We start from the raw sequence: 71,090 nt of genomic DNA, 5'->3' as shown, positions 1-71,090 counted from the left end.
AAGGCCTCAGAACGAAACGGTCCCTTCGGGTCTGTCTTGGCTTCGCTAATGCTACTGAGCCCCCTCACCACGACAAGGTGCAGACCCACGAGGGGGCTCGGGGGGAACCTAACCTAACCTAACCTTTTTTTTTTTTTTTTTTAACTCGGTTAATGCATGAAATTGCATCCCCAGCGCCCGGGGGAGCGCTGGGGTATGTGGGGCTCTCCGAACCAGAAGGGCTAGGCCTACCCACTAAACCACCGAGGTGTTGCTTCCTCCTCCGCATAATGTCGAGGCTGCGGGATCGCTTAAAGCACGCAACCGCAGCCCCGACGCGGCTGTCCATCAACGGACCCGTCCACAGTGTGGGACGACACCGCAACACACTGGTGCCGTCCCTCCACATGCCCCCTCGTGCAATGGCCAGAAAACTCCCCCGAGTTCGCCGGCCGAAGAGGGCCTTCGGAGGCCGGGACAGACTGCGCGCAGATGCGCAGTATGTCCCGACCTCCGGTATCATCCGCACCGGCCACCGAGCCCGGAGTTGGCAGACTGCCCTCTCCCGGACCAGGCGGCCCAACAACTACTCCTACTAACTACTGACTACGGCGGGGGGAGGAGGTGTGCATACCTCCTTCTTCGTACACCCCGCCTCCGTTGGCGGCGCGGGTCGGAGGAAGACGCCTCACGATCCCGCTCCGCGGCCTCCTTCTGCGAAATGACTGACTCGCAGAAGGTGGCCACCGCCCTCCAGGACCCCTCGCTATTCAGCATCGAGCTGATCACGTTAGTTAGCGAGAGGTCCCCCTCCACAAACGCCAACATGGCGTGCCTTTGCGGCGCCCAGGCCGCGCACTCGACCAGTGTGTGGTGCGCCGTGTCTGTTGGCGCGTCACATTCGTGGCAGGCCGGCGTTGGTTCCCGGCCCGCAATCTGGTGCAGGTACTTACCGAAACAACCGTGTCCGGTAAGCACCTGCACCAGCCGGAAGGACAGAACCCCCCACTTTCTTCCCAGCCATCTCGATAGGTGTGGCTGTATCGCCTCTACCGTGTCGCGGCCAGCGACTGGGGACCGCAGCTGTTCGTCCCATCTATCAATCAGGTTTGATTGCGCTTCTGCCCTGACTCTCCGCACCTCATCAAAATCTGGGCGTTCGCCCCGAGTTCGCGCCTCTGCTCTGCAGGAATACACCCGCGCCAGGACGCCTGCCTGAAGTTCCCAGGGAGGGTCGCCCGCCAAAAGGGTGGCCGCCGTCCACGATATGGTACGGTACCCCCTGATCGCTCTCACCGCTATCACCCTCTGGGGTCTCCTCAACAATACTAAGTTTTTAGCAGTGAGAGCGTCCGCCCACACGGGGGCACCGTACAGCGCCATACTCCGGACAATTCCTGTGTAAAGGCGCCGGCAGGCCGAGCCCGGACCCCCCAGGTTTGGTAGCAGCCGGCCTAGAGCGGCCGCTGCGGCAATCAGCTTCGGGGCTAATTGTGTGAAGTGGGCCCCGAAGTTCCACCTTCCGTCCAAGGTGAGGCCCAGATATTTCAGTTGGGCCTTCACCGGCACTTCCACTCCCTGGACAACTATGCGCGCGTTCTGTGGGGGTCCTCTCCGCGGTCCATGAAATAGGAGGGCCTCCGTCTTCGTCAAGGAGACCCTCAGACCTAAGAGCGCGAGCCGGTCCACCACCAGCGACACGGCGATTGTGGCCAGTCGCGCCGCCTCCTCATAAGTCCCACCCCGGGCTGCTATGAAGGTATCGTCTGCATATCCGATAATTTTTGCACCGGGGGGGACCGGCCCCCGAAGGAGCCAATCATATCCGATGTTCCACAGGGTCGGACCCAGAACCGACCCCTGTGGAACACCGCACGTCATTTTCCGCGCATAAAGTCGGCCATCTCGGCCCTCCCAGACAATTTCTCTGTCCTGGAGGTACGCCCCCAACAGCTTCCGGAGATAGGGGGGCACCCCATGGTACCGGAGTGCCTCCATGATAGTCTCAAACGGAATGCTGTTGAAGGCATTCGCCACGTCTAGCGATACCCCCAGGACGACGTCTCCAGCCGTAACCGCTCCTTTGCTAATCTCTTTCAGGGTGGTCAGAGCGTCTATAGTGGACCGCCCTGCCCTGAATCCGTACTGGGCCTCCGAGAGTTGGGGCCCAACCACATCCAAGTGCTGGACGAGACGAGATGCAATAATCTTCTCCAACAACTTGCCCGTCTCGTCCAGCAAAACAATTGGCCTATATGCCGAGGGGGAGTCAGGGGGCCGATCTCCGCCCTTCGGGAGTAAACACAATCGCCCGACCTTCCACTGCTTCGGGAACTCTCCCCTGCTTATGCATGCATTGAAGAGTCCCCGAAGCTGTTCTTTCAAATGTTTGAGCGCGACTGCCAGCACTCGTCCCGGGACGCCGTCAGGCCCCGGAGCCGTTTTCCTGCCACGAAGTCGGTCCAGGGCCAGCTCCATCTCTCCCTCTGAGATTGGGGGGGGAGCCTCTTCCTCTGCGGGCTCCGGAGTAGGAGGAGCCATCACCGGGGGCGTATGTCCCGGCGAATTGGGGAACAGTTCGCCCACCACCCTGCCGAGAAGATCCGGCTGTAGGGTCTCCGTTAACGGGGCGCCAAGATTGCGTAACTTCTTCCGAGCCGCTCGGTAGGGACGCCCCCACGGGTCCCTGTCTAGATCCGCCAGGATCTCCTCAAAGGCGGCCGATTTGGCTTGGCTTATGGCCAGTTGTAGGGCTCGCTTGGCAGCTCCGTACTGTTCCCGCAGTTCCGCCAGTTCAGCATCGGCTCCCTCCCGGCCCGGAGCTCGCCGGTTCCGTGCTCGACATCGGGCGTGCGCTCTACGGGCTCCGTTGGCTGATATGCGTAGTTCGGCTATTTCTGGGGTCCACCAATAGACGGACTTGCGTGCTGGTCGACGCCGCGCCCTCGGCATGGAGGAATCGCATACTTCTGTGAAGATGGTCTGCATCCGGCCGGTCAACAACTCCGTGTCGGCTCCCTCCTCCGGCCTGGGGGCGAACCATTGGTGAACGATGGCCGCCTCCTCCGCCAGCTCCTTGTCGAGCCGGCTCAAGTTCCACTTTGGGAAGGTGCTGACGGGCAGCCGCCCACTCGCCGCACCTCCCGAGGGAGGGGAGACCTCAAATCTGATGTACAAGTGATCAGATAGGGTCTCGACTTCCTCCTCCACCCTCCATCCGACCACCCTGCGCGCGACTGCAGGAGTGGCAAAGGAGAGGTCCACAATAGACCCCCCGTTGTGCCGCACGCAGGTGTGGACTGTCCCCAAGTTAAGCAGGGACAGCCCGGAGAGGAGTCCCCATACCTGGACCGCCTCCCCCCTCCCGTCCGTGACGGGGCAGCCCCACGCCCGGGACTTCGCGTTGAAGTCACCGAGGACTAAGATAGACCCCGGCGACCTGCGAGATACTGCCGCCCTGACAGAGTCCAGGAACGTCTCGAGCTCTGCCAGGGAGCGGTTGGGGGAGAAGTACACCCCAACAATGGTGTACTCCCGCCAGCTGACCACGACATAACCTGGCCCCCTTTCAACGACAATAAGAGGCGGGCCAGCATCCATCCGGACCACCACCGCCACCGAACCGTCGAGGTCCCCGGCCCAGTTAGAATGGGGGGGAACGAAATACGGCTCGCAAGCCACCGCCACATGCACCTGCCACTGCGCGAGGGATTGAAGGAAAAGATCTTGTGCCCTCGCACAGTGGTTAAGATTCGCCTGTAGGAAGCTAGCATGTCGATTACTATCCATTATTATTCCGACATGCTAGCCTCCCTTTCTACCCTCACTGGTCGAGTCGGGGCGGTGGGAGCTCTCCACGCCCCCACGCCCGACCTTCCTTTTACCGTGGGGGGAGCACAAAGCCTCCCCCCCATTAAATGTCCGGCCGGCTTTCCGGCCGCAGCGCAGACGCTGCACCGCATGGTTGCGGATTTGCAGGCCGCAGTTTTATGTTCCTCCTCGCCGCACCGGAAGCACATTTTGCTGCGGTCGACGGGAGAGGGACATGTCGGCCTTGTATGGCCAACACCCAAACACCTGTAGCAGCGGAGAGGCCGCTGCTCTAGTAATCGGACCGTTGCTGAGGTCCATCCGACCATTATTTTGCCCGCCTTTGATATAGTCTTGGTGGCCGCCACCGGGCACTCGACTATACACGAGCCCATTCCATCGGGGCCTGTGGTGATTGGGTGGACCTTGACCTGGTCCACCAGACACCCCCCGGCACGAGACACCGCGATGGCCACCTTTTCAACGGTGGCCGTATCGCCGAGCCCCAGCACCCGCAGATCGGCGCATTTGACGGGGACCGCTACCTCAGCAACCCCGTCGAGGGCAACCTTCAACTTATCGGCCAGGGCATTGGCCTTGTCCTGGCTTTGGGCGCCTGGGATCTCTATGATCCGGGCCCCTGTGGCGGATCGGCGGAAGTGGACGGACTCAATGCCCAGGTCCGCCGGGTTCACCGCCTCTTCCGCCCGCTCCATAACCTGGGCATAGGTAACCCCCTTGGCGGCAGCCTCCGCGTTCAGGGTGACCAGCACCGCGGCCGTCTTCGGGGCGGTCAGCTTAGGCTTACCCCGCTGGGTCTTTTTAGCCGCCTTGGGAGCCGATTTCTGAGCCGCTGTGGAGGGTGGAGACTTTTTCCCCTTCCCCTTTCCCTTCCTGACCACCTCTGTCCAAGTTGTAGTTGGGTTCGAGGGACCCGCTGTAGGAGTGGTCTCCATCGCCTCCGGAGTTGGAGGAACCGCCGGCAGTTCGGGGACCGGGGGATGGCTCACCCCCTTTTTGTTTCCCTTTTTCCCCGACTTTTTCGCAGCGGGAGTGGACTCCGCTGCAACAGGAGCCGAGACCGGCACCGACATCGGCACCGGGGTGCCAACTGGCACCACCGGGGCCCTATCCGCCCTTAGAGGTGGGCGAATTCTCGTCTCCGGGAGGAGGCGCTCCTCGATGCCCTCGAAGCGGGCATTAATTATCGTTCCCACTGAGACTATAATCGAGCGCCTAAACTCCTCCAGCAGCTCCCCCATCTCAGGCATGGCATTTGAGATTGCTGGGGCAGGCGGTGGGCAAGTTGCCCTCGTGGCGGTTACCGTGCTCGCTTGCGCCAACTCGAGCAGCAGCGACTTACGCTCCGCCTTCAACGCGTCGTTCTCACGGCGGAGGCGAGAAAACTCCGCCTGGATGCGACGCACCTCGTCCGACACCGTTCTGTCCGCCAGGGCCTCTACGATGTCCAGTAGACCCGTCGCCGCCATATTGAGGGTCCTCATATAGCCCCCCTTAAGGTTCTTCGACGTGCGCACAACCTCAAAAATGGCTGCTGCACTCACGCCGGCCTGCGCCCTTAGCTGCTCGGCATCGAGCAGATGCGGCGCGTCCAGTGTTGGGCGCTCAAGCCCCTCGTCCGGGTCAAAGATGGGCGCCGGGGGTCCCATTGCGGTACGGGACGAACTCGACCGACTCCTGGTAGAAGGTGCACCCGGAGTGGTCCTACCGCGCCTAGCCACCGGCTCGCGTGGAGCAGTGCGGTCCTCGGTTTCAGTTTCCGAGCCCGAGACTTCAGACCCGAGCACCGAGGGCGTTCGGTGTCTTTTTCGGCGGCCACCGCCACCCGAAGCCGAATATTGGTCCACCCCTCCGATTGGAAGTCGCTCTAGGAGCACAACAGGAGTAAGGGGCCTGGAACCCCCTCCTCCAGCAACCGACGAGGGTCGCGCAACACTGGGCGTGCGACGACCCTCCACCACTGCGCAGTCAACGCTGCCGGGCTTTTTGCCCCCGATCTCCTCCTCACTGTTGGGCTTCTCGCCCCTCCCACTGTTATCGTCGTTTTGGTTTTGTTGATAAAAGAATTCCATATAGAGTCCCACGAGTATGGGGGAAATAAACCGTCCACCCAGGCAGAGCCCCCTGTACCTGGGTAACCCTATTACACGGTGAGGTCGGGCAGGTTTCACCGGATCTTACAAACTAACTTTTTTTAGTGAGGTTAAGTCCTCTTGGCCCGGCCAATTAAGGCAAGGCCCTCGGTCCCAGCAGTGGCCGCGAGACGTGACCACGACACCTCCGCTGGGATAACGAGTTTGAGGGCGGTGACCGAAGTCTGCCCTCCCGGAGACGATACCGAAACCGGGAGAGCCCGCCCTCCCACCGACGGATCACCCGTCCCTCCTCCGCCACCTGTGCCCTCTGCAAGCAGAGGGACACGCACAGTGATTTTTTATAGAGGTTTTCTTCCTCGCGACCGCTGTCTCCCCGACCTCCGACAAGCAGCCCCCGATCCTGACCCAAAAGTTGAGCCAGGCTTGCGGTTTGGGTCCGCCGAGAACAGTACTCAGCGGACACCCCCACCCCGGGCAGGACATGAAAGTCCGCCCCCCCATGGTTTTTATAGAGGTTTTCCTTCCTCTCTCGTGCAGTGGCGCTCGCGCACCACCACACGGTGTGAAGGGACCTGGTTCTGAGCCTGAAGGCCTCAGAACGAAACGGTCCCTTCGGGTCTGTCTTGGCTTCGCTAATGCTACTGAGCCCCCTCACCACGACAAGGTGCAGACCCACGAGGGGGAACCTAACCTAACCTAACCTTTTTTTTTTTTTTTTTTTTTTTAACTCGGTTAATGCATGAAATTGCATCCCCAGCGCCCGGGGGGAGCGCTGGGGTATGTGGGGCTCTCCGAACCAGAAGGGCTAGGCCTACCCACTAAACCACCGAGGTGTTGCTTCCTCCTCCGCATAATGTCGAGGCTGCGGGATCGCTTAAAGCACGCAACCGCAGCCCCGACGCGGCTGTCCATCAACGGACCCGTCCACAGTGTGGGACGACACCGCAACACACTGGTGCCGTCCCTCCACATGCCCCCTCGTGCAATGGCCAGAAAACTCCCCCGAGTTCGCCGACCGAAGAGGGCCTTCGGAGGCCGGGACAGACTGCGCGCAGATGCGCAGTATGTCCCGGCCTCCGGTATAATCCGCACCGGCCACCGAGCCCGGAGGTGGCAGACTGCCCTCTCCCGGACCAGGTGGCCCCACAACTACTCCTACTCTACTACGGCGGGGGCAGGAGGTGCGCGTACCTCCTTCTTCGTACACCTCGCCTCCGCTGGCGGCGCGGGTCGGAGGAAGACGCCTCACGATCCCGCTCCGCGGCCTCCTTCTGCGACATAACTGATTCGCAGAAGGTGGCCACCGCCCTCCAGGACCCCTCGCTATTCAGCATCGCGTTAATGACGCTAGTTAGCGAGAGGTCCCCCTCCACAAACGCCGACATTGCGTGTCTCTGCGGCGCCCAGGCCGCGCACTCAGCTAGTGTGTGGTGCGCCGTATCTAATGGCGCGCTACATTCGTGGCAGGCCGGCGTCGGTTCCCGGCCCGCAATCTGGTGCAGGTACTTGCCGAAACAACCGTGTCCGGCAAGTACCTGCACCAGCCGGAAGGACAGAACCCCCCACTTCCTACCTAGCCATCTCGATAAGTGTGGCTGTATCGCTTCTACTGTGTCGCGGCCAGCGACTGGGGACCGCAACTGCTCACTCCACCTCTCGATCAGGTCTACATGCGCCTCCGACCTGATCCTCCTTACTTCCTCGAAATCTGGTCGTTCGCCCCGATTTCGCGCCTCTACTTTGCAGGCATACACCCGCGCCAAGACCCCCGCCTGAAGCTCCCAGGGAGGGTCGCCCGCCAAAAGGGTAGCCGCCGTCCATGAAATCGTGCGGTACCCCCTGATCGCTCTCACCGCTATCACCCTCTGGGGTCTCCTCAATAGTACTAAGTTTTTAGCGGTGAGAGCATCCGCCCACACGGGGGCACCGTACAGCGCCATGCTCCGAACGATTCCGGTGTAAAGGCGCCGGCAGGCCGAGCCTGGGCCCCCCAAGTTTGGTAGCAGCCGACCTAGAGCGGCCGCTGCGGCAATTAGCTTCGGGGCCATTTGTGTAAAGTGGGCCCCGAAGTTCCACCGTCCGTCCAAGGTGAGGCCCAGATACTTAAGTTGGGCCCTCACCGGCACCTCCACTCCCTGGACGACTATGCGCGCGTCCGGGGGAGGTCCTCTCCGCGGTCCATGAAATAGGAGGGCCTCCGTCTTGGTCAAGGAGACCCTCAGGCCCAAGAGCGCGAGCCGGTCCACCACCAGTGACACGGCGATTGTGGCCAGTCGCGCCGCCTCCTCATAGGTCCCGCCCCGGGCTGCTACGAAGGTGTCGTCCGCATACCCAATGACTTCCGCGCCGGGGGGAACTGGCCCGCGGAGGAGCCAGTCGTATCCGATGTTCCACAGGGTCGGACCCAAAACCGACCCCTGTGGAACACCGCACGTCATTTTCCGCGCATAAAGTCGGCCATCTCGGCCCTCCCAGACAATTTCTCTGTCCTGGAGGTACGCCCCCAACAGCTTCCGGAGATAGGGGGGCACCCCATGGTACCGGAGTGCCTCCATAATAGTCTCAAACGGAATGCTGTTGAAGGCATTCGCTACATCCAGCGATACCCCCAGGACTACGTCTCCAGCCGCAACCGCTCCTTTACTCAACTCTTTAAGGGTGGTCAGAGCGTCTATGGTGGACCGCCCTGCCCTAAATCCATATTGGGCCTCCGAGAGTTGAGGACCCACTACTTCCAAGTGCTGGACGAGACGAGATGCGATGATCTTCTCCAGCAACTTGCCCGTCTCGTCCAGCAAAACAATCGGCCTGTATGCCGAGGGGGAATCAGGGGACCGATCTCCCCCTTTTGGGAGCAAGCACAACCGCCCGACCCTCCACCGCTTCGGGAACCCTCCTCTGCTGATACATGCGTTGAAGAGTCCCCGAAGCTGTTCTTCCAGATGTTTTGACGCTACCGCCAGCACTCGTCCCGGAACGCCGTCAGGCCCCGGAGCCGTTTTCCTGCCACGAAGTCGGTCCAGGGCCAGCTCCATCTCTCCCTCTGAAATTGAGGGGGGAGCCTCTTCCTCTGTGGGCTCCGGAGTAGGAGGAGCCATCACCGGGGGCGTATGTCCTGACGAATTGGGGAACAGTTCGCCCACCACCCTGCCGAGAAGATCCGGCTGTAGGGTCTCCGTTAACGGGGCGCCGAGATTCCGTAATTTCTTTCGGGCTGCCCGGTAGGGGCGCCCCCACGGGTCCCTATCTAGGTCCGCCAGGATCTCTTCGAAGGCGGCCGATTTGGCCTGACTTATGGCCAGTTGTAATGCTCGCTTGGCAGCTCGGTACTGCTCCCGCAATTCCGCCAGTTCGGCTTCGGCTCCCTCCCGGTCCGGAGCTCGTCGGTTGCGCGTCTGGCATCGGGCGTGTGCTCTTCGGGCTCTGTTGGCCGCTATCCGTAGCTCGGCAATTTCTGGAGTCCACCAGTAGACGGACTTGCGTGCTGGTCGACGTCGCGCCCTCGGCATGGCCGCATCACACACCTCAGTGAGGATGGTGTGCATTCGGCCGGCCAACACCTCCGTGTCGGCTCGCTCCTCCGGCCTGGGGGCGAACCATCGGTGAACGATGGCCGCCTCCTCCGCCAGCTCCTTGTCGAGCCGGCCTAAGTTCCACCTGGGGAAGGTGCTGACGGGCCGCTGCCCACTCGCTGCACCTCCCGAGGGAGGGGAGAAACCTAACCTAACCTAACCTAACCTTTTTTTTTTTTTTTTTTTTTTTTTTTTTTTTTTTTTTTTTTTTTTTGCGTCAGGAAAATGCATTACTGCATGTCCCGCCCCAGGGAGGAAAGCGGGGGTCTGTCGGGCTCTCCCGCCGGCAAGGCGTTCCGGCTAACATGGGCATACCGACTAAAAACCTGACGGTGTTCCTTCTACAGTCACCATAACGTGGCCAGGACGCGGTACCTCCAATCGGATACTCCGCGTCCCAGCCGGTGACGGCCCGCTTTGGATGCGGGCCCTACTTCGAGCGGGGGCGGACTTGAGGATTGTCCCCCCCTAGCTCTCCACTTCACGGGGGTGCGCCAGGAACACACAGCGCACTCCCCACCTCTCGGACCTGTTCCCTGTCCAGGCGACGGAGCGTTCCGCCTCCGCCGCCCACAGGTCCGCGTCACGGGGGCCGGAGATCGTCCCGGCGCCTACGACGCCCAGTGCGTCTTGCGCGGGAAGGGAGGGGAGCGTTGATTTCTCGCTCCCGTTCCGCCGCCTCTTTGAGGGAAATGACCTCTTCACAAAATGAGGCGACGGCCGACCACGCTGCCTCGCTCCCGACCATGGACAGAACCACAGCCGAGAGCGAGAGGTCGCTCCCGACCACCCCGGTCAATTGACGGCGCTGCGACGACCACGCCTGGCAGTGTGCCAGCGTATGCAGCGCCGTATCGGGGCAGTCACCACAGTGATGGCACCTGGGCGTCTGCTCGCGGCCTATGCGACACAGGTACTTGCCGAAACAACCATGTCCGGTCAAGACCTGCGTCAGCCGATATGTGAGCGCGCCGTGCCCTCTCTCCAGCCACTCCGTGACCGCCGGCCGCACGGCCTCGATAGTTACGAGGCCGGCGCTGGGGTCTTCCAATCGTCGCTTCCACGCCGCCAGGACATCTTGGCGGAGCTCTGCTCTCCGCGCCTCGATTTCTTGAGGCGCTGGCAGTGAGCCTCCGCCTCGGGCCTCCTCGCGCCATGTATAGAGTGACGCGAGGGCCCCCGCGTCCAAGTCCCACGGCGGCGTTCCGGCCAGTAGGCACGCCACTTCAAAGGAGATCGTGCGGTAGCCTCTCACGGCCCTGACGGCCATCACGCGCTGCGGACGTCGCAGCGCGGCGATGTTCTTGGCCGACAGGGCATTGGCCCAAATGGGTGAGCCATATAGGGCCATTGACCGCACGATCCCGGCGTACAGCCGTCGGCAGGTGTTGTTTGGCCCCCCGAGGTTTGGCAGCAGGCGAGATAGTGCGCCCGCCGCACCTACGAGTTTGGGGGCCAGCCGACTGAAATGGGCTGTGAAGTCCCATCGGCCGTCGAGAGTCAGTCCGAGATACTTCATCGACGGTGCGATGCCGATGGTGACTCCGCCTACTATAATGCTGGATCCGGGTGGAGGGCGGCGTCGGGGCCCATGGAAAAATAGGGCCTCCGACTTTTCTAGTGCCACCTCCAGACCCAGCCGCCGGATGCGAGCGACGACTTGTGCGACCCCAGCTGTGGCCAGCACCTCCGCGTCGCGGTGCGTCTTCCCCCGGGCTGTTACCAACGTGTCGTCGGCATAGCAGAATATGCCGACGCCCGGCGGGAGCGCACCGCGCAGAACGAAGTCGTAGCCTACGTTCCACAGGAGAGGGCCTAGAACCGACCCCTGTGGAACCCCACACGAGACTACGCTCCGCGACCAACCATTTTGACCCGGGTAGACAATCGTTCTTCCTTCGAGATAAGCCCCGACAATGCGGCGGAGGTAGAGTGGCACTCGGTGATATTCGAGTGCCACCCGTATGCTACTCCAGGGGAGGGTGTTGAAGGCGTTGGCGATGTCGAGTGACACCGCCAAGACGACCTCTCCCTGGGCTACTGCGTCCTCCGCCAGGGCCCTGACGCGTGCAATTGCGTCAATCGTGGAGCGCCCTTTGCGGAACCCAAATTGTTGGTCTGCTAGGTCCGGCCCAACACAACTTAGGTGTGCGACGAGGCGGTCTGCAAGGATGCGCTCAAAGAGCTTGCCCACCTCGTCCAGCAACACTATGGGCCGGTACGCGGACGGCGAGTCCGCGGGGCGCCCCTCCTTCTTCAGCAGGACGAGCTTCCCGGTCTTCCACGGTGCCGGGAACTCGCCCCTCTCTATGCACGCGTTGTAGAGCCCCAGTAGTCGGGGCTCGAGGGCCTCTCGAGCCAGGACCCACGCTCGGCCTGGAATGCCGTCGGGCCCTGGGGCGGTGTTCTTAGCCGCGAGGCGTTGCACCGCCACCCTCAGGTCTACCCGGGTCACCGGGGGGATTTCCTCCTCCTCCTCTTCCGTCGTCGTCGTCGTCGTCGGCGTCTCGCCCGGCGGAGCCATGGGCGGCGGGATGTGTGCCGCCCTGAGAGGGAACAGAGCGGACACCACGTTCTCGACCACCTGGGGCTGGAGACTTTGCGTAAGTGGGGGGGCCCAGGGGCGAAGTTTGCCCCTGACCCAGCGATACGGGCGCCCCCATGGATCTGTATCCAGTGTCTCCAGAAGAGTTCCCCAGGCGGCGGTTTTGGCCCTGCAGATTTCTGTGGACAGGGCCTTCTTCGCCGCTCTGTACCTCTCGTACAGCTCCGCCTCTTGTGACTCCGCGTCTGGGGGTCGGCGACGCCTCCTGCGGAGGCGTTGGTAGCGGCGGCGTGCCGCAGTACAATTGTTGCGCAACTGCGCGATTTCCGCCGACCACCAATATACCCTCCGCCGTCCGGGACAGAACCGGACGCGGGGCATCGCAATATCGCAGACGCGGGTCATGTCTGCCCGGAGCCTGTCCGCTTCCGCCTCCACGTCGACGGGTCGATCTTCTGACGCCTGTGATATCCAGGCGTCGACGATGGAGGCTTCGACTAGCGCCTCCTTGTCGAGGCGTTTCAGGGACCAGCGCGGTCCGACTTCGACCGGGGCATCCTGGTTAGGCAAGGCCCTCGAGGTAACCGGGGAGATGCTGAACCGAATGTATCTGTGGTCAGATAAGGTCTCAACCCCCTCGAGGACTCTCCAGGACTGGACACGGGGCGCAAGTGCGGGGGTGGCAAATGTGAGGTCCACTATGGACCCACCCCGCTGGCGCACGCACGTGTCCACGGCACCCCGGTTCAAGACAACAAGGCCCGTGGCCGCCAACCAATCTTCGACTTCCTCGCCCCGCACGTCCGTAGAGGGGGAACCCCAAGCCGTGGACTTGGCATTGAAGTCCCCCAGGACCAAGGCGGGGCGAGACCTATCACGGCCGACCACGGTGCCGATCCGCGCGAGAAACGCCTCGAATTCAGCCAGGCTCCGGTTTGGCGAGAAATATATGCCGACGACGACTATGTCTCCCCATGTGACCGCCACATAACCATGGCCCCTCGCTGTGGGCACGAGGGGCGGAACTCCGACGGCGGCCGGGGAGACTACGGCTACTGAGCCGTCTAAATCACCCGCCCAGTCATCCCTGGGCGGAACAAAGTACGGCTCTGCCGCCACTGCCAACTTTATCGACCACTGTGCCAGGCTTTGGGAGAAGAGATCCTGGGCCCTGGCACAGTGGTTCAAGTTCGTTTGGAGGAGATGGAGAGCCATTACTGTTGGGTCTCCATCTCCACCACGTCTACCGGCACTTCGGCGGCGTTGGAGGCCGCGGGCCGGTCTGACGACTGCGAAGCGGCCTTGGCCTTCTTCGCAGTCTTCTTGCCCTTCTTCTTACTTTTCTTCTTGGGGTTTTCCCCCAAATTCCCCTTCTTCTTTTGGCCCTTTGGTGGGGCGCAGGCTTTGCTCCCCACCACGTGCGCCGCCGGCTTGCCTGCCGCGGCGCATACGGCACAGTTCGGTGCTTCCGAGCACGACCGGGCAATGTGGCCCGGCTTGCCGCACCGGAAGCACGAACCTTTTTTTTTTTTTTTTTTTTAACTCGGTTAATGCATGAAATTGCATCCCCAGCGCCCGGGGGAGCGCTGGGGTATGTGGGGCTCTCCGAACCAGAAGGGCTAGGCCTACCCACTAAACCACCGAGGTGTTGCTTCCTCCTCCGCATAATGTCGAGGCTGCGGGATCGCTAAAAGCACGCAACCGCAGCCCCGACGCGGCTGTCCATTACTGGACCCGTCCACAGTGTGGGACGACACCGCAACACACTGGTGCCGTCCCTCCACATGCCCCCTCGTGCAATGGCCAGAAAACTCCCCCGAGTTCGCCGGCCGAAGAGGGCCTTCGGAGGCCGGGACAGACTGCGCGCAGATGCGCAGTATGTCCCGGCCTCCGGTATAATCCGCACCGGCCACCGAGCCCGGAGGTGGCAGACTGCCCTCCCCCGGACCAGGCGGCCCAACAACTTCTCCTACCTACCTCTACTACGGCGGGGGGAGGAGGTGCGCGTACCTCCTTCTTCTTACACCCCGCCTCCGCTGGCGGCGCGGGTCGGAGGAAGACGCCTCACGATCCCGCTCCGCGGCCTCCTTCTGCGACATGACTGCCTCGCAGAAGGTGGCCACCGCCCTCCAGGACCCCTCGCTATTCAGCATCGCGTTGATGACGCTAGTTAGCGAGAGGTCCCCCTCCACGAACGCCGACATAGCGTGCCTCTGCGGCCCCCAGGCCGCGCACTCAACCAATGTGTGGTGCGCTGTATCTTGCTGCGCACCACATTCGTGGCAAACCGGTGATGGTTCCCGGCCCGCAATCTGGTGCAGGTACTTACCGAAACAACCGTGTCCGGTAAGTACCTGCACCAGCCGGAAGGACAGAACCCCCCACTTCCTACTCAACCAACGGGACAGGTGTGGCTGAATCGCCTCCACCGTGTCCCGGCCAGCGACTGGGGACCGCAGTTGTTCGTCCCATCTTCTGACCAGGTCCGTTTGCGCCTCTGATCTTATCCTCCTCACGTCGTCAAAATCTGGCCGTTCGCCTCGATCTCTCGCCTCTACTTTGCAGGCATACACCCGCGCCAAGACCCCTGCCTGTAATTCCCAGGGGGGGTCGCCCGCCAAAAGGGTGGCCGCCGTCCACGATATCGTACGGTACCCCCTGATCGCTCTCACCGCTATCACCCTCTGGGGTCTCCTTAACAACACTAAGTTTTTAGCGGTGAGTGCATCCGCCCACACGGGGGCACCGTACAGCGCCATGCTTCGGACGATGCCGGAATAAAGGCGCCGGCAGGCCGAGCCTGGGCCCCCCAAATTAGGCAGCAGCCGACCTAAAGCGGCCGCTGCGGCGATTAGCTTCGGGGCGATTTGTGTAAAGTGGGCCCCGAAGTTCCACCGTCCGTCCAGGGTGAGACCCAGATACTTGAGTTGGGCCCTCACCGGTACCTCCACTCCCTGGACGACAATACGCGCGTCCGGGGGAGGTCCCCTCCGCGGTCCGTGAAATAGGAGGGCCTCTGTCTTAGATAAGGAGACCCTCAGACCTAAAAGCGCGAGCCGGTCCACCACCAGTGACACGGCGATTGTGGCCAGTCGCGCCGCCTCCTCGTAAGTCCCCCCCCGGGCTGCTACGAAGGTATCGTCCGCATACCCAATTACTTTCGCACCAGGGGGAACCGGCCCGCGAAGGAGCCAATCATATCCGATGTTCCACAGGGTCGGACCCAGAACCGACCCCTGTGGAACACCGCACGTCATTTTCCGCGCATAAAGTCGGCCATCTCGGCCCTCCCAGACAATTTCTCTGTCCTGGAGGTACGCCCCCAACAGCTTCCGGAGATAGGGAGGCACCCCATGGTACCGGAGTGCCTCCATGATAGTCTCAAACGGAATGCTGTTGAAGGCATTCGCCACATCCAGCGATACCCCCAGGACTACGTCTCCAGCCGCAACCGCTCCTTTACTCAGCTCTTTAAGGGCTGTTAGGGCGTCTAGAGTGGACCGCCCTGCCCTAAATCCATACTGGGCCTCCGAGAGTTGGGGCCCAACCACATCCAAGTGCTGGACGAGACGAGATGCGATGATCTTCTCCAGTAACTTGCCCGTCTCGTCCAGCAAAACAATCGGCCTGTATGCCGAGGGGGAATCAGGGGACCGATCTCCCCCTTTCGGGAGCAAGCACAACCGCCCGACCTTCCACTGCTTCGGGAACTCTCCTCTGCTGATACATGCGTTGAAGAGTCCCCGAAGCTGTTCTTCCAGATGTTTTGACGCTACCGCCAGCACTCGTCCCGGAACACCGTCAGGCCCCGGAGCCGTTTTCCTGCCACGAAGGCGGTCCAGGGCCAGCTCCATCTCTCCCTCGGAGATAAGGGGGGGAGCCTCTTCCTCTGCGGGCTCCGGAGTAGGAGGAGCCATCACCGGGGGCGTGTGTCCCGGCGAATCGGGGAACAGTTCGCCCACTACCCTGCCGAGGAGATCCGGCTGTAGGGTTTCCGTTAACGGGGCGCCAAGATTGCGTAATTTTTTCCGAGCCGCTCGATAGGGACGCCCCCACGGGTCCCTGTCTAGGTCCGCCAGGATCTCCTCAAAGGCGGCCGATTTGGCTTGGCTTATGGCCAGTTGTAGGGCTCGCTTAGTAGCTCCGTACTGCTCCCGCAGGTCCGCCAGTTCAATATCGGCTCCCTCCCGGCCCGGAGCTCGCCGGTTCCGTGCTTGACAACGGGCGTGTGCTCTACGGGCTCTGTTGGCCGTTATACGTAGTTCGGCTATCTCCGGGGTCCACCAGTAGACGGACTTGCGTGCTGGTCGGCGCCGCGCCCTCGGCATGGACGAATCGCACACTTCTGCGAGGATGGTCTGCATCCGGCCGGTCAACTCCTCCGTGTCGGCTCCCTCCTCCGGCCTGGGGGCGAACCATCGGTGAACGATGGCCGCCTCCTCCGCCAGCTCTTTGTCGAGCCGGCCCAAATTCCATCTGGGGAAGGTGCTGACGGGCCGCTGCCCACTCGCCACACCTCCCGAGGGAGGGGAGACCTCGAATCTAATGTAGAGGTGGTCAGACAGGGTCTCCACCCCCTCCTCCACTCTCCATCCGGCCACCCTGCGCGCGACTGCAGGGGTGGCAAAGGAGAGGTCCACAATGGACCCCCCGTTGTGCCGCACGCAAGTGGGGACTGTCCCCAAGTTAAGCAGGGACAGCCCGGAGAGGAGTCCCCATACCTGGACCGCCTCCCCCCTCCCGTCCGTGACGGGGCAGCCCCACGCCCGGGACTTAGCGTTGAAGTCGCCGAGGACCAAGATAGACCCCGGCGACCTGCGAAACACAGCCGCCCTGACAGAGTCCAGGAATGCCTCGAACTCTGCCAGTGAGCGGTTGGGGGAGAAGTACAACCCAACAATGGTGTACTCCCCCCATCCGACCACGACGTAACCTGCCCCCCTTTCGATGACAACAAGAGGGGGGCCAACACCCATCCGGACCACCACCGCCACCGAACCGTCGAGGTCCCCGGCCCAGTTAGAATGGGGGGGGATGAAATACGGCTCGCAAGCCACCGCCACATGTACCTGCCACTGCGCGAGGGATTGAAGGAAAAGATCTTGTGCTCTCGCGCAGTGGTTGAGATTCGCCTGTAGGAAGCTAGCATGTCGACTACAATCCATTATTATTCGGACATGCTAGCCTCCCTGTCTGCCCTCCCTGGTCGAGTCGAGGCGGTGGGAGCTCTCCACGCCCCCACGCCCGACCTTCCTTTTACCGTGGGGGGAACACAAAGCCTCCCCCCCATTAAATGTCCGGCCGGCTTTCCGGCCGCAGCGCAAACGCTGCACCGCATGGTTGCGGATTTGCAGGCCGCAGTTTTATGGCCCTCCTCGCCGCATCGGAAACATATTTTGCTGCGGTCGACGGGAGAGGGACATGTCGGCCTTGTATGGCCAACGCCCAAGCATCTGTAGCAGCGGAGAGGCCGCTGCTCTAGAAGTCGGACCGTTGCGAAGGTCCATCCGACCATTAATTTGCCCGCCTTCGAAATAGTCTTGGTGGCCGCCACCGGACACTCGACTATGCACGAGCCCATTCCATCGGGGCCCGCGGTAATTGGGTGGACCCTGACCTGGTCCACTAGACACCCTCCGGCACGAGACACAGCAACGGCCACTTTTTCAACAGTGGCCGTATCCCCAAGCCCCAGCACCCGCAGATCGGCGCATTTGACGGGGACCGCTACCTCGGCAACCCCGTCGAGGGCAACCTTCAATTTGTCGGCCAGGGCAATGGCCTTGTCCTGGCTTTGGGAGCCTGGGATCTCTATAATCCGGGCCCCTGTGGCGGATCGGCGGAAGTGGACGGACTCAATGCCCAAGTCCGCCGGGTTCACCGCCTCCTCTGCCCGCTCCATGAGCTGGGCGTACGTCACTCCCTTAGCGGCAGCCTCTGTGTTCAGGGTGACCAATACCGCGGCCGTCTTCGGGGCGGTCAGCTTAGGCTTGGCCCGCTGGGTCTTTTTAGCCGCCTGGGAGGCCGGTTTTTGTGCCGCCGTGGAGGGGGAAGACTTTTTCCCCTTACCCTTTCCCTTCCTGACCACCTCCGTCCAGGTTGTAGCTGGGTTCGAGGGACCCGCTACAGGAGTGGTCTCCATCGCCTCCGGAGTTGGAGGAACCGCCGGCAGTTCGGGGACTGGGGGATGACTCACCCCCTTTTTATTTCCCTTCTTCTTCCCCGACTTTTTGCTCGTCTTTTTCGCAGCGGGAGTGGACTCCGCTGCAACAGGAGCCGGAGCAGAGACCGGCACCGGCACCGGCGCCGGGGTGCCAACTGGCCCCACCGGAGCCCTGTCCGCCCTTAGAGGTGGGCGGATCCTCGTCTCCGGGAGGAGGCGCTCTTCGATGCCCTCGAAGCGGGCATTAATCATTGTCCCCACCGAGGCTATAATCGATCGCCTAAATTCCTCCAGCAGCTCCCCCATCTGAGGCATGGCACTCGAGACTGCTGGTGGGGCAGGCGGTGTTGCCCTCGTGGCGGCTGTAGCGCTCGCCTGCTCCAACTCGAGCAGCAGCGACTTACGCTCCGCCTTCAACGCGTCATTCTCCCGGCGGAGGCGAGAAAACTCCACCTGGATGCGGCGCACCTCGTCCGACATCGTTCTGTCCGCCAGGGCCTCTACAATATCGAGAAGACCCGTTGCCGCCACATTGAGGGTCCTCATATTACCCCCCTTGAGGTTTTTCGAAGTGCGCACAACCTCGAATATGGCCGCTGCACTCACGCCGGCCTGCGCCCTTAGTTGCTCGGCATCGAGCAGATGCGGCGCGTCCAGTGTTGGGCGCTCAAGCCCCTCGTCCGGGTCAAAGATGGGCGCCGGGGGTCCCATTGTTTTACGGGACGAACTCGACCGACTCCTGGTAGAAGGAGCACCCGAAGTGGTCCTTCCGCGCCTAGCCACCGGCTCACGTGGAGCAGTGCGGTCCTCGGTCTCGGTTTCCGAGCCCGAAATTTCAGACCCGAGCACCGAGGGCGTTCGGTGTCTTTTACGGCGTGCACCGTCGCCCGAAGACATAAACTCATCCGGCTCTCCGATTGGGAGCCGCTCCAGCACCACAACGGGAGTAAGGGGCCTGGAACCCCCTCCTCCGACAATCAACGACGGTCGCGCAACACTGGGCGTGCGACGACCCTCCACCACCGCGCAGTCTACACTGCCGGGCTTTTTGCCCCCGATCTCCTCCTCACTGTTGGGCTTCTCGCCCCTCCCACTGTTAACTTCGTTTTGTTTGATATTAAAAGGTTCCATAAAAAGTCCCACGAGTATGGGGGAAATAAACCGTCCACCCAGGCAGAGCCCCCTGTACCTGGGTAACCCTATTACACGGTGAGGTCGGGCAGGTTTCACCGGAACTTACAGACTAACTTTTTTTAGTGAGGTTAAGTCCTCTTGGCCCGGCCAATTAAGGCAAGGCCCTCGGTCCCAGCAGTGGCCGCGAGACGTGACCACGACACCTCCACTGGGATAACGAGTTTGAGGGCGGTGACCGAAGTCTGCCCTCCCGGAGACGATACCGAAACCGGGAGAGCCCGCCCTCCCACCGACGGATCACCCGTCCCTCCTCCGTCACCTGTGCCCTCTGCAAGCAGAGGGACACGCACAGTGATTTTTTATAGAGGTTTTCTTCCTCGCGACCGCTGTCTCCCCGACCTCCGACAAGCAGCCCCCGATCCTGACCCAAAAGTTGAGCCAGGCTTGCGGTTTGGGTCCGCCGAGAACAGTACTCAGCGGACACCCCCACCCCGGGCAGGACATGAAAGTCCGCCCCCCCATGGTTTTTTATAGAGGTTTTCCTTCCTCTCTCGTGCAGTGGCGCTCGCGCACCACCACACGGTGTGAAGGGACCTGGTTCTGAGCCTGAAGGCCTCAGAACGAGACGGTCCCTTCGGGTCTGTCTTGGCTTCGCTAATGCTACTGAGCCCCCTCACCACGACAAGGTGCAGACCCACGAGGGGGACCGGAAGCACGAACCTTTTTTTTTTTTTTTTTTTTTTTTTTTTGCGTCAGGAAAATGCATTACTGCATGTCCCGCCCCAGGGAGGAAAGCGGGGGTCTGTCGGGCTCTCCTGCCGGCAAGGCGTTCCGGCTAACTTGGGCATACCGACTAAAAACCTGACGGTGTTCCTTCAACGGTCACCATAACGTGGCCAGGACGCGGTACCTCCAATCGGATACTCCGCGTCCCAGCCGGTGACGGCCCGCTTTGGATGCGGGCCCTACTTCGAGTGGGGGCGGGCATGATGGTTGCCCCCCCCTAACTCTCCACTTCACGGGGGTGCGCCAGGAACACACAGCGCACTCCCCACCTCTCGGACCTGTTCCCTGTCCAGGCGACGGAGCGTTCCGCCTCCGCCGCCCACAGGTCCGCGTCACGGGGGCCGGAGATCATCCCGGCGCCTACGACGCCCAGTGCGTCTTGCGCGGGAAGGGAGGGGAGCGTTGATTTCCCGCTCCCGTTCCGCCGCCTCTTTGAGGGAAATGACCTCTTCACAGAATGAGGCGACGGCCGACCACGCTGCCTCGCTCCCGACCATGGACAGAACCACAGCCGAGAGCGAGAGGTCGCTCCCGACCACCCCGGTCAGATGACGGCGCTGCGACGACCACGCCTGGCAGTGTGCCAGCGTATGCAGCGCCGTATCGGGGCAGTCTCCACAGTGATGGCACCTGGGCGTCTGCTCGCGGCCTATGCGACACAGGTACTTGCCGAAACAACCGTGTCCGGTCAAGACCTGTGTCAGCCGATATGTGAGCGCGCCGTGCCCTCTCTCCAGCCACTCCGTGACCGCCGGCCGCACGGCCTCGATAGTTACGAGGCCGGCGCTGGGGTCTTCCAATCGTCGCTTCCACGCCGCCAGGACATCTTGGCGGAGCTCTGCTCTCCGCGCCTCGATTTCTTGAGGCGCTGGCAGTGAGCCTCCGCCTCGGGCCTCCTCGCGCCATGTATAGAGTGACGCGAGGGCCCCCGCGTCCAAGTCCCACGGCGGCGTTCCGGCCAGTAGGCACGCCGCTTCAAAGGAGATCGTGCGGTAGCCTCTCACGGCCCTGACGGCCATCACGCGCTGCGGACGTCGCAGCGCGGCGATGTTTTTGGCCGACAGGGCATTGGCCCAGATGGGAGAGCCATATAGGGCCATTGACCGCACGATCCCGGCGTACAGCCGTCGGCAGGTGTTGTTTGGCCCCCCGAGGTTTGGCAGCAGGCGAGATAGTGCGCCCGCCGCACCTACGAGTTTGGGGGCCAGCCGACTGAAATGGGCTGTGAAGTCCCATCGGCCGTCGAGAGTCAGTCCGAGATACTTCATCGACGGTGCGATGCCGATGGTGACTCCGCCTACTATAATGCTGGATCCGGGTGGAGGGCGGCGTCGGGGCCCATAGAAGAAGAGGGCCTCCGACTTTTCAAGTGCCACCTCCAGACCCAGCCGCCGGATGCGAGCGACGACTTGTGCGACCCCAGCTGTGGCCAGCACCTCCGCGTCGCGGTGCGTCTTCCCCCGGGCTGTAACTAGCGTGTCGTCGGCATAGCAGAATATGCCGACGCCCGGCGGGAGCGCACCGCGTAGTACATAATTGTACCCTATGTTCCACAGGAGAGGGCCTAAAACCGACCCCTGCGGAACCCCACATGAAACGACCTTTCTGTTCCAACTACTTTGACCCGGGTAGACAATAGTTCGTCCTTCTAGATAAGCCCCGACAATTCGGCGGAGGTAGAGTGGCACTCTGTGATATTCCAGTGCCACCCGTATGCTGCTCCAGGGGAGGGTGTTGAAGGCGTTGGCGATGTCGAGTGACACCGCCAAGACGACCTCTCCCTGGGCTACTGCGTCCTCCGCCAGGGCCCTGACGCGTGCAATTGCGTCGATCGTGGAGCGCCCTTTGCGGAACCCAAATTGTTGGTCCGCTAGGTCCGGCCCAACACAACTTAGGTGTGCGACGAGGCGGTCTGCAAGGATGCGCTCGAAGAGCTTGCCCACCTCGTCTAGCAACACTATGGGCCGGTACGCGGACGGCGAGTCCGCGGGGCGCCCCTCCTTCTTCAGCAGGACGAGCTTCCCGGTCTTCCACGGTGCCGGGAACTCGCCCCTCTCTATGCACGCGTTGTAGAGCCCTAGTAGTCGGGGCTCGAGGGCCTCTCGAGCCAGGACCCACGCTCGGCCTGGAATGCCGTCGGGCCCTGGGGCGGTGTTTTTTGCCGCGAGGCGTTGCACCGCCACCCTCAGGTCTACCCGGGTCACCGGGGGAATTTCCTCCTCCTCCTCTTCCGTCGTCGTCGTCGGCGTCTCGCCCGGCGGAGCCATGGGCGGCGGGATGTGTGCCGCCCTGAGAGGAAACAGAGCGGACACCACGTTCTCGACCACCTGGGGCTGGAGACTTTGCGTAAGTGGGGGGGCCCAGGGGCGAAGTTTGCCCCTGACCCAGCGATACGGGCGCCCCCATGGATCCGTATCCAGTGTCTCCAGAAGAGTTCCCCAGGCGGCGGTTTTGGCCCTGCAGATTTCTGTGGACAGGGCCTTCTTCGCCGCTCTGTACCCCTCGTACAGCTCCGCCTCTTGTGACTCCGCGTCTGGGGGTCGGCGACGCCTCCTGCGGAGGCGCTGGTAGCGGCGGCGTGCCGCAGTGCAATTGTTGCGCAACTGCGCGATTTCCGCCGACCACCAATATACCCTCCGCCGTCCGGGACAGAACCGGACGCGGGGCATCGCAATATCGCAGACGCGGGTCATGTCTGCCCGGAGCCTGTCCGCTTCCGCCTCCACGTCGGCGGGCCGATCTTCTGACGCCTGTGATATCCAGGCGTCGATGATGGAGGCTTCGACGAGCGCCTCCTTGTCGAGGCGTTTCAGGGACCAGCGCGGTCCGACTTCGACCGGGGCATCCTGGTTAGGCAAGGCCCTCGAGGTAACCGGGGAGATGCTGAACCTAATGTAGCGATGGTCAGATAAGGTCTCAACCCCCTCGAGGACTCTCCAGGACTGGACACGGGGCGCAAGTGCGGGGGTGGCAAAAGTAAGGTCCACTATGGACCCACCCCGCTGGCGCACGCACGTGTCCACGGCACCCCGGTTCAAGACAACAAGGCCCGTGGCCGCCAACCAATCTTCGACTTCCTCGCCCCGCGCGTCCGTAGAGGGGGAACCCCAAGCCGTGGATTTGGCATTGAAGTCCCCCAGGACCAAGGCGGGGCGAGACCTATCACGGCCGACCACGGTGCCGATCCGCGCAAGAAACGCCTCGAATTCGGCCAGGCTCCGGTTTGGCGAGAAGTAGACGCCGACGACGACTATGTCTCCCCATGTGACCGCCACATAACCGTGGCCCCTCGCTGTGGGTACGAGGGGCGGAACTCCGACGGCGGCCGGGGAGACTATGGCAACTAAGCCATCCAAGTCACCCGCCCAGTCATCCCTGGGCGGAACAAAGTAGGGCTCTGCCGCCACTGCTAACTTTATTGACCACTGTGCCAGGCTTTGGGAGAGCAGGTCCTGGGCTCTGGCACAGTGGTTCAAGTTCGTTTGGAGGAGATGGAGAGCCATTAATGTTGTGTCTCCATCTCCACCACGTCTGCCGGCACTTCGGCGGCGTTGGAGGCCGCGGGCCGGTCTGCTGACTGCGAAGCGGCCTTGGCCTTCTTCGCAGTCTTCTTCTTCTTCTTCTTATTTTGGTTCTTTGAGTTTTCCCCCAAATTACGCTTCTTCTTAATCTTTGGTGGGGCGCAGGCTTTGCTCCCCACCACGTGCGCCGCCGGCTTGCCTGCCGCGGCGCAAACGGCACAGTTCGGTGCTTCCGAGCACGACCGGGCAATGTGGCCCGGCTTGCCGCACCGGAAGCACGTGCCGCTCCTATCTACTTCGGACGTGCACCGCGCACAGACATGGCCGCCTTCCAGGCAGCGGTAGCAGCGACGCTCGCGTGGGGGGAGAAGCTCCACCCGCGCCGACACCCAACCGATCAATAGGCGGCGGCCATCTACTATCTTCTTGGCCGCCGCGACTGGGCAGCAGGCCCAAATAGATCCGCCGCCGTGAGGGCCGAGGCGGATCTGACCCAGCCGGACGGAGTCCGCTGGGCATTCGCCGGCCCTAGAGAGGGCGGCTCTTACTTCCTCCGGAGAGGCAGAGTCGTCCAGGCCCATAATCCGTAGCTCGGCGGATTTTGTGGGCCTGGACACGCGGACGATGTCCTCCCCGAGGACCTCGCGCAATTTTAGGGCGAAGGCGTCCGCCTTCTCGGCTCCGGACGTTCCTGGGAGCTCAAACATGCGAGCCCCCGTGGCAGCGACCTTAAAACGGACGTCATTGGGGCCTATGCCTAGGTCGGCCAGGTTAATTTTGGACTTTGCGTCCCCAATGACGTCTTTGTACGTCGCGCCGTTCTTCGCTGCCTCCGGCTGCAGTGTTATGACGACTGCAGCCGATTTTGGAGTCCGGAGCTTCGCCGCCTTCTTTTTGGACGCCTTCTTCTTGGCGTTCTTGGGCGCCTTTTCCTTGGGCGCCTTTGCCGCCTTTCCATTCTTCCCGACGAGCTGCCACTCGTTGGCAGTCGCCGGGATTGCGGGAGCCTCTTTAGCGGGCATGGCCGCCACCGCGCTGTATGACGGCTTGGCCTTTTTGCCCCGCTTTCCTGCTTTTGTCAATGGAGCCGGTGGATTTGGCGCGGTGGCGGGTTTTGTTGCCGGCGCTGATGGTGGCTCTGCTGCCTTGTCTTTCCTAGCGGCGGGAGTTGGAGCCGCCGTCTTCGTCGCTCTGGCGGCGGGCACAGGAGGTGCCCCTGCCGCTTTCTTGTCCGCCGCTAGGGGCGGACGGATGCGGGGCTCCGGCGGCAGCCGGGCCTCTATGGCCCCAAAGCGGGCGTCCACCATGAGGCGGAGGTCGGCGATGGCGCGTTCAACAGAAGGAGGCGCCTGCCCAATAGTTACTGGCTGGACTCCGTTGGTGGTGTTGCTGATGTTCTCCACCACGGATTTTAGCGCCGCCATCTCTTTGTTAAGGTGGTCAACCTCCGCCTTAAGCCGGCTGTTTTGCGCCTGAAGCGCCAGGTTTTCATTTGTCGCGGACCGCCGACTTAACTCGGACACCGCCAACCTAATGTTCCGGGCGGCGTCCTTTAGGGACTTGATGAAAGTCCCTTTGAGGTTCCCGGACTTGTCGGCGACCGCGACTACTGCCTCCAAATTGTCTTGGATACTGTCTGCCAATTGCTTGGCAGACTTCTCCTCCGGATCGGAATCAGGCGCCTTTTTCGCGGGCGCCTTCTTCTTTTTCCGCGCCCCATCCGACTCTTCGGACTCAGGGCGCGGTCTTCGTTTGCGCCAGAGGCGACCGATCTCCGTCGGTTGGTTGGCATCCGAAAGGATGCTCATGTCGGAGCCCGTGTCAGAGTCGACACTGGACTCCTGAGCAATGCGGGACCTCGTCCTGCCGCTGGGGCTCCCAAGATGAATGGGGAGCCGCTCCAGCACTACAATGGGGGACAGGGGCCTAGAACCCCCTCCTCCTCCGATCACCGACGAGGGGCGCACAAAACTGGGCGTGCGCCGCCCCTCCTCCATTGCGCAGTCTGAGCTGCCGGGCTCTTTGCCCCCAATCTCGACCTTTTTGGACGGAAGGAATCTTCCCTTACCGTCCCTATTCGGCAGGCACTCCCTGCTTGGTTTGCTGGTGCTAACAGTACTGTGAGCCACCGAAGTGGCTCCGACACCCGTTTCAGGTGGACCTGATGAAAAAAGGTCACCTTCTCCTTCTGCCTCTCCACACCCAGGACCTCCCGAGGCGCAGGACGGCCCATCGACAACCGAACTTTCCAGCCGGCTGTCGGAACGCATTTGTTGCCCCTCCCCAGAGTACGAGGGGGCTCTGCCCGCCGGAACGGCGGGGTCGGATTCTCCGGCAGCGGCGCTGCCGGTACCGACCTGGGGGGAAGCACGAACCTAACCTAACCTTTTTTTTTTTTTTAACTCGGTTAATGCATGAAATTGCATCCCCAGCGCCCGGGGGAGCGCTGGGGTATGTGGGGCTCTCCGAGCCAGAAGGGCTAGGCCTACCCACTAAACCACCGAGGTGTTGCTTCCTCCTCCGCATAATGTCGAGGCTGCGGGATCGCTTAAAGCACGCAACCGCAGCCCCGACGCGGCTGTCCATCAACGGACCCGTCCACAGTGTGGGACGACACCGCAACACACTGGTGCCGTCCCTCCACATGCCCCCTCGTGCAATGGCCAGAAAACTCCCCCGAGTTCGCCGGCCGAAGAGGGCCTTCGGAGGCCGGGACAGACTGCGCGCAGATGCGCAGTATGTCCCGGCCTCCGGTATCATCCGCACCGGCCACCGAGCCCGGAGTTGGCAGACTGCCCTCTCCCGGACCAGGCGGCCCAACAACTACTCCTACTAACTACTGACTACGGCGGGGGGAGGAGGTGTGCATACCTCCTTCTTCGTACACCCCGCCTCCGTTGGCGGCGCGGGTCGGAGGAAGACGCCTCACGATCCCGCTCCGCGGCCTCCTTCTGCGAAATGACTGACTCGCAGAAGGTGGCCACCGCCCTCCAGGACCCCTCGCTATTCAGCATCGAGCTGATCACGTTAGTTAGCGAGAGGTCCCCCTCCACAAACGCCGACATGGCGTGCCTTTGCGGCGCCCAGGCCGCGCACTCGACCAGTGTGTGGTGCGCCGTGTCTGTTGGCGCGTCACATTCGTGGCAGGCCGGCGTTGGTTCCCGGCCCGCAATCTGGTGCAGGTACTTACCGAAACAACCGTGTCCGGTAAGCACCTGCACCAGCCGGAAGGACAGAACCCCCCACTTTCTTCCCAGCCATCTCGATAGGTGTGGCTGTATCGCCTCTACCGTGTCGCGGCCAGCGACTGGGGACCGCAGCTGTTCGTCCCATCTATCAATCAGGTTTGATTGCGCTTCTGCCCTGACTCTCCGCACCTCATCAAAATCTGGGCGTTCGCCCCGAGTTCGCGCCTCTGCTCTGCAGGAATACACCCGCGCCAGGACGCCTGCCTGAAGTTCCCAGGGAGGGTCGCCCGCCAAAAGGGTGGCCGCCGTCCACGATATGGTACGGTACCCCCTGATCGCTCTCACCGCTATCACCCTCTGGGGTCTCCTCAACAATACTAAGTTTTTAGCAGTGAGAGCGTCCGCCCACACGGGGGCACCGTACAGCGCCATACTCCGGACAATTCCTGTGTAAAGGCGCCGGCAGGCCGAGCCCGGACCCCCCAGGTTTGGTAGCAGCCGGCCTAGAGCGGCCGCTGCGGCAATCAGCTTCGGGGCCAATTGTGTGAAGTGGGCCCCGAAGTTCCACCTTCCGTCCAAGGTGAGGCCCAGATATTTCAGTTGGGCCTTCACCGGCACTTCCACTCCCTGGACAACTATGCGCGCGTTCTGTGGGGGTCCTCTCCGCGGTCCGTGAAATAGGAGGGCCTCCGTCTTCGTCAAGGAGACCCTCAGACCTAAGAGCGCGAGCCGGTCCACCACCAGTGACACGGCGATTGTGGCCAGTCGCGCCGCCTCCTCATAAGTCCCACCCCGGGCTGCTATGAAGGTATCGTCTGCATATCCGATAATTTTTGCACCGGGGGGGACCGGCCCCCGAAGGAGCCAATCATATCCGATGTTCCACAGGGTCGGACCCAGAACCGACCCCTGTGGAACACCGCACGTCATTTTCCGCGCATAAAGTCGGCCATCTCGGCCCTCCCAGACAATTTCTCTGTCCTGGAGGTACGCCCCCAACAGCTTCCGGAGATAGGGGGGCACCCCATGGTACCGGAGTGCCTCCATGATAGTCTCAAACGGAATGCTGTTGAAGGCATTCGCCACGTCTAGCGATACCCCCAGGACGACGTCTCCAGCCGTAACCGCTCCTTTGCTAATCTCTTTCAGGGTGGTCAGAGCGTCTATAGTGGACCGCCCTGCCCTGAATCCGTACTGGGCCTCCGAGAGTTGGGGCCCAACCACATCCAAGTGCTGGACGAGACGAGATGCAATAATCTTCTCCAACAACTTGCCCGTCTCGTCCAGCAAAACAATTGGCCTATATGCCGAGGGGGAGTCAGGGGGCCGATCTCCGCCCTTCGGGAGTAAACACAATCGCCCGACCTTCCACTGCTTCGGGAACTCTCCCCTGCTTATGCATGCATTGAAGAGTCCCCGAAGCTGTTCTTTCAAATGTTTGAGCGCGACTGCCAGCACTCGTCCCGGGACGCCGTCAGGCCCCGGAGCCGTTTTCCTGCCACGAAGACGGTCCAGGGCGAGCTCCATCTCTCCCTCTGAGATTGGGGGGGGAGCCTCTTCCTCTGCGGGCTCCGAAGTAGGAGGAGCCATCACCGGGGGCGTATGTCCCGGCGAATTGGGGAACAGTTCGCCCACCACCCTGCCGAGAAGATCCGGCTGTAGGGTCTCCGTTAACGGGGCGCCAAGATTGCGTAACTTCTTCCGAGCCGCTCGGTAGGGACGCCCCCACGGGTCTCTGTCTAGATCCGCCAGGATCTCCTCAAAGGCGGCCGATTTGGCTTGGCTTATGGCCAGTTGTAGGGCTCGCTTGGCAGCTCCGTACTGTTCCCACAGTTCCGCCAGTTCAGCATCGGCTCCCTCCCGGCCCGGAGCTCGCCGGTTCCGTGCTCGACATCGGGCGTGCGCTCTACGGGCTCCGTTGGCTGATATGCGTAGTTCGGCTATTTCTGGGGTCCACCAATAGACGGACTTGCGTGCTGGTCGACGCCGCGCCCTCGGCATGGAGGAATCGCATACTTCTGTGAAGATGGTCTGCATCCGGCCGGTCAACAACTCCGTGTCGGCTCCCTCCTCCGGCCTGGGGGCGAACCATCGGTGAACGATGGCCGCCTCCTCCGCCAGCTCCTTGTCGAGCCGGCTCAAGTTCCACTTTGGGAAGGTGCTGACGGGCCGCCGCCCACTCGCCGCACCTCCCGAGGGAGGGGAGACCTCAAATCTGATGTACAAGTGATCAGATAGGGTCTCGACTTCCTCCTCCACCCTCCATCCGACCACCCTGCGCGCGACTGCAGGAGTGGCAAAGGAGAGGTCCACAATAGACCCCCCGTTGTGCCGCACGCAGGTGTGGACTGTCCCCAAGTTAAGCAGGGACAGCCCGGAGAGGAGTCCCCATACCTGGACCGCCTCCCCCCTCCCGTCCGTGACGGGGCAGCCCCACGCCCGGGACTTCGCGTTGAAGTCACCGAGGACTAAGATAGACCCCGGCGACCTGCGAGATACTGCCGCCCTGACAGAGTCCAGGAACGTCTCGAGCTCTGCCAGGGAGCGGTTGGGGGAGAAGTACACCCCAACAATGGTGTACTCCCGCCAGCTGACCACGACATAACCTGGCCCCCTTTCAACGACAATAAGAGGCGGGCCAGCATCCATCCGGACCACCACCGCCACCGAACCGTCGAGGTCCCCGGCCCAGTTAGAATGGGGGGGAACGAAATACGGCTCGCAAGCCACCGCCACATGCACCTGCCACTGCGCGAGGGATTGAAGGAAAAGATCTTGTGCCCTCGCACAGTGGTTAAGATTCGCCTGTAGGAAGCTAGCATGTCGATTACTATCCATTATTATTCCGACATGCTAGCCTCCCTTTCTACCCTCACTGGTCGAGTCGGGGCGGTGGGAGCTCTCCACGCCCCCACGCCCGACCTTCCTTTTACCGTGGGGGGGGCACAAAGCCTCCCCCCCATTAAATGTCCGGCCGGCTTTCCGGCCGCAGCGCAGACGCTGCACCGCATGGTTGCGGATTTGCAGGCCGCAGTTTTATGTTCCTCCTCGCCGCACCGGAAGCACATTTTGCTGCGGTCGACGGGAGAGGGACATGTCGGCCTTGTATGGCCAACACCCAAACACCTGTAGCAGCGGAGAGGCCGCTGCTCTAGTAATCGGACCGTTGCTGAGGTCCATCCGACCATTATTTTGCCCGCCTTTGATATAGTCTTGGTGGCCGCCACCGGGCACTCGACTATACACGAGCCCATTCCATCGGGGCCTGTGGTGATTGGGTGGACCTTGACCTGGTCCACCAGACACCCCCCGGCACGAGACACCGCGATGGCCACCTTTTCAACGGTGGCCGTATCGCCGAGCCCCAGCACCCGCAGATCGGCGCATTTGACGGGGACCGCTACCTCAGCAACCCCGTCGAGGGCAACCTTCAACTTATCGGCCAGGGCATTGGCCTTGTCCTGGCTTTGGGCGCCTGGGATCTCTATGATCCGGGCCCCTGTGGCGGATCGGCGGAAGTGGACGGACTCAATGCCCAGGTCCGCCGGGTTCACCGCCTCTTCCGCCCGCTCCATAACCTGGGCATAGGTAACCCCCTTGGCGGCAGCCTCCGCGTTCAGGGTGACCAGCACCGCGGCCGTCTTCGGGGCGGTCAGCTTAGGCTTACCCCGCTGGGTCTTTTTAGCCGCCTTGGGAGCCGATTTCTGAGCCGCTGTGGAGGGTGGAGACTTTTTCCCCTTCCCCTTTCCCTTCCTGACCACCTCTGTCCAAGTTGTAGTTGGGTTCGAGGGACCCGCTGTAGGAGTGGTCTCCATTGCCTCCGGAGTTGGAGGAACCGCCGGCAGTTCGGGGACCGGGGGATGGCTCACTCCCTTTTTATTCCCCTTTTTCCCCGTCTTTTTCCCCGACTTTTTCGCAGCGGGAGTGGACTCCGCTGCAACAGGTGCCGGAGCAGAGACCGGCGCCGGCACCGGCGCCGGGGTGCCAACTGGCACCACCGGGGCCCTGTCCGCCCTTAGAGGTGGGCGTATTCTCGTCTCCGGGAGGAGGCGCTCCTCGATGCCCTCGAAGCGGGCATTAATCATGGTCCCCACTGAGGCTATGATTGAGCGCCTAAACTCTTCTAACAGCTCCCCCATCTGAGGCATGGCACTCGAGATTGCTGGGGCAGGCGGTGGGCAAGTTGCCCTCGTGGCGGTTACCGTGCTCGCTTGCTCCAACTCGAGCAGCAGCGACTTACGCTCCGCCTTCAACGCGTCGTTCTCACGGCGGAGGCGAGAAAACTCCGCCTGGATGCGACGCACCTCGTCCGACACCGTTCTGTCCGCCAGGGCCTCTACGATGTCCAGTAGACCCGTCGCCGCCATATTGAGGGTCCTCATATAGCCCCCCTTAAGGTTCTTCGACGTGCGCACAACCTCAAAAATGGCTGCTGCACTCACGCCGGCCTGCGCCCTTAGCTGCTCGGCATCGAGCAGATGCGGCGCGTCCAGTGTTGGGCGCTCAAGCCCCTCGTCCGGGTCAAAGATGGGCGCCGGGGGTCCCATTGCGGTACGGGACGAACTCGACCGACTCCTGGTAGAAGGTGCACCCGGAGTGGTCCTACCGCGCCTAGCCACCGGCTCGCGTGGAGCAGTGCGGTCCTCGGTTTCAGTTTCCGAGCCCGAGACTTCAGACCCGAGCACCGAGGGCGTTCGGTGTCTTTTTCGGCGGCCACCGCCACCCGAAGCCGAATATTGGTCCACCCCTCCGATTGGAAGTCGCTCTAGGAGCACAACAGGAGTAAGGGGCCTGGAACCCCCTCCTCCAGCAACCGACGAGGGTCGCGCAACACTGGGCGTGCGACGACCCTCCACCACTGCGCAGTCAACGCTGCCGGGCTTTTTGCCCCCGATCTCCTCCTCACTGTTGGGCTTCTCGCCCCTCCCACTGTTATCGTCGTTTTGGTTTTGTTGATAAAAGAATTCCATATAGAGTCCCACGAGTATGGGGGAAATAAACCGTCCACCCAGGCAGAGCCCCCTGTACCTGGGTAACCCTATTACACGGTGAGGTCGGGCAGGTTTCACCGGATCTTACAAACTAACTTTTTTTAGTGAGGTTAAGTCCTCTTGGCCCGGCCAATTAAGGCAAGGCCCTCGGTCCCAGCAGTGGCCGCGAGACGTGACCACGACACCTCCGCTGGGATAACGAGTTTGAGGGCGGTGACCGAAGTCTGCCCTCCCGGAGACGATACCGAAACCGGGAGAGCCCGCCCTCCCACCGACGGATCACCCGTCCCTCCTCCGCCACCTGTGCCCTCTGCAAGCAGAGGGACACGCACAGTGATTTTTTATAGAGGTTTTCTTCCTCGCGACCGCTGTCTCCCCGACCTCCGACAAGCAGCCCCCGATCCTGACCCAAAAGTTGAGCCAGGCTTGCGGTTTGGGTCCGCCGAGAACAGTACTCAGCGGACACCCCCACCCCGGGCAGGACATGAAAGTCCGCCCCCCCATGGTTTTTTATAGAGGTTTTCCTTCCTCTCTCGTGCAGTGGCGCTCGCGCACCACCACACGGTGTGAAGGGACCTGGTTCTGAGCCTGAAGGCCTCAGAACGAAACGGTCCCTTCGGGTCTGTCTTGGCTTCGCTAATGCTACTGAGCCCCCTCACCACGACAAGGTGCAGACCCACGAGGGGGACCTAACCTAACCTAACCTAACCTAACCTAACCAGTTGCGCCCCGACCGCCGTCCCGAGCGTCACGAAAACACACCGCTCCGCGCTCGAAAAATCCCCGAAGTGGTAAAAAGTGAACGGATTTTGACGTGCTATACATCAAAAGTTGCGCCGCGCAAAGACCTACACGCGCGTGAAAACTGCAGTGAAATCGGAGGAAAACTGTGGAAGTTATCAGTGAAAAACCCTATTTTTGGGGTTAAGTGTCAGTGAAAAGTGTAAATAACTCTGGATTTCGAGTGACGACCCACGTGTTTTTTGTCGTCAAAAGGTGTGCCCCGCGACGGGCCACCCTCTCCAACACTTTTCGGATTTTTCCTGGCACGCCCTGAAGTAGGAAAACAGTTTTTCACTGAAACCACGTGGCACGTGGTTTCAGAACCCGAGGAGTCCGGCAAAAACTGAAACTGCAGCAGAGTGCCCCGCGCTGAGACGAATCCAGGGACACCTCACACGACACCAAAATCGAGGTAGGAGCGGAGTTTTCCGTGGAAAACCTCAAAATAACCTCAAAAGTGCACACTTAACTTCATTTATCTCGGCAAAACGATCGACGACATATCGTTTTTATTACGTCGAAAAGTGTGCACTGCGAGCCCTCACCCACGGGAAAATTTTCAGAATTTTCCCGTGAAAAACCGGGAAGTTATTCACGGAAAACACCAAAACCACGTGGCACGTGTTTGGTGAACCAGCTGCGTCCGGCTGGATCCCGACACGCGAATCGACGGGGACAGCAGCGAGCTACAAAAGGACACATCGAGCAGAATTTTCCTGCGAAAATTGAGGGAGATATAGACTTTTAAATTTTCCCAAATTTGTTATTTGAATATCTCCCAATCAAGATCTATGACCCCTATTTTTTATGATAGATTAAGATAGATAATAAGCCCTAGATTATAAGTGCAAAGTTGCAGAATTTTCCGACGAAAACTCGCGATTTCGCGAATTTTCAAAAATACTTTTCCGCGTGAAAATTTTCGGTCCCGTTCTGATAGGCTCGCGGACTAGAGCTCGTCGAGACGATTCCAACGATACCAAACACGAGGAAATTGCGTGAAGGGAAGCCGGAAAAACAGCTGTTTAAAGATCCAGCAGCCGCCATATTGGAAATTTCTACCGGCCATAACTCCGGCATTTCTGAACCGAATTGCTCCGTGTTTGGTATCCCTAGGGTGCGCTCGGCTAGAGCTAGCGAGCCATCGCAAAATTTCTGACAAACTGCGCGGAAAATTTTTGAAAATTCGCGGAAATTTTTTCCCGGAAAATTCCTTTCCCGCTTGCTGCGCCTGGGGTTTCCAGAGTGAACGGCGAAATCCCCGCGTTTCTGCGGCCTCTGGGGGCTGAGATATCGCGAGTTGAAAATAATCTGACATTTGCGCGGCCATCTTAGCCGCCATCTTGAAAAACTTCAAATCGCCATATCTCCGGCCCTGGTCGTCGTATCGACGCGGGATTTTTTCTGGAGACCAGTACTCGTTGAGCACTACTCCGCGGGATACTTACCAGGTGACGGCCATTTTGACCGCCATCTTGGATTTACAAAAATCCGTATAACTCCGGCACTGGTCGTCCGATTTCCACCGGGTTTTCTCTGGGGACCTCGGCGCAGCACAGGGAACCTGTAAATAGACATAGACCATAGACTATATATACTAAGTTATATTATATACAAATTATTTAGATTAAGACTAGCCTTATTGGGCATAAAGAGTTGACCTCTCCTTTTGGACTGCCTTATTGGGCAAATTGACAGGTCTGTGACCATATAATTTTATACAGTATTTAGAAAAGTGTGAAAAAGGCATAGTGTACTTACCTTGAACTGCTCCAATACTGAAAGGCAATTGACAAACGCGCTCGCACGCAAACACACGCATTACACTCACATTACACACACACATACACACACACACACACACACACACGCATACATACACACGCATAAACATACACGCACACACCCACGCACCCAACCACACTCACACAAAACAGAGAAACACTTACCTTTAGACACTTACCATAACACACACCCGCCTGCCTGTGATCCCGGTGACAGCAGCAACCTGAAACAGAACAAAAGGTTAGTACACAAATTTATACACACACTAGTGACGATTTTTCTGTACCCAAAATGTCAGACAGAATGACCGCCAGCCAACCAGGCACATCAAGACCAGCCCTCAAAACTCCTAGCCCAAACAGCTTGATAGGACGTAGAAGTGTAGGAGAATTGGGGGTGGCGCGGGCCACCAGCCCACGACAAATTTCCCCTCCCCTAGGACGTGCCCCGATTACCGGAACCCCCCTGAAAACCATCCCATCCACAACCATTCCCCCCCTAACCAAAAAACCTGCACGGAAACCTGCAGCAACCTACGGGAAGGAAGACTTGGTGCCCAAGAGGCTGATGAACTCCTCCCCGAAAACCCGGACAGAGGAAGTGAATTCATGGTTCGGAAAGGGTCACGCGGCCCTAACCGACTCTAAAAATATGAAAGGCGACCTCAAGGAGATTCTGAAGCAGGCCCTAAACAACCTGAAGAGGTTGTACAAGGAGGCAGAGCGGGGGAACGAGGGTCGTCCTATCGCAGGAACGGGAGAGATAGCCGAAACCGCGCGGGACGCGGAACCCCTACCAACAAAGCTGGACGACCTCTTCCTGAAGAAAATGGAGGAGCAGTGCGACCTGATAAAGGAGAACGGGAAGAAGATAGAAGAGTTGCGCAGCGCCATAGAGACGCAGCACAAGCTGACATATGCGAGCGTAGCAGCTGCGCAACCCAAAAACCCCACACCGATCCGGACCGCCCTGCACTCCATCATTATCACCTCCAAAGACAACGAAGAGACCGGGGACGAGGTCCTAAATAAAGTAAGAAAAGCCGTGAATATAGAAGCTGGAGGGATAGATATAGAAAGAGTGAGAAAAGGAAGAGAGAGGAAGGTGATAGTAGGGTGTAAAACAAAGGAAGGAAGAAGCGAAATGATCAGCAGGATGCAGAGGTCCGGGCAAAACCTCCACGTGGAGGAAGCGAAGAACAGGGACCCGCTGCTGCTGCTCAGGGGCGTCATAAAGGTCCTCAGTGACGAGGAGATAGTGGCGGCCCTGAGAAGCAACAATGGGGACGTTTTCCGCGGCCTCGACGGGGAGGACGCCCGTATCTCTGTGAGATACAAAAGGAGAGCGAGAAACCCGCACACCTGCAACGTCGTCCTGAGCACGTCACCGATAGTCTGGAGGAGAGCGCTGGAAAAGGGGCGCTTGAGAGTGGACCTTCAGCCCCTGTGGGTGGAAGACCAGTCGCCCTTAATCCAGTGCACCCGGTGCCTGGGCTACGGGCACGGAAGACGGCTCTGCAAGGAGGCGGTGGACCTGTGCAGCCACTGCGGCGGCCCGCACCTGAGAGCGGAATGCCCACAACACCTGGCAGGCGAACCCCCGGAGTGTAGAAACTGCTTAAAGGCAAAGGAGCAGAACGTAGGCCACAACGCCTTCAGTCCCGAGTGCCGCGTTAGGAAACGCTGGGACGAAATAGCGCGGGCGACAGTGGCCTACTGCTAAGATTGTCTCGGAGACCGGCAGGAAGCCATACCAGATACTCCAAGCAAACCTGCAGAGAGCCAGGATCGCCACCGAGGAGCTGATAATGGAAGCCGTCAACAGCCGAGCCGCAGCCGCACTGATCCAGGAGCCGTACGTCGGCGGGGCGAAAAGTATGAAGGAGTTTAGAGGCGTTCGAATCTTCCAGAACGCAAGTCCCGGGGAGGGTACTGTTAAGGCCGCGATCGCAGTATTCGATCAGAGCCTTAACGTGGTTCAGTACCCAGAACTCACCAACAACAACATTGTTGTGGTGGGGATCAGGACAAGCGCCTGGGAGATCACGCTAGGCTCCCTCTACTTTGAGCCGGATAAGCCAATAGAGCCGTACCTCCAGGAAATCAGAAGGGTGGTACTCGCCACGGGGACCAGAAAACTGCTCCTGGGCGGCGACGTAAACGCGAAGAGTATCTGGTGGGGTGGCACAGAGACCGACAGCAGGGGCGAGGAGCTCCTATCAGCTCTCGACGAACTGGGCCTTCACACATTGAACAGAGGCGGAAAACCTACCTTCGAAGTCGTCAGAGGAAACAGGTACCTGAGCAGCCACATCGACGTCACGGCGTGCACGGAAGATGTCCTAGAACTGGTCGAAGACTGGAGCGTAAAGGATGGCGTCACAAGCTCGGACCACAACGCGCTACAAATACTGCTCAACTTGCAGAAATCGTCTGGTTGTAGAGTACACCGCACCACGAGGACCTACAATACAAGGAAGGCAAACTGGCCTCAGTTTCATGAGAAACTGGGCCAGTATTGGCAAGAAAGTGGCCTCACGAAGGAGGAAGTGGCCAAGGTGAACGATGGAGGAGACCTCGACAACATCGTCGAAAAGTACACCTTGGCCATCAAGGAGGCCTGCAACCAGACGATTCCAAAAGCTGCACAGGTGGAGAAACCGAGCACACCGTGGTGGTCCCAGCACCTAGCGGACCTGAAGAAAGAAGTCGCGACCAGGAAGAGGAGGATCCGTTGCGCCGCGCCGATCCGAAGAGCAAAGGTTGTTCAGGAGTACCTCCTGAAAAAGGTAGAGTACCAGGAAGCGGTAGTGAAGGCTCAGGTCGAGAGTTGGAAGGAATTCTGCGGAAAACAGGACACGGAGGGGGTCTGGGAAGGGATCTACCGAGTCCTGAACAGGACCAGCAAAAGGACGGAGGACATCCCTATTGTGAAGAGTGGAGTAGCGCTGGATGCAGAGGGATTAGCAAGATGGCTTGCTGAGTCCTTCTACCCAAAGGACGGCACCGAGGAAGACTCCGCCGATCACCAGACTATAAGGACCAAGGCCAGACAGCTGTTGGAAGCAGGTGGCAGCTGCAACGAACCTCCGTTTACCCTGCAGGAATTGGTTAGGGCTTCCTCATCCTTTAATCCCAAGAAGGCACCCGGAGCCGACGGTTTGACCTCCGATATATGTAGCCAAGCGATTGGGAAAGCGCCCGAGCTATTCCTAGGCATCCTAAACAGATGCCTGGCGCTCGGACGCTTTCCCAAAGCCTGGAAGGAGGCAACCGTCGTCATCCTAAGAAAACCCGGCAAAGCGGACTACGCCACCCCCAAATCTCACAGGCCAATCGGCCTCTTGCCCGTACTGGGCAAGATATACGAGAAGATGGTGGTTGCCCGCCTAAAATATTACGTACTTCCGCGCATGTCGGCGGTCCAGTTCGGCTTCATGCCGCAGCGCAGCACCGAGGACGCCCTCTATATCCTTCTGAAAAACATCCGTAGCAAACTATCCGAAAAGAAAATCACCACGCTAGTGTCATTGGATATAGAGGGGGCCTTCGATAGCGCTTGGTGGCCCATGATTAGCGTGAGGTTGGCGGAGGAAAAATGCCCTGCCGGCCTCGCGAGAGTCATGGGCGACTACATGAGGGATAGGACCGTCGGGGTGCGATACATGGGTGTGGAGCATAGGCGGGCAACGGAAAAAGGATGCGTGCAGGGATCAATAGGAGGCCCAATCCTGTGGAACCTCTTGCTGGACCCCTTGCTAAAGGGTCTCCAAGATGGGGGGAATTATGTGCAGGCGTTTGCAGATGACGTTGTCCTGCTATTTGAGGGGGACACAGGCCAGGAGGTAGAGAGGCGTGCCAATGCCGCTCTCGAGTATGTTCGGGCGTGGGGTGTCAAAAACAAACTGAAGTTTGCACCACATAAAACCTGTGCAATGGTAATAACAAATAAGTTGAAATACGACACCCCACGACTGACCATGGGCGGGATCGGCATTGGTATGTCTCAGTCAATCAAACTTTTAGGACTCACCATAGACCACAGACTCACCTTCAACACTCACATCACAAGCGTGTGCGCAAAGGCGGCGGCAGTGTACGGCCAGCTCTCCAGGGCGGCGAAAGTCACCTGGGGACTACATCCGGAAGTCATCCGCAGAATTTACACGGCAGTGGTGGAGCCTATTGTCCTGTACGCGTCGAGTGCGTGGGCGCCGGCGTCCAAGAAACTAGGCGCGCAGAAGCAGCTTAACGCGCTGCAGCGGAGTTTCGCACAAAAGCTTTGCCGAGCATATCGAACCACCTCCCTTAACGCAACACTGTTGCTGGCTGGGATACTCCCCCTTGATCTCAGAGTCCGTGAATCGGCTACTCTCTACGAGGCCAAGAGGGGGGTGCCCCAGCCGGCAATAGGCGACCGGGAGGTGGAACGAATGACCTCGGCACTAGTTAGGCCCCACCCCGCGGAGCAAACCGAGCTAGAGCTGGGAAGACTGGTAGACGAGGAACAACTAAGAAACAACAGCAACTTCGCGGTCCGCATTTTCACGGACGGGAGCAAGATTGAGGGCAAAGTCGGAGCAGCCCTCTCCATCTGGAGGGGGGAGGCCGAGACAAAAACCCTCAAGCTTGCTCTCCCGACGTACTGCACCGTCTACCAGGCTGAGCTCTTGGCTCTTTGCGAAGCGGCAAGGGAAGCGTGTAGGCGAAAGGAAGCAACTTTTGCGGTCTACAGTGACTCTATGGCGGCCCTCCAAACAGTCGTAAACCCCGCTGCCCTCCACCCCCTCGCGGTGGAAACTAGAGACGCCATTAAAAACTGCAACACCCAGAACAAGAGCGTCTCCTTGTTCTGGGTAAAAGCGCACGCAGGGCTGGAGGGCAACGAGAGAGCGGACATACTCGCGAAGGAGGCCGCCCTGGGGTCCAAGTGTAGGCCTAAATACGACCGGTGTCCGGTCTCATACGTCAAGCGAATAATCCGTTCGGAGTCGCTTGACGAATGGGGCCGGAGGTACAGCTTAGGGACAACCGCGAAAATCACCAAGATGTACTTCCCGAACGCAATCGACGCGTATAGGATAGTGCGAAAAATAAATCTGGACCATGAGGTGACCCAAGCCTTAACGGGGCATGGTGGGTTCTCCGAGTACCTGACTAGGTTCAAGTGCAAGGAGGACCCAACATGCATCTGTGAACCTGGGCAGCTGGAGACACTGCCGCACCTCGTGTCAGAGTGCCCCCAGTTCGAGAAGGAAAGATACGAGGTCGAACAAAAGTCAGAAATAGAACTAAAACCGAAAAACTGGCCTAAACTTATTATGGATAAATCTAAAAGGAAACTGTTCATAGCATACCTAAAGAAAGTAGTCAAAATTGTTAACAAAAGAAACGAAACAAATAATATAATATAATAATTGTATATGAAAAAATGTGTATCATATATATTTAAACATATATATTGATAGCATTAAGCCATTTAGCTGTAGAATAGTAAATAAGGAATTTATGTGTAAGTAGAATAAAAATAAAAATAAATGTTAGTACAAAAATAAGAATAGCATATAAGAATAGCAAGTAAGATAAGATATGTATATGAATAAAATAAATATCCCCAACCTCCCCCAAATCCCCCCCACCCACTCCCCCGAGTTGTATTAATGTTAGCATCGAAAAGCATAGGAATGAAAGAATGAAAGAAAGATGGATAAAAGTACGAGAGGCATAAAAGCGAGAAAGTATGGTACTAGAGAACGGAATGAATGTGGTAGAATAGGCCCTTTTAGGGTAGGATAAAAAATAGTAATAAAGAAAAATAAAATAGGAGTAGTTTGAATAAAAGTCCCTGGACGTCCCGCGCCAGGGGTACAGAAAAAAAAAAAAAAAAAAAAAAAAAAAAAACCTAACAACCTAACCCAGTACTCACTAAATAGTGACACGGCACACATATAGCTCCGCGTTAAAAATTCCTTATTCGGGAAATCCGTGAGCTAGGCGTGTAAAAAGTGTTGTCAGTGATAGTTAAGTGTACAATTCACCTCATCCATTGTGGGCAAAGTGATCCTCCATCAGGTTTGGGAGTTATTAACCCTCAAACTTGGCAGAGGATAGCCACCAAACGGCTTCAACTACCATCAAGCCACAAACAACATCACATCAAGCCCTACATCCTCTACCTGCCGGTACCACCAACATCAAAATCGGCGAAGGATTCAGGAAGTTATTAACATCCAAACTTTCCAAAACCACGCGGTCTCCACCACGTGCTACACAAAGGTTAAGTACTAGCCACATTACATACTTAGGTTAAGTACTAGCCAACACACCACGTGTTTCCACAAGCGGTGACATCAACATCACCTGTCACAACTGTCAACTGTCATCTGTCAGTTGTGTCAGTGTCAACCCCAACCAGCTGTCAACAGTGTCAAGCTGTCAACAGTGTCAAAGCTGTCATCAGTGTCACAACTGTCACCAGCGACACCTCAGTCACCACCCACCCACCATCACCACCAGGAGACCGAGGACAGGGCTCCTCACCATCTTCAACCAACATCAGGAGAGATCCAGAGCCAGAGCTACACCATCATCAAGGTACTGCTCGAGGATCCCATCCTTAAAAATTCCACCACCACACCCACATACTATCCAACAAACATCAACTAAAAGGGTATCCTCAACCCCCAACCCCCACACCCCCCACCACTCCTCAACAAACCTCTCCCCCTCCGGGCCCAAATTCTAACCAGAGGTACTCAGACCACATGTGTCTGGGCTCCTCATAATCAGGAAGTCTTCCCCCATCTTCAGACTTCAACTGATTCCGGACCCCCCCTCCCAACCCCCCTTACCACCTACCTCACCCCCCTCACCCTAAAACCCAAATCCTTTACCAATCGTCTCCACACGAGACCTCCCCCCCCCTCCCCCCTCAAAAATTTACCTCACCCCCCCCGGGTCTAACTTCTGAACCAAGGGACCTAGACCCCTAGTGTTTGGGCTCCCCTTCATCAGGAGACCAAGCCCCATCCTTTGGCCCCAACAGTTTCCAGTTTCCCCCCCCACCCCCCTGAACCACTTACCTCACCCCCCTCACCCTAAAATCCAAAACCCCCACCAATCGTCTCCACACGAGACCTCGCCCCCCCCTCCCCCCTCAAAAATGTTACCTCACCCCCCCTGGGCCTAACTCCTGAACCGAGGGACCTAGACCCCCCGTGTTTGGGCTCCTCTTCATCAGGAAACCAAGCCCCATCCTTTGGCTCCAACAGTTTCCAGTTTCCCCCCCCCCTCACCCCTGAGTGACCTACCTCACCCCCCTCACCCTTAAATCCAAAACCCCCACCAATCGTCTCCACACGAGACCTCCCCCCCCCTCCCCCCTCAAAAATTTACCTCACCCCCCCTGTGTCTAACTTCTGAACCAAGGGTCCTAGACCCCCCGAGTTTGGGCTCCCCTTCTTCAGGAAGTCAAGCTCTACCTTTTGACTCCAACAGATTTTAGATAACTCCCACCCCCTCCCCAAAAAACCCAAAAAACCTCCCAACTCCTAACCGAGGGATTTAAACCCCCCGTGTTTGGTTTCCTTAAACTCAGGAAGCCGAGCTCTATCCCCAGGCCTCTTCAGTTTCCCCCTCCTATCCAAACCAACACCCCTCCTAAAGGCCAAACCTGAACTAAGGTCCTAACATCACCTTCTTCTTGGGTTATTGATACAGGATTCCAAAGACTACCTCTTTGGTTCCTTAGATATCCTAACATCCAACCCTTTTAGACCTTAGCTTCCACCGCCGCCCCCCTCCCCAAATCCCATAACCCCCAACCCCCCGAAGTTCCCACCCTTTTTCCCTCCCTTAGCCAAAAAACCCCTTTTACCTTTTTTCCCCCTCGGGCATACCTCGCAACAGGAGATCTATACCCGAGGAAGGAACAAACCTATCGGACAACACAAAGTCAGACCATCGACAACACGCCACCTGCGTACTCCTCTACTGACTAACTAAACCAACAACATCAACTACAAACACAATATGTCTTCGACATCAAAATCGGCCAACACATACGTCGTCAAGGACGTCAAAGAAAAGGCCAACCCACCCAAGACCAAAAAGGGCCCAAGCTCCCAAAAGGCAGCATCCACATCAGCCGCCCCCAAAACCTACACTCGCTCACTGAGGGAGAAGGTGCTTGCCAAAAGCGCTCAGGCTGTCTCCGTGAGCTCAATGTCTCATGAAGAAAGCGAGACACTAGAGGCAGTCATCGAGAGAGTGGAAGCCCAACACCCTCTAGAGACACAGATGGGACCACAAGAGAAGGTCGAGATGTGGAAACAAGGAGAAGAAGACCTACCACCAAGACCCATACAGTCGGAAGACGAAGAGGGTTCTATGGTCTCCGCATCCGACTCCATTCTCTCAGACGTCTCTAAACTAAGCGGGCACCTGCGATCCGGCAGAAAAAGCCTCCTCCTCACCACCTGCAGAGGCACCGGCATCGAGATGGACGCCGCCAACAAAGCAGCCAACACCATGCTGTTAAAAGGGAAGGAAGCCTTAGAGCAGGCTGGTAACATGAAGAAGGAGTGCAAGCTTATAGCACTGGACTCCCTTCAATCCCTATATGAGACAGTGCTCTCACTATCTGACTCCAGGTCAAGACACAAATACAACCTGGAGAAAGAGAGATCGCGCCACGCACAAGAGCTGGTGCGCATCGAGAGGGCCCACAGCAGGGAGATTACCAAGCTTACCGAAGCACTGCTCCAAACCCGACAACAGGTGGAGGACACTCATAAGGAAGCCAAGGACATAAGGCAGTGGCTAGAGTTCGAAACAGTCGAGCCGCACAGGCACATTGCCGAACTGTCCAAAGCCACCAAGGAGCTGGACTCAAAATTCAACAAACTGACTGACACAGTACAAACGTACTGTAAAAACGACACCACCGGTGCCCAACTGGAGCCCCTCAGCAGCAAGCTTCGAGGCATAGAAGCTAACATGAAACAAGTCCAAGAACAGCTGGACGAGCTGAGGAGGGCCACAAACAAAATCGAGGAGAAAACCTCGACAGTCGGCCAAACACTGCTACAACATCTAAGCAGTGAACCAACACAGGCACCACCAAATCACCCACAACTTGAGGAGGAACTCAAGTCCCTCTCTAATAAATTAGAGGACTTGTCATCCAAAATCACCCTCGCCCACAACACTCCTATGGCACCACCAAGAGTGGAAATCGGCGAACACCTCAAGCCGATCACCGAGAGGCTGAAATCAGTGTCCTCGGACCTCAAGACCCTCAAGGAGCAAAAGGAGAAGGAGGCACCACCACCCAGCATCAGCCTAGGAGCAGAAATGGCACTGGCGGAGATGATTAAGACACAGGCTAGCGCAAAACCTACATACGTGCAAGCTGCAGCCAAAAAGCCACCAACCCCACCAAGGAGGCCAAACCACAGTCTCATAATCTCGTCAGCTGACAAAACCCATACCAGCGAGACAATAGTCAAGACACTTCGCTCGGTAATCTGCCCTAAAACCACTGGAGCAAGAGTGGACAGGGTGAAAAAAGTTAAAAACCAAAAGGTTATTTTGACCTGCAACAACAAAGAGGATCTGGCCAAGATAAAGTCGAAGATCGACAAAAGCCAAACACTCAAGTCGGAGGAAGCCAGGACCAACAACCCCCTCATCATCATCAGGGATGTCATGGCCTACCACACAGACTCCGAACTAGTGGAGCACATCCTGGCTCAAAATCGCCAGATTCTCGAGGGAGTCGAGGTAAAGGAGCGCATCATCAAGGTGCGCTACAGGAAGAGGGCCCGAAACGCCCTGGAGTGCCACCCAGTGCTGGAAGTCTCCCCCCCCCTTCACAAAAACATCTTAGAGGCGGGAAAACTCTACATTGACCTCCAAAGGAGACCAGTGGCTGACCAGTCCCCTTTGGTACAGTGCACCAAATGCCTGGGATTCGGGCACACAAAAACACTGTGCCAGGAAAAGGAGGGGCACTGCAGCTACTGCGGCCTTAACCACACATGGGATGCGTGCCCAGCCAAGAAAGAGGGCAAACCTCCTTCCTGCAGAAACTGCACCCGCACCAACAAATCAGCAGACCACCAGCAAAAACTTGACACTGCACACATAGCCTTCAGCAGTGAATGCGCAGAAAGGGTTAAATGGGACGCCATAGCGCGCTCCAAAATATCCTACCTTTGCTAAGGTGGCCCCAACCTCACCCACTCCATCAGTGGACACATCCACTAAAATCAAAATCATCCAAGCCAACCTCCAACGGTCACAACTGGCAACTGCCGAGCTGCTACAAGTGGCACAGGATCGGGGAATCTCGATAGCCCTAGTACAGGAACCCTACGTAGGTAGTACAGGCATCCTAAAACAACACCCAGGCACAAGAGTCATCCAGTGCACCCTGAACCGCAGAAAACCAAACAAAGCAGCAGTCATCGTCTTCGGCGACAACCTGGAGGTTATTCATGACCCCCAACTAGTCACTGAGACGGAAGCGGCAGTTTTGATCGTGGCAGGAACACTCAAGCTTGGAATAATCTCACTATATTATGAGGGAGACCAAGAAATTGAGCCCTACATCAACCGCACCAAAAGCCTTATAGGCAAACTTAAAACAACACACAACATCGTCGCGGGAGATGTCAACGCCTGGAGTCACTGGTGGGGAAGCTCTTCTGAAGACCCAAGGGGAGCAGCCTACAGTTCATTCCTTGACCAGATGGACCTACACATCCTGAACACAGGAGACACACCAACCTTCGAAACCAACAGGAGAGGCAGACTCTACACCAGCATAGTCGACGTGACAGCCTGCAGCCAGCCACTCCTAGGCAAACTAGAAGATTGGAGAGTCAATAGAAGTCTCACAACTTCAGACCACAACGCCATCACCTTCACGCTGCGAGTAGAGGGGACCCTTAAACCCTTAACCCCTCAAACAACTCGCATCTACAACACCAAGAAGGCAAATTGGTCAGACTTCACACTCCAACTCAAAACCAGCCTGGCGGAGAAGAACATCACTCCACAAACAATTGAAGGCATCATCACACCATCATCTCTTGAGTCCATACTGGAATCCTACATCACAACCATCAAAGACACTTGTGATAAAACAATACCAAAAGTAGGATCCAACAAAAGGAACCCAACACCACCGTGGTGGACACAGTCTCTGGGACAACTTAAACAAGAAGTCCTCAGGAAAAAGAGACGCATCCGCAACGCGGCACCCATCAGGCGACAGCACGTCATCGACGAGTACCAGTGCGCCAAAAACATCTACAAAACCAAAGCCGAAGAGGCACAAACTTCCAGTTGGAAGGAATTCTGTAAGTCACAGGAGAAAGAGAGCATGTGGGACGGCATCTACAGAGTCATCAGGAAAACCGCGAGGCGTCAGGACGACACCCTCCTCCGGAACACCGCAGGAGAAACACTCAGCCCGGAAGACTCCGCGGAACTCCTTGGTAAAACATTCTACCCAGATGACACCACAAACACCGACTCCCCATACCACACTCAACTCCGAGCAATCACCAGCAGCAACCAACACCGGGAAACCTCCCACAACATACCAGATGATCCGCCATTCACAATGGCGGAACTGGACACTGTGCTTTCTACATTAAACCCAAAGAAAGCCCCTGGTCCAGATGGCCTCACAGCCGACATCTGCACAGCAGCCATCACATGCGGTAAGGAACTGTTCTTGGCGATAGCAAACAAGTGCTTGTCGCTAGAATACTTCCCAATCCCGTGGAAAAAGGCCCACGTAATCATCCTTAGGAAACCCGGCAAGGAAGACTACACCCACCCAAAGTCCTACAGACCCATAGGCCTCCTAGCAGTTTTCGGCAAAATTGTCGAGAAACTCATGATAAGGAGAACCCTATGGCACATCCAACCAACACTCAACAACAACCAGTATGGTTTCATGCCCGGGCGCGGGACAGAGGACGCCCTCTACAATCTAGTGGATCACATCAGAGAGGAAATCAAGCAAAAGAAGATAGTACTCCTAATCTCACTGGACATAGAAGGGGCGTTCGACAACGCGTGGTGGCCAGCACTTAAACACCAACTGGGAAGGAAGAAGTGCCCAAACAACATATACAACATGATCGGCTCTTATCTACAAGACCGAAAAATCACAGTCAACTATGCTAGGGCAACCTACACAAAAGGCACCACCAAGGGATGTGTCCAAGGCTCCATCGGAGGACCCACATTCTGGAACATCATCCTGGACTCGCTACTCCACCAACTCACCAGCGAGGGTACCTACTGCCAAGCATTTGCTGACGACGTGGTCCTACTATTCTCAGACCACTCCTCAACCACCATCCAACATCAAGCAAACCAAACCCTGCAATCAGTAGTGGAATGGGGTCAACAAAACAAACTTCACTTCGCCGCGCACAAGACCAGCGCCATGGTTCTAACCAAGAAGCTCAAGTTTGACCCCCCCCAAATCTACATGTCAGGTAAGGCCATCAGCTTAGTGGAAGAGGTCAAAATTCTAGGTCTCATCATCAACCGCCCCCTAACCTTCACCACACATGTAGCCGCCACTTGTAAAAAAGCGGCGGACATCTACAAACAACTAGCGTGTGCAGCAAAGGTAACCTGGGGCCTCAACAGCGAGATCATCAGGACCATCTACATCGCGGTCATAGAACCGATCATCCTGTACGCCTCAAGCGTATGGGCTCCGGCAACTGAGCTCAACAAGGTACAAGATACCCTCAACTCCATCCAAAGAGGCTTTGCCCTCAAAATCTGCAAGGCCTACAGGACAGTGTCACTGACATCAGCCCTCGCCCTAACAGGAATCCTACCAATAGATCTTAGGATCCAAGAGGCAGCCAGCTTCTACAAAACCAAAAAGGGTCTTAGCCAAGACTACATACCACCGGGAAAGGAGCTGGAACATGGGACCGGCAATCTTCGCCCACTCCACCCATCCAAACTTCCACCAATTAAGTTTGAGCTCCTGGAGGACATGGAACCCCACACCATCACCACCCACCAAATCACCGGCCCTCAAATCTACACCGACGGCAGCAAAATTGAGGGAAAAACCGGAGCAGCCCTAACATGGTGGGAAAAAGGTAAAGAAACCCATAACTCCATTTTCAGTCTTGGCTGCTTCTGCACCGTGTTCCAGGCCGAACTATTCGCCCTTCACAAGGCAATAGAAATGGCAAATACCAGCAAGGAGCCAGTGGTGAACATCCTGAGCGACTCCAGATCATCACTGGAGCTGCTGCAATCATCAACCACCACCAGCACCCTAGCTACCACCATCAAACAACACATAGCAGAGGCAACAGCCGAAGGGAGAGCAATCAGGCTCTTCTGGCTAAGGGCCCATGCTGGCACTCCAGGTAACGAGAGAGCAGACGAGCTAGCAAAGCTAGGAGCTCTGTCCAAAAACCAACATACACAACCAGTGGATTATGACAAAGTCCCACTGTCCTTCGCCAGGAGGAAAATCCGAGAGGAATCCGTCCGGAAATGGCAGGACAGATACAACTCATCAACCACAGGAGCTACCACAAAAAGGTTTCTTCCAGAGGTCAACACAGCCTACCGGTTCAACAGGGAAACACCAATAACACCAATCCACGTGCAAGCCTTCACAGGCCACGGCGGCATAGCGGAGTACCTACACCGGTTTAAACTAAAATCGAGCCCAGACTGCGAATGCGAAGAGGGAGCAATAGAGACAGTATGGCATATCATACTAGAATGTCCACGCTTCCTAGCACATCGCACTGAGCTCGAGATTAAACTCGGCATCAAATTAACATCTACAAACCTCCCATCACTTCTTCACCAGAAGGAAACAGGAAGACCCTTTTTGGACTACATCGAGAAGATCTTCAAGGTAGCCCACAGGAGGAACAGTAGTGAGGAAGGAGGCGCATCGTCGCACCCCACACTAAACTCTCAACCACCACCACTACAGGTCACGGAGTTACCACCAACCTCCAACCTTCAAACTAATTTAACAACATCCATAACCAAACTGCTGAGAGAGGGACAACCGGGAGCCCCCGGCCTGAGAACCAGGAATGTGGTACTCTTCATGAACACCAATTATGAGCGTCTGGGGATAGGCTTCTGCTACTCCTCAGGCCCCAACAGAGTCGCCATATCACCTGGGGTAGCCCTACAACTAAAAGGCAGCACCACTAAAACTACCATCAAAAGGAAAAGGTTCGACGCCCTAGGAGAACTGGAAGTCGCGGGTCTACACACAAGAGTAGCCCGCACCAACAACAAAACCATCCTGCTATTCGACAGAATAGCAGACATCACCCAGTTCACCCAAGCGTGTCAGCTGCTACTAACAATAGCTCAAACCAGTGACCCCACCACCAACACACCGCGCATCATCAGCGTGGACTCGATGGTCATTGGCTTTGACAGAGGACAGGCAGCGGAGTACCTTGGCTGTGTAGAGGCCTCCAAACACCACGAGGTCGTGGTCTACGAAGGTAGGGGACAAAACCTCAACTTTCTCAAGACCAACACACAGCAATCTGCACCAACACCTCCATCACCACAACAACCAACAGCTTCATCTTCAGCGCTTAGCGGCTCGGAGATACTTCAGCAGAAGCTGGAAAAGAGCTTAGCAGCAACAAAACCCACCATCACAACAACTCCCATACCAACCTACCTTAAATTCCTCCCAGTAACACTGGGAGCAGCCCTCTATAGAGCACCACAGGCCCTCCGCCAAAAATTACTCCCAGGAAGACCTTCTATCTCGTCTTACTACAACATTAATCAAAGCCCTCATCATCCCATTCCACAACCAATCAACCAACCAACAGCCCCCACCAACATCAGGACCAGGGCACAAATGGGACAAATCCAGGCGCCAAGACTCATAAAGGTCGTCAACAAAGTGGACCACATGGTCAACTCCTTCATCGAGTACGTGGCCATCCTTCAAGCCACAAAAACCCTCAAAACAGCAGCTTGCAAAAAAATACTGGAGCTACCCCAGTATAAAAGCGAGCAGCTGGTGAAGGACATGCTCGAGGAACATGAGGCCACCATCTACAACAATGACACCCACCAAGTCATACAAGGAGTCCCTATGACCCAACACATGGCAGCATACAACGCCACAGCGGGCATAGTCTTCTTAGACGAAATTGAGTCTAGGCAAGGCACAACATCCTACCAAACCCCACCCGAGGACCCCATCGTGGTAACAACCAAAGATACAAAGATCTGGCTCGAGGATAGGATCCTGGAGAAAGCCAGCTCTTTAACACAGGAGGATCCATACAACAACTGGGAACTACCAACCATCACTTGGGTCAACGGAGTTCCAGGGTGCGGTAAAACCACCTGGATCATCAACAATTTCAACCAACAAACAGACATCATCACCACCACAACAACAGAGTCTAAAAATGAGTTGAGGGAGAGGATTAGTCAACGGCAAGGAGCAGAGGCAGCGGAGAGGATTCGCACAATGGCCTCCATTCTCGCGAATGGAGTAAAGGACCAGGACCGGAGCAGTTGCAGCCGCATCATAGTTGATGAGGCTCTAATGAACCACTTCGGCTCAATCATCATGGTCGTGCGCCAACTCAAAGCCACCCAATTACTACTCATCGGGGACATCAACCAACTTCCCTACATCGACCGTGACAACCTCTTCAAACTACATTACTACAGACCTTATCATCTAACACCTATCACAAAGGAGCTGCTGTGCACACACAGGTGTCCTGTAGACGTGGCATACGCCATGCAGGAAATCTACACAGGTGTGTACTCCTCAAGTAAGGTCATAAAGTCCTTACACATCTCCAGCTTCAGAGGAGCAGAGATCCCCAAAAACCAACCAAATACTCTCTACCTAACAAACACTCAGGTAGAGAAGGAAACCCTAAAACACCAGGGATATGGTAAGGGTGAGGGATCAAAAGTCCTAACTGTCCATGAGGCTCAAGGACTACAGCAGCCATCTGTCATCATGGTGAGGATGTCTACAAGAGACATTAAAATCTACCAGAGTGTCCCACATGCAGTGGTGGCACTCTCAAGACACACCAAATCCCTCGTCTACTACACCGACGGGGCAGACGACGCACTCAGTACTCTCATGAAGAAAGCCATCCGGCAGACTCCTACCGAGATTACTGAGTACAACACCAAAATGGCCATCTTAAACAGGGATAACAATATCATCTCCCAGTTAATCAATAAAATTGGACCACATCAACAACTAAATCAATAAATTCAAGGGGGAACCGAGAACCCCCGAAATCACTACAAAGTGCAGTCCACCAGCACTGTCAGTAGAGGATAAACACTAAAAATATTTCAATCTCTTAAACAAATTAAATCTAAAAAAGGCAAGACCACGCGTCCATGGTGTTTCATTTATTTCCCAAAAAAAAAAAAAAAAAAAAAAAAAAAAAAAAAAAAAAAAAAAAAAAAAAAAAAAAAAAAACCTAACCTAACCTAACCTTTTTTTTTTTTTTTTTTTTTTTTAACTCGGTTAATGCATGAAATTGCATCCCCAGCGCCCGGGGGAGCGCTGGGGTATGTGGGGCTCTCCGAACCAGAAGGGCTAGGCCTACCCACTAAACCACCGAGGTGTTGCTTCCTCCTCCGCATAATGTCGAGGCTGCGGGATCGCTTAAAGCACGCAACCGCAGCCCCGACGCGGCTGTCCATCAACGGACCCGTCCACAGTGTGGGACGACACCGCAACACACTGGTGCCGTCCCTCCACATGCCCCCTCGTGCAATGACCAGAAAACTCCCCCGAGTTCGCCGGCCGAAGAGGGCCTTCGGAGGCCGGGACAGACTGCGCGCAGATGCGCAGTATGTCCCGGCCTCCGGTATCATCCGCACCGGCCACCGAGCCCGGAGGTGGCAGACTGCCCTCTCCCGGACCAGGTGGCCCCACAACTACTCTTACTTCTACTACGGCGGGGGGAGGAGGTGCGCGTACCTCCTTCTTCTTACACCCCGCCTCCGCTGGCGGCGCGGGTCGGAGGAAGACGCCTCACGATCCCGCTCCGCGGCCTCCTTCTGCGACATGACTGACTCGCAGAAGGTGGCCACCGCCCTCCAGGACCCCTCGCTATTCAGCATCGAGCTGATCACGTTAGTTAGCGAGAGGTCCCCCTCCACAAACGCCGACATGGCGTGCCTCTGCGGCGCCCAGGCCGCGCACTCGACCAGTGTGTGGTGCGCCGTATCTGTTGGCGCGTCACATTCGTGGCAGGCCGGCGTTGGTTCCCGGCCCGCAATCTGGTGCAGGTACTTACCGAAACAACCGTGTCCGGTAAGTACCTGCACCAGCCGGAAGGACAGAACCCCCCACTTTCTTCCCAGCCATCGTGAAAGGTGTGGCTGGATCGCCTCCACCGTGTCCCGGCCGGCGACTGGGGACCGCAATTGTTCGTCCCATCTCTGGACCAGGTCGGTTTGCGCCTCTGACCTGGTCCTCCGCACTTCGTCAAAGTCAGGGCGTTCGCCCCGCGTTCTTGCCTCCACTTTGCAGGCATACACCCGCGCTAAGACCCCTGCCTGTAATTCCCAGGGGGGGTCGCCCGCCAAAAGGGTGGCCGCCGTCCATGATATGGTACGGTACCCCCTGATCGCTCTCACCGCTATCACCCTCTGGGGTCTCCTCAACAATACTAAGTTTTTAGCGGTGAGAGCGTCCGCCCACACGGGGGCACCGTACAGCGCCATACTCCGGACAATTCCTGTGTAAAGGCGCCGGCAGGCCGAGCCCGGGCCCCCCAGGTTTGGCAGCAGCCGGCCTAGAGCGGCCGCTGCGGCAATCAGCTTCGGGGCCAATTGTGTGAAGTGGGCCCCGAAGTTCCACCGTCCGTCCAGGGTGAGGCCCAGATATTTAAGTTGGGCCCTCACCGGCACCTCCACTCCCTGGACGACAATGCGCGCGTCCGGGGGAGGTCCCCTCCGCGGTCCATGGAATAGGAGGGCCTCCGTCTTCGTTAAGGAGACCCTCAGGCCCAAAAGCGCAAGCCGGTCCACCACCAGCGACACGGCGATTGTTGCCAGTCGCGCCGCCTCCTCATAAGTCCTCCCCCGGGCTGCTACGAAGGTGTCATCCGCGTATCCGATGACTTCCGCGCCGGGGGGAACTGGCCCGCGGAGGAGCCAGTCGTATCCGATGTTCCACAGGGTCGGACCAAGAACCGACCCCTGTGGAACACCGCACGTCATTCGCCGCGCGTACCGTCGGCCATCACGGCCCTCCCAAACTATTTCTCTGTCCTGGAGGTACGCCCCCAACAGCTTCCGGAGATAGGGGGGCACCCCATGGTACCGGAGTGCCTCCATTATGGTCTCGAACGGAATGCTGTTGAAGGCATTCGCTACATCTAGCGATACCCCCAGGACGACATCTCCAGCCGCAACCGCTCCTTTGCTTGACTCCTTCAGGGCTGTTAAGGCGTCTAGGGTTGACCGCCCTGCCCTAAATCCGTACTGGGCCTCCGAGAGTTGGGGCCCAACCTCATCCAAGTGCTGGACGAGACGATTTGCGATAATCTTCTCCAGCAACTTGCCCGTCTCGTCCAGCAAAACAATTGGCCTGTATGCCGATGAGGAGTCAGGAGGCCGATCTCCCCCCTTCGGGAGCAAACACAATCGCCCGACCTTCCACTGCTTCGGGAACTCTCCCCTGCTGAAACATGCATTGAAGAGTCCCCGAAGCTGTTCGCCCAGATGTTTGAGCGCGACTGCCAGCACTCGTCCCGGAACGCCGTCAGGTCCCGGAGCCGTTTTCCTACCACGAAGTCGGTCCAGGGCCAGCTCCATCTCTCCCTCTGAGATTGAGGGGGGAGCCTCTTCCTCTGCGGGCTCCGGAGTAGGAGGAGCCATCACCGGGGGCGTGTGTCCCGGCGAATTGGGGAACAGTTCGCCCACCACCCTGCCGAGAAGATCCGGCTGTAGGGTCTCCGTTAACGGGGCGCCAAGATTGCGTAACTTCTTCCGAGCCGCTCGGTAGGGGCGCCCCCACGGGTCTCTGTCTAGGTCCGCCAGGATCTCCTCAAAGGCGGCCGATTTGGCTTGGCTTATGGCCAGTTGCAGGGCGCGCTTGGCGGCTCCGTACTGCTCCCGTAGTTCCGCCAGTTCAACATCGGCTCCCTCCCGGCCCGGAGCTCGCCGGTTCCGTGCTCGACATCGGGCATGCGCTCTACGGGCTCCGTTGGCTGATATGCGAAGTTCGGCTATCTCCGGGGTCCACCAGTAGACGGACTTGCGTGCTGGTCGGCGCCGCGCAAAAAAACCTAACCTAACCTAACCTAACCTTTTTTTTTTTTTTTTTAACTCGGTTAATGCATGAAATTGCATCCCCAGCGCCCGGGGGAGCGCTGGGGTATGTGGGGCTCTCCGAACCAGAAGGGCTAGGCCTACCCACTAAACCACCGAGGTGTTGCTTCCTCCTCCGCATAATGTCGAGGCTGCGGGATCGCTTAAAGCACGCAACCGCAGCCCCGACGCGGCTGTCCATCAACGGACCCGTCCACAGTGTGGGACGACACCGCAACACACTGGTGCCGTCCCTCCACATGCCCCCTCGTGCAATGGCCAGAAAACTCCCCCGAGTTCGCCGGCCGAAGAGGGCCTTCGGAGGCGGGGACAGACTGCGCGCAGGTGCGCAGTATGTCCCGGCCTCCGGTATAATCCGCACCGGCCACCGAGCCCGGAGGTGGCAGACTGCCCTCTCCCGGACCAGGTGGCCCCACAACTACTCCTACTCTACTACGGCGGGGGCAGGAGGTGCGCGTACCTCCTTCTTCGTACACCCCGCCTCCGCTGGCGGCGCGGGTCGGAGGAAGACGCCTCACGATCCCGCTCCGCGGCCTCCTTCTGCGACATAACTGATTCGCAGAAGGTGGCCACCGCCCTCCAGGACCCCTCGCTATTCAGCATCGCGTTAATGACGCTAGTTAGCGAGAGGTCCCCCTCCACAAACGCCGACATTGCGTGTCTCTGCGGCGCCCAGGCCGCGCACTCAGCTAGTGTGTGGTGCGCCGTATCTAATGGCGCGCTACATTCGTGGCAGGCCGGCGTCGGTTCCCGGCCCGCAATCTGGTGCAGGTACTTGCCGAAACAACCGTGTCCGGTAAGTACCTGCACCAGCCGGAAGGACAGAACCCCCCACTTCCTACCTAACCATCGGGACAGGTGTGGCTGGATTGCCTCCACCGTGTCCCGGCCAGCGACTGGGGAAAGCAGTTGGTCGCTCCACCTCTCAATCATGTCTATTTGCGCCTCCGATCTATTCCTCCTCAATTCCTCAAACTCTGGTCTTTCGCCCCGATTTCGGGCCTCTACCTTGTAGGCATACACCCGCGCTAAGACCCCCGCCTGAAGTTCCCAGGGGGGGTCGCCCGCCAAAAGGGTGGCCGCCGTCCATGATATGGTACGGTACCCCCTGATCGCTCTCACCGCTATCACCCTCTGGGGTCTCCTCAATAATACTAAGTTTTTAGCGGTGAGAGCGTCCGCCCACACGGGGGCACCGTACAGCGCCATGCTCCGGACAATTCCGGTGTAGAGGCGCCGACAGGCCGAGCCCGGGCCCCCCAGGTTTGGTAGCAGCCGGCCTAGAGCGGCCGCTGCGGCAATCAGCTTCGGGGCCATTTGTGTGAAGTGGGCCCCGAAGTTCCACCTTCCGTCCAAGGTGAGGCCCAGATATTTCAGTTGGGCCCTCACCGGCACCTCCACTCCCTGGACGACAATACGCGCGTCCGGGGGAGGTCCCCTCCGCGGTCCGTGAAATAGGAGAGCCTCTGTCTTAGAACCTAACCTTTTTTTTTTTTTTTTTTTTAACTCGGTTAATGCATGAAATTGCATCCCCAGCGCCCGGGGGAGCGCTGGGGTATGTGGGGCTCTCCGAACCAGAAGGGCTAGGCCTACCCACTAAACCACCGAGGTGTTGCTTCCTCCTCCGCATAATGTCGAGGCTGCGGGATCGCTTAAAGCACGCAACCGCAGCCCCGACGCGGCTGTCCATCAACGGACCCGTCCACAGTGTGGGACGACACCGCAACACACTGGTGCCGTCCCTCCACATGCCCCCTCGTGCAATGGCCAGAAAACTCCCCCGAGTTCGCCGGCCGAAGAGGGCCTTCGGAGGCCGGGACAGACTGCGCGCAGATGCGCAGTATGTCCCGGCCTCCGGTATAATCCGCACCGGCCACCGAGCCCGGAGGTGGCAGACTGCCCTCCCCCGGACCAGGCGGCCCAACAACTTCTCCTACCTACTTCTACTACGGCGGGGGGAGGAGGTGCGCGTACCTCCTTCTTCTTACACCCCGCCTCCGCTGGCGGCGCGGGTCGGAGGAAGACGCCTCACGATCCCGCTCCGCGGCCTCCTTCTGCGACATGACTGCCTCGCAGAAGGTGGCCACCGCCCTCCAGGACCCCTCGCTATTCAGCATCGCGTTGATGACGCTAGTTAGCGAGAGGTCCCCCTCCACGAACGCCGACATGGCGTGCCTCTGTGGCCCCCAGGCCGCGCACTCAACCAGGGTGTGGTGCGCCGTATCTTGCTGCGCACCACATTCGTGGCAGGCCGGAGTTGGTTCCCGGCCCGCAATCTGGTGCAGGTACTTACCGAAACAACCGTGTCCGGTAAGTACCTGCACCAGCCGGAAGGACAGAACCCCCCACTTTCTACCTAGCCATCGTGTAAGGTGTGGCTGTATCGCGTCTACCGTGTCGCGGCCAGCGACTGGGGACCGCAGTTGTTCGTCCCATCTTCTGACCAGGTCCGTTTGCGCCTCTGATCTTATCCTCCTCACGTCGTCAAAATCTGGCCGTTCACCTCGATCTCTCGCCTCTACTTTGCAGGCATACACCCGCGCTAAGACCCCCGCCTGAAGTTCCCAGGGGGGGTCACCCGCCAGTAGGGTGGCCGCCGTCCATGATATGGTACGGTACCCCCTGATCGCTCTCACCGCTATCACCCTCTGGGGTCTCCTCAATAATACTAAGTTTTTAGCGGTGAGAGCATCCGCCCACACGGGGGCACCGTACAGCGCCATGCTCCGGACGATTCCGGTGTAAAGGCGCCGGCAGGCCGAGCCCGGGCCCCCCAGGTTTGGTAGCAGCCGGCCTAGAGCGGCCGCTGCAGCAATTAACTTCGGAGCGATCTGTGCGAAGTGGGCCCCGAAGTTCCACCGTCCATCCAATGTGAGGCCCAAATATTTGAGTTGGGCCCTCACTGGCACCTCCACTCCCTGGACAACGATGCGCGCGTCCGGGGGAGGTCCCCTCCGCGGTCCGTGAAATAGGAGGGCCTCCGTCTTGGTCAAGGAGACCCTCAGTCCCAAGAGTGCGAGCCGGTCCACCACCAAAGACACGGCGATTGTGGCCAGTCGCGCCGCCTCCTCGTAAGTCCTGCCCCGGGCTGCTACGAAGGTGTCATCCGCATACCCAATTATTTTCGCACCGGGAGGAACCGGCCCGCGAAGGAGCCAATCATATCCGATGTTCCACAGGGTCGGACCCAGAACCGACCCCTGTGGAACACCGCACGTCATTTGTCGTACATACCGCCTTCCGTCTCGGCCTTCCCACACAATCTTCCTGTCCTGGAGGTACGCCCCCAACAGCTTCCGGAGGTAGGGGGGCACTCCATGGTACCGGAGTGCCTCCATTATCGTCTCGAACGGAATGCTGTTGAAGGCATTCGCCACGTCTAGCGATACCCCCAGGACGACGTCTCCAGCCGCAACCGCGTTCTTGCTGATCTCCTTCAGGGTGGTCAGAGCGTCTATAGTGGACCGCCCTGCCCTAAATCCGTACTGGGCCTCCGAGAGTTGGGGCCCAACCTCATCCAAGTGCTGGACGAGACGATTTGCGATAATCTTCTCCAGTAACTTGCCCGTCTCGTCCAGCAAAACAATTGGCCTGTATGCCGATGAGGAGTCAGGAGGCCGATCTCCCCCCTTCGGGAGCAAACACAATCGCCCGACCTTCCACTGCTTCGGGAACTCTCCCCTGCTGAAACATGCATTGAAGAGTCCCCGAAGCTGTTCTCCCAGATGTTTGAGCGCGACTGCCAGCACTCGTCCCGGAACGCCGTTAGGTCCCGGAGCCGTTTTCCTACCGCGAAGTCGGTCCAGGGCCAGCTCCATCTCTCCCTCTGAAATTGAGGGGGGAGCCTCTTCCTCTGCGGGCTCCGGAGTAGGAGGAGCCATCACCGGGGGCGTGTGTCCCGGCGAATTGGGGAACAGTTCGCCCACCACCCTGCCGAGAAGATCCGGCTGTAGGGTCTCCGTTAACGGGGCGCCAAGGTTGCGTAACTTTTTCCGAGCCGCTCGGTAGGGACGCCCCCACGGGTCTCTGTCCAGGTCCGCCAGGATCTCCTCAAAGACGGCCGATTTGGCTTGGCTTATGGCCAGTTGCAGGGCGCGCTTGGCAGCTCCGTACTGCTCCCGTAGTTCCGCCAGTTCAACGTCGGCTCCCTCCCGACCCGGAGCCCGCCGGTTCCGTGCTTGACAACGGGCGTGTGCTCTACGGGCTCTGTTGGCTGATGTGCGAAGTTCGGCCATCTCCGGGGTCCACCAGTAGACGGACTTGCGTGCTGGTCGACGTCGCGCCCTCGGCATGGCCGAATCACACACCTCAGTGAGGATGGTGTGCATCCGACCGGCCAACACCCCCGTGTCGGCTCCCTCCTCCGGCCTGGGGGCAAACCATCGGTGAACGATGGCCGCCTCCTCCGCCAGCTCCTTGTCGAGCCGGCCTAAGTTCCACCTGGGGAAGGTGCTGACGGGCCGCTGCCCACTCGCCGCACCTCCCGAGGGAGGGGAGACCTCAAATCTTATGTACAGGTGGTCAGATAGGGTCTCGACTTCCTCCTCCACCCTCTGGGGACCGCAATTGCTCGTCCCATCTCTGGACCAGGTCGGTTTGCGCCTCTGACCTGGTCCTCCGCACTTCGTCAAAGTCTGGGCGTTCGCCCCGCGTTCTTGCCTCTACCTTGCAGGCATACACCCGCGCTAAGACCCCCGCCTGAAGTTCCCAGGGGGGGTCGCCCGCCAAAAGGGTGGCCGCCGTCCATGATATGGTACGGTACCCCCTGATCGCTCTCACCGCTATCACCCTCTGGGGTCTCCTCAACAATACTAAGTTTTTAGCGGTGAGAGCGTCCGCCCACACGGGGGCACCGTACAGCGCCATGCTCCGGACAATTCCGGTATAAAGGCGCCGGCAGGCCGAGCCCGGACCCCCCAAATTGGGTAGCAGCCGGCCTAGAGCGGCCGCTGCGGCAATAAGCTTCGGGGCCATTTGTGTGAAGTGGGCCCCGAAGTTCCACCGTCCATCTAATGTGAGACCCAGGTACTTGAGTTGGGCCCTCACCGGCACATCTACTCCCTGAACAACGATGCGCGCGTCCGGGGGAGGTCCCCTCCGCGGTCCGTGGAAGAGGAGAGCCTCCGTCTTCGTTAAGGAGACCCTCAGGCCCAAGAGCGCGAGCCGGTCCACCACCAGTGACACGGCGATTGTGGCCAGTCGCGCCGCCTCCTCATAAGTCCTCCCCCGGGCTGCTACGAAGGTGTCGTCCGCGTATCCAATGACCTCCGCGCCGGGGGGAACCGGCCCGCGGAGGAGCCAGTCGTATCCGATGTTCCACAGGGTCGGACCAAGAACCGACCCCTGTGGAACACCGCACGCCATTCGCCGCGCATACCGTCGGCCATCACGGCCCTCCCAAACAATTTCTCTGTCCTGGAGGTACGCCCCCAACAGCTTCCGGAGATAGGGGGGCACCCCATGGTACCGGAGTGCCTCCATGATAGTCTCGAACGGAATACTGTTGAAGGCATTCGCCACATCCAGCGATACCCCCAGGACAACGTCTCCAGCCGCAACCGCTCCTTTGCTAAACTCTTTAAGGGCTGTTAGGGCGTCTAAAGTGGACCGCCCTGCCCTAAATCCGTACTGGGCCTCCGAGAGTTGGGGCCCAACTACCTCCAAGTGCTGGACGAGACGAGATGCGATTATTTTCTCCAGCATCTTGCCCGTCTCGTCCAGCAAAACAATCGGCCTGTATGCCGAGGGGGAGTCGGGGGACCGATCTCCCCCCTTCGGGAGCAAGCACAATCGCCCGACCTTCCACTGCTTCGGGAACTCTCCCCTGCTTATGCATGCATTGAAGAGTCCCCGAAGCTGTTCGCCTAGATGTTTTAGCGCGACAGCCAGTACTCGTCCTGGAACGCCGTCAGGCCCCGGAGCCGTTTTCCTGCCACGAAGTCGGTCCAGGGCCAGCTCCATCTCTCCCTCGGATATTAGGGGGGGAGCCTCTTCCTCTGCGGGCTCCGGAGTAGGAGGAGCCATCACCGGGGGCGTGTGTCCCGGCGAATCGGGGAACAGTCCGCCCACCACCCTGCCGAGCTGATCCGGCTGAAGGGTCTCCGTTAGCGGGGCGCCGAGATTCCGTAATTTCTTTCGAGCTGCACGGTAGGGGCGCCCCCACGGATCCCTATCTAGGTCCGCCAGGATCTCTTCAAAGGCGGCCGATTTGGCCTGACTTATGGCCAGCTGTAAGGTTCGCTTGGCAGCTCCGTACTGTTCCCACAATTGCGCAGTTCAATATCGGCTCCCTCCCGGTCCGGAGCTCGCCGGTTGCGCGTCCGACATCGTGTGTGCGCTCTTCGGGCTCTGTTGGCAGATTGTCTTAGCTCGGCTATCTCTGGAGTCCACCAATAGACGGACTTGCGTGGTGGTCGACGTCGCGCCCTCGGCATGGCCGAATCACACACCTCAGTGAGGATGGTGTGCATCCGACCGGCCAGCACCTCCGTGCCGGCTCCCTCCTCCGGCCTGGGGGCGAACCATCGGTGAACGATGGCCGCCTCCTCCGCCAGCTCCTTGTCGAGCCGGCTCAAATTCCACTTTGGGAAGGTGCCGACGGGCCGCCGCCCACTCGCCGCACCTCCCGAGGGAGGGGAGACCTCGAATCTAATATAAAGGTGGTCAGACAGGGTCTCCACCCCCTCCTCCACTCTCCATCCAGCCACCCTGCGCGCGACTGCAGGGGTGGCAAAGGAGAGGTCCACAATGGACCCCCCGTTGTGCCGCACGCAAGTGTGGGCTGTCCCCAAGTTGAGCAGGGACAGCCCGGAGAGGAGTCCCCATACCTGGACCGCCTCCCCCCTCCCGTCCGTGACGGGGCAGCCCCACGCCCGGGACTTCGCGTTGAAGTCACCGAGGACTAAGATAGACCCCGGCGACCTGCGAGATACTGCCGCCCTGACAGAGTCCAGGAACGTCTCGAGCTCTGCCAGGGAGCGGTTGGGGGAGAAGTACACCCCAACAATGGTGTACTCCCGCCAGCTGACCACGACATAACCTGGCCCCCTTTCAACGACAATAAGAGGCGGGCCAGCATCCATCCGGACCACCACCGCCACCGAACCGTCGAGGTCCCCGGCCCAGTTAGAATGGGGGGGAACGAAATACGGCTCGCAAGCCACCGCCACATGCACCTGCCACTGCGCGAGGGATTGAAGGAAAAGATCTTGTGCCCTCGCACAGTGGTTAAGATTCGCCTGTAGGAAGCTAGCATGTCGATTACTATCCATTATTATTCTGACATGCTAGCCTCCCTTTCTACCCTCACTGGTCGAGTCGGGGCGGTGGAAGCTCTCCACGCCCCCACGCCCGACCTTCCTTTTACCGTGGGGGGAGCACAAAGCCTCCCCCCCATTAAATGTCCGGCCGGCTTTCCGGCCGCAGCGCAGACGCTGCACCGCATGGTTGCGGATTTGCAGGCCGCAGTTTTATGGCCCTCCTCGCCGCACCGGAAGCATATTTTGCTGCGATCGACGGGAGAGGGACATGTCGGCCTTGTATGGCCAACTCCCAAACACCTGTAGCAGCGGAGAGGCCGCTGCTCTAGTAGTCGGACCGTTGCGGAGGTCCATCCGACCATTAATTTGGCCGCCTTCGATATGGTCTTGGAGGCCGCCACCGGGCACTCGATAATGCACGAGCCCATTCCATCGGGGCCCGCGGTGATTGGGTGGACCTTGACCTGGTCCACCAGACACCCCCCGGCACGAGACACAGCGATGGCCACCTTTTCCACGGTGGCCGTATCCCCAAGCCCCAGCACCCGCAGATCGGCGCATTTGACGGGGACCGCTACCTCGGCAACCCCGTCGAGGGCAGCCTTCAATTTGTCAGCCAGGGCAATGGCCTTGTCCTGGCTTTGGGAGCCTGGGATCTCTAAGATCCGGGCCCCTGTGGCGGATCGGCGGAAATGGACGGACTCAATGCCCAAGTCCGCCGGGTTCACCGCCTCTTCCGCCCGCTCCATAACCTGGGCATATGTAACTCCCTTGGCGGCAGCCTCCGTGTTGAGGGTGACCAGTACCGCGGCCGTCTTCGGGGCGGTCAGCTTAGGCTTGGCCCGCTGTGTCTTCTTTGCCGCCTGGGAGGCCGGTTTCTGTGCCGCCGCGGAGGGGGGGGACTTTTTCCCCTTCCCCTTTCCCTTCTTTACCACCTCCGTCCAGGTGGTCGCTTGGTTCGAGGGACCCGCTACAGGAGTGGTGTCCATCGCCTCCGGAGTCGGAGGAACCGCCGGCAGTTCGGGGACTGGGGGATGACTCACCCCCTTTTTATTCCCCTTGTTTTTCCCCGTCTTTTTCCCCGACTTTTTCGCAGCGTGAGTGGACTCCGCTGCAACAGGTGCCGGAGCAGAGACCGGCGCCGGCACCGGCGCCGGGGTGCCAACTGGCACCACCGGGGCCCTGTCCGCCCTTAGAGGTGGGCGAATTCTCGTCTCCGGGAGGAGGCGCTCCTCGATGCCCTCGAAGCGGGCATTAATCATGGTCCCCACTGAGGCTATAATTGAGCGCCTGAACTCCTCTAGCAGCTCTCCCATCTGAGGCATGGCACTCGAGACTGCTGGGGCAGGCGGTGGGCAAGTTGCCCTCGTGGCGGTTGTAGTGCTCGCCTGTTCCAGCTCCAGCAGCAGGGATTTGCGCTCAGCTTTCAGCGCCTCATTCTCCCGGCGGAGGCGAGCGAACTCCACCTGGATGCGGCGCACTTCGTCCGACATCGTTCTGTCCGCCAGGGCCTCTACGATGTCAAGTAGACCCGTCGCCGCCATATTGAGGGTCCTCATGTAACCCCCCTTGAGGTTTTTCGATGTGCGCACGACCTCAAAAATGGCCGCTGCACTCACGCCAGCCTGCGCCCTGAGTTGTTCGGCATCGAGCCGATGCGGCGCGTCCAATGTTGGGCGCTCAAGCCCCTCGTCCGGGTCAAAGATGGGCGCCGGGGGTCCCATTGCGGTACGGGACGAACTCCTCGACGACCGACTCCGGGTAGAAGGAGCACCCGAAGTGGTCCTTCCGCGCCTAGCCACCGGCTCACGTGGAGCAGTGCGGTCCTCGGTCTCAGTTTCCGAGCCCGAAATTTCAGACCCGAGCACCGAGGGCGTTCGGTGTCTTTTACGGCGGGCACCGTCGCCTGAGGCCAAAAATTCATCCACTCCGACTGGGAGTCGTTCCAACACCACAACAGGAGTAAGGGGCCTGGAACCCCCTCCTCCGACAACCGACGAGGGTCGCGCAACACTGGGCGTGCGACGACCCTCCACCACTGCGCAGTCTACACTGCCGGGCTTTTTGCCCCCGATCTCCTCCTCATTGTTGGGCTTCTCGCCCCTCCCACTGTTAACGTCGTTTAGGTTTTTGTTTAAATTTAAGAAATCCATATAGAGTCCCACGAGTATGGGGGAAATAAACCGTCCACCCAGGCAGAGCCCCCTGTACCTGGGTAACCCTATTACACGGTGAGGTCGGGCAGGTTTCACCGGATCTTACAAACTAACTTTTTTTAGTGAGGTTAAGTCCTCTTGGCCCGGCCAATTAAGGCAAGGCCCTCGGTCCCAGCAGTGGCCGCGAGACGTGACCACGACACCTCCACTGGGATAACGAGTTTGAGGGCGGTGACCGAAGTCTGCCCTCCCGGAGACGATACCGAAACCGGGAGAGCCCGCCCTCCCACCGACGGATCACCCGTCCCTCCTCCGACACCTGTGCCCTCTGCAAGCAGAGGGACACGCACAGTGATTTTTTATAGAGGTTTTCTTCCTCGCGACCGCTGTCTCCCCGACCTCCGACAAGCAGCCCCCGATCCTGACCCAAAAATTGAGCCAGGCTTGCGGTTTGGGTCCGCCGAGAACGGTACTCAGCGGACACCCCCACCCCGGGCAGGACATGAAAGTCCGCCCCCCCATGGTTTTTTATAGAGGTTTTCCTTCCTCTCTCGTGCAGTGGCGCTCGCGCACCACCACACGGTGTGAAGGGACCTGGTTCTGAGCCTGAAGGCCTCAGAACGAAACGGTCCCTTCGGGTCTGTCTTGGCTTCGCTAATGCTACTGAGCCCCCTCACCACGACAAGGTGCAGACCCACGAGGGGGATGATATGGTAAACCTTTTTTTTTTTGTTAACTCGGTTAATGCATGAAATTGCATCCCCAGCGCCCGGGGGAGCGCTGGGGTATGTGGGGCTCTCCGAACCAGAAGGGCTAGGCCTACCCACTAAACCACCGAGGTGTTGCCTCCTCCTCGCCGCATGGTGCCGAGGTCACGGGAACGCTTTTAAGCACACATCCGCGACCCCGACGCGGCCGTCCACACGTGGACTCCTCCACAGTGTGGGACGACACCCCAACACACGGGTGCCGTCCCCCCACTATGCCCCCTTGTGCAATGGCCAGCAAACTCCCCCGAGTTCGCCAGCCAGGGGGCCTTCGGAAGCCGGGACAGGCCACGCGCAGATGCGCAGCATGTCCCGGCCGCCGGCGGCGGAAGATGTGTAGGCCGCCACCACCTCCTCTCCGACCAACGAGCCCGAGAGCGAGATCCCAACGCTCCCGGGCCCTACGGTCCCACCACCAGCCGCCATGGGTTAAGAGCCGGGTCCGACCGCCCGACCCCCGGCTCCCCACGGCAGCCCCACCGTTGCCGCATCTCACGGTGCGGCCCCGCCCAGTCGCGGAGATAGGATACATCCCTTCCTCCGCGACCAGCCCCTCCAAAACCGGCCAGACTGAGTCCACTCAGCCCAGCCGGCCGGCCGCTTTTGGTCCCCCGGGCTACAACGGTACCACCCAGACGGGGAAGCGGCCTCTCCTCCATCAGCCGCCATGGGTTAAGAGCCGGGTCCGACCGCCCGACCCCCGGCTCCCCACGGCAGCCCCACCGTTGCCGCATCTCGCGGTACGGCCCCGCCCAGTCGCGGAGGATAGGGATGAACTACCTCCCTTCCTCCGCGACTAGCCTCTCCTAAACCGGCCAGGCTTACGTCGCCTAGGCCCAGCCGGCCGGCCGCTTTGGTCCCCCGGGCTACAGCGGTACCACCCAGACGGGGAAGCGGCCTCTCCACTGGGTCCCTCTTGGTTCACCGCAACCGAATCCGCGGACTCAAGGTTGCGGCTACTAAGCCCCCCCACCACAGCAAGGTGGAGACCCGTCGGGGGGGATGATATGGTAAACCTTTTTTTTTTTTTTTTTTTTTTTTTTTTTAACTCGGTTAATGCATGAAATTGCATCCCCAGCGCCCGGGGGAGCGCTGGGGTATGTGGGGCTCTCCGAGCCAGAAGGGCAAGGCCTACCCACTAAACCACCGAGGTGTTGTTCCTCCTCCGCTTAGTGCCGAGGCCGCGGGATCACCCGAAGGTACGCGACCGCGACCCCGACGCGGCTGTCCCAAAGGGACTCCGTCCTAAGTGTGGGACGACACCCCAACACACGGATGCCGTCCCCCCACATGCCCCCTCGTGCAACGGCCGGAAAACTCCCCCGAGTTCGCCGGCCAAGGGGGCCTTCGGCGGTCGGGATAGACTGCGCGCAGATGCACAGTATGTCCCGGCCCCCGGCGGCGGAAAGGTGTGCGAGCCGCCGCAACCTCCGCTCGACCACCGAGCCCGAAAGCGGCCTTTTCAGGCTTCTCCCAGACCCGGCGGACCACCTGCCGCATCTCGCGGTGCGACCCCGCCCGGTCGCGGAGGATAGGGTGCACTGCAACGATACACAGGCTACACCTCTTCCTCCGCGACCGGCCCTCCTCTAGCCACTTTACCCGGGAGCGGCCGTCTGCCTACTCCCAGGCGCAGCGGCTCCGTCCAACGACCGCCACGGTCACACAGGGGCTCAGCCAATCTCCGGCTTCCCTCGGCAGCTTTTGCCCTCTAGCCGCCTTGGTACCACCAGGTCTCAGCCGACCCCCGGATACCCGCAGCAGCCCCACCACGCCGCATCTCGCGGTGCGGCCCCGCCCGGTCGCGGAGGATAGGGTGCACTGCAACGATACACAGGCTACACCTCTTCCTCCGCGACCGGCCCTCCTCTAGCCACTTTACCCGGGAGCGGCCGTCTGCCTACTCCCAGGCGCAGCGGCTCCGTCCAACGACCGCCACGGTCACACAGGGGCTCAGCCAATCTCCGGCTTCCCTCGGCAGCTTTTGCCCTCTAGCCGCCTTGGTACCACCAGGTCTCAGCCGACCCCCGGATACCCGCAGCAGCCCCACCACGCCGCATCTCGCGGTGCGGCCCCGCCCGGTCGCGGAGGATAGGGTGCACTGCAACGATACACAGGCTACACCTCTTCCTCCGCGACCGGCCCTCCTCTAGCCACTTTACCCGGGAGCGGCCGTCTGCCTACTCCCAGGCGCAGCGGCTCCGTCCAACGACCGCCACGGTCACACAGGGGCTCAGCCAATCTCCGGCTTCCCTCGGCAGCTTTTGCCCTCTAGCCGCCTCGGTACCACCAGGTCTCAGCCGACCCCCGGATACCCGCAGCAGCCCCACCACTCCGCATCTCGCGGTGCGGCCCCGCCCGGTCGCGGAGGATAGGGTGCACTGCAACGAAACACAGGCTACACCTCTTCCTCCGCGACCGGCCCTCCTCCGACCACCTTACCCGGGAGCGGCCGTCTGCCTACTCCCAGGCGCGGCGGTTCCCTCCACGCGCCACCATGAGTTAAGAGCCGGGTCCGACCGCGACGACCCCCGGCTCCCCATGGCAGCCCACCAGTTGCCACATCACGCGGTGTGGCCCCGCCCAGTCGCGGAGGACAGGGTGCACTGCAACGATACACAGGCTACACCTCTTCCTCCGCGACTGGCCCCTCACTACCGGCCGGAAACCTACTCCCGACCGGCGGCCGCTTTGGTCCCCCGGATACACCCGCGGTGGCACCCCGCTTCAGGGAACGGCCAAACGTCTGGATCTCTCTTAGCTTCACCGCAAACGAGTGTACCAACACCACTCGGTTGCGGCTACTGAGCCCCCCCACCACGGCAAGGTGGAGATCCCTCGGGGGGGATGATATGGTAAACCTTTTTTTTTTTTTTTTTTTTTTTTTAACTCGGTTAATGCATGAAATTGCATCCCCAGCGCCCGGGGGAGCGCTGGGGTATGTGGGGCTCTCCGAACCAGAAGGGCTAGGCCTACCCACTAAACCACCGAGGTGTTGCTTCCTCCTCCGCATAATGTCGAGGCTGCGGGATCGCTTAAAGCACGCAACCGCAGCCCCGACGCGGCTGTCCAATCATGGACCCGTCCACAGTGTGGGACGACACCGCAACACACTGGTGCCGTCCCTCCACATGCCCCCTCGTGCAATGGCCAGAAAACTCCCCCGAGTTCGCCGGCCGAAGAGGGCCTTCGGAGGCCGGGACAGACTACGCGCAGATGCGCAGTATGTCCCGGCCTCCGGTATAATCCGCACCGGCCACCGAGCCCGGAGGTGGCAGACTGCCCTCTCCCGGACCAGGCGGCCCAACGACTACTCCTGCCTCTACTACTCCTCTACTACTACGGCGGGGGGAGGAGGTGTGCATACCTCCTTCTTCTTACACCCCGCCTCCGCTGGCGGCGCGGGTCGGAGGAAGACGCCTCACGATCCCGCTCCGCGGCCTCCTTCTGCGAAATGACTGACTCGCAGAAGGTGGCCACCGCCCTCCAGGACCCCTCGCTATTCAGCATCGAGCTGATCACGTTAGTTAGCGAGAGGTCCCCCTCCACGAACGCCGACATAGCGTGCCTCTGCGGCCCCCAGGCCGCGCACTCGACCAGTGTGTGGTGCGCTGTATCTTGCTGCGCACCACATTCGTGGCAGGCCGGAGTTGGCTCCCGACCCGCAATCTGGTGCAGGTACTTACCGAAACAGCCGTGTCCGGTAAGTACCTGCACCAGCCGGAAGGACAGAACCCCCCACTTCCTACTTAACCATCGGGACAGGTGTGGCTGAATTGCCTCCACCGTGTCCCGGCCAGCGACTGGGGACCGCAATTGCTCGTCCCATCTCTGGACCAGGTCGGTTTGCGCCTCTGACCTGGTCCTCCGCACTTCGTCAAAGTCTGGGCGTTCGCCCCGCGTTCTTGCCTCTACCTTGCAGGCATACACCCGCGCTAAGACCCCCGCCTGAAGTTCCCAGGGGGGGTCGCCCGCCAAAAGGGTGGCCGCCGTCCATGATATGGTACGGTACCCCCTGATCGCTCTCACCGCTATCACCCTCTGGGGTCTCCTCAACAATACTAAGTTTTTAGCGGTGAGAGCGTCCGCCCACACGGGGGCACCGTACAGCGCCATGCTCCGGACAATTCCGGTATAAAGGCGCCGGCAGGCCGAGCCCGGACCCCCCAAATTGGGTAGCAGCCGGCCTAGAGCGGCCGCTGCGGCAATCAGCTTCGGGGCCATTTGTGTGAAGTGGGCCCCGAAGTTCCACCGTCCATCTAATGTGAGACCCAGGTACTTGAGTTGGGCCCTCACCGGCACATCTACTCCCTGAACAACGATGCGCGCGTCCGGGGGAGGTCCCCTCCGCGGTCCGTGGAAGAGGAGAGCCTCCGTCTTCGTTAAGGAGACCCTCAGGCCCAAGAGCGCGAGCCGGTCCACCACCAGTGACACGGCGATTGTGGCTAGTCGCGCCGCCTCCTCATAAGTCCTCCCCCGGGCTGCTACGAAGGTGTCGTCCGCGTATCCAATGACCTCCGCACCGGGGGGAACCGGCCCGCGGAGGAGCCAGTCGTATCCGATGTTCCACAGGGTCGGACCAAGAACCGACCCCTGTGGAACACCGCACGTCATTCGCCGCGCATACCGTCGGCCATCTCGGCCCTCCCAAACAATTTGTCTGTCCTGGAGGTACGCCCCCAACAGCTTCCGGAGATAGGAGGGCACCCCATGGTACCGGAGTGCCTCCATGATAGTCTCGAACGGAATACTGTTGAAGGCATTCGCCACATCTAGCGATACCCCCAGGACAACGCCTCCAGCCGCAACCGCTCCTCTGCTAAACTCTTTAAGGGCTGTTAGGGCGTCTAAAGTAGACCGCCCTGCCCTGAATCCATATTGGGCCTCTGAAAGCTGGGGCCCAACTACCTCCAAGTGCTGGACGAGACGAGATGCAATTATTTTCTCCAGCATCTTGCCCGTCTCGTCCAGCAAAACAATCGGCCTGTATGCCGAGGGGGAGTCGGGGGACCGATCTCCCCCCTTCGGGAGCAAGCACAATCGCCCGACCTTCCACTGCTTCGGGAACTCTCCCCTGCTTATGCATGCATTGAAGAGTCCCCGAAGCTGTTCGCCTAGATGTTTTAGCGCGACAGCCAGTACTCGTCCTGGAACGCCGTCAGGCCCCGGAGCCGTTTTCCTGCCACGAAGTCGGTCCAGGGCCAGCTCCATCTCTCCCTCGGATATTAGGGGGGGAGCCTCTTCCTCTGCGGGCTCCGGAGTAGGAGGAGCCATCACCGGGGGCGTGTGTCCCGGCGAATCGGGGAACAGTCCGCCCACCACCCTGCCGAGCTGATCCGGCTGAAGGGTCTCCGTTAGCGGGGCGCCGAGATTCCGTAATTTCTTTCGAGCTGCACGGTAGGGGCGCCCCCACGGATCCCTATCTAGGTCCGCCAGGATCTCTTCAAAGGCGGCCGATTTGGCCTGACTTATGGCCAGCTGTAAGGTTCGCTTGGCAGCTCCGTACTGTTCCCACAATTGCGCAGTTCAATATCGGCTCCCTCCCGGTCCGGAGCTCGCCGGTTGCGCGTCCGACATCGTGTGTGCGCTCTTCGGGCTCTGTTGGCAGATTGTCTTAGCTCGGCTATCTCTGGAGTCCACCAATAGACGGACTTGCGTGGTGGTCGACGTCGCGCCCTCGGCATGGCCGAATCACACACCTCAGTGAGGATGGTGTGCATCCGACCGGCCAGCACCTCCGTGCCGGCTCCCTCCTCCGGCCTGGGGGCGAACCATCGGTGAACGATGGCCGCCTCCTCCGCCAGCTCCTTGTCGAGCCGGCTCAAATTCCACTTTGGGAAGGTGCCGACGGGCCGCCGCCCACTCGCCGCACCTCCCGAGGGAGGGGAGACCTCGAATCTAATATAAAGGTGGTCAGACAGGGTCTCCACCCCCTCCTCCACTCTCCATCCAGCCACCCTGCGCGCGACTGCAGGGGTGGCAAAGGAGAGGTCCACAATGGACCCCCCGTTGTGCCGCACGCAAGTGTGGGCTGTCCCCAAGTTGAGCAGGGACAGCCCGGAGAGGAGTCCCCATACCTGGACCGCCTCCCCCCTCCCGTCCGTGACGGGGCAGCCCCACGCCCGGGACTTCGCGTTGAAGTCGCCGAGGACTAAGATAGACCCCGGCGACCTGCGAGATACTGCCGCCCTGACAGAGTCCAGGAACGTCTCGAACTCTGCCAGGGAGCGGTTGGGGGAGAAGTACACCCCAACAATGGTGTACTCCCGCCAGCTGACCACGACATAACCTGGCCCCCTTTCGACAGCAATAAGAGGCGGGCCAGCATCCATCCGGACCACCACCGCCACCGAACCGTCGAGGTCCCCGGCCCAGTTAGAATGGGGGGGTACGAAATACGGCTCGCAAGCCACCGCCACCTGCACCTGCCACTGCGCGAGGGATTGAAGGAAAAGATCTTGTGCCCTCGCACAGTGGTTAAGATTCGCCTGAAGGAAGCTAGCATGTCGACTACAATCCATTATTATTCTGACATGCTAGCCTCCCTTTCTGCCCTCACATGATATGGTAAACCTAACCTAACCTTTTTTTTTTTTATTAACTCGGTTAATGCATGAAATTGCATCCCCAGCGCCCGGGGGAGCGCTGGGGTATGTGGGGCTCTCCGAGCCAGAAGGGCAAGGCCTACCCACTAAACCACCGAGGTGTTGTTCCTCCTCCGCTTAGTGCCGAGGCCGCGGGATCACCCGAAGGTACGCGACCGCGACCCCGACGCGGCTGTCCCAAAGGGACTCCGTCCTCAGTGTGGGACGACACCCCAACACACGGATGCCGTCCCCCCACATGCCCCCTCGTGCAACGGCCGGAAAACTCCCCCGAGTTCGCCGGCCAAGGGGGCCTTCGGCGGTCGGGACAGACTGCGCGCAGATGCACAGTATGTCCCGGCCCCCGGCGGCGGAAAGGTGTGCGAGCCGCCGCAACCTCCGCTCGACCACCGAGCCCGAAAGCGGCCCTTTCAGGCTACTCCCAGACCCGGCGGACCACCTGCCGCATCTCGCGGTGCGACCCCGCCCGGTCGCGGAGGATAGGGTGCACTGCAACGATACACAGACTACACCTCTTCCTCCGCGACCGGCCCTCCTCTAG

General features: G+C 59.4%; 1 protein-coding gene across 1 annotated transcript; it reads left to right on the top strand.

The window, feature by feature from the left end:
- The first annotated feature begins 42,404 nt into the window (after window positions 1-42,404).
- LOC142986010 (uncharacterized) lies at window positions 42,405-50,776 on the top strand. Its single transcript, XM_076134244.1, has 2 exons — window positions 42,405-44,321; window positions 44,569-50,776. The coding sequence occupies exons 1-2, from the start codon at window positions 42,405-42,407 to the stop codon at window positions 50,677-50,679; spliced, it is 8,028 nt and encodes a 2,675-aa protein (XP_075990359.1). The 3' UTR covers window positions 50,680-50,776.
- The last annotated feature ends 20,314 nt before the right edge of the window (window positions 50,777-71,090 follow it).

The sequence above is a fragment of the Anticarsia gemmatalis genome, chromosome W (genome assembly GCF_050436995.1).
Source record: "Anticarsia gemmatalis isolate Benzon Research Colony breed Stoneville strain chromosome W, ilAntGemm2 primary, whole genome shotgun sequence".
In the NCBI taxonomy this organism is placed as follows: Eukaryota; Metazoa; Arthropoda; class Insecta; order Lepidoptera; family Erebidae; genus Anticarsia; species Anticarsia gemmatalis.
Note: the sequence above shows the minus strand (reverse complement) of the source record. Positions and strands in the feature narration are given on the sequence as shown.

Bases quoted from the DNA above. Each gene is read 5' to 3' on its own strand.
- LOC142986010 (XM_076134244.1), top strand. From the start codon at position 42,405: ATGTCTTCGACATCAAAATCGGCCAACACATACGTCGTCAAGGACGTC. The intron at 44,322-44,568 runs GTACAGTGCACC...GGGACGCCATAG, and splicing joins TGGCTGACCAGTCCCCTTTG to CGCGCTCCAAAATATCCTAC.